General features: G+C 42.0%; 7 protein-coding genes across 8 annotated transcripts in view; 3 read left to right on the top strand and 4 right to left on the bottom strand.

Annotated features, from left to right (window-relative positions):
- LOC115668069 (F-box protein At3g07870-like) overlaps positions 1-342 on the top strand; it is an 893-nt gene extending 551 nt beyond the window's left edge. Inside the window, exon 1 of the mRNA XM_030589578.2 lies at positions 1-342. This exon is cut by the window's left edge and continues 551 nt beyond it. Coding sequence (XP_030445438.2) covers positions 1-342 — 342 coding nt within the window.
- A 28,504-nt stretch (positions 343-28,846) lies between these two features.
- LOC130135497 (reticulon-like protein B11) lies at positions 28,847-30,382 on the bottom strand. Its single transcript, XM_056304936.1, has 5 exons — positions 30,224-30,382; positions 29,856-30,036; positions 29,293-29,434; positions 29,128-29,195; positions 28,847-29,018 (listed from the first exon to the last, which is right to left on the bottom strand). The coding sequence occupies exons 1-5, from the start codon at positions 30,285-30,287 to the stop codon at positions 28,847-28,849; spliced, it is 627 nt and encodes a 208-aa protein (XP_056160911.1). The 5' UTR covers positions 30,288-30,382.
- Positions 30,383-32,207: 1,825 nt separating this feature from the next.
- Positions 32,208-34,063, bottom strand: LOC115692710 (uncharacterized). Its single transcript, XM_056304741.1, has 2 exons — positions 33,581-34,063; positions 32,208-33,475 (listed from the first exon to the last, which is right to left on the bottom strand). Exons 1-2 carry the CDS (start codon positions 33,770-33,772, stop codon positions 33,401-33,403), a joined length of 267 nt encoding a protein of 88 aa, XP_056160716.1. The 5' UTR covers positions 33,773-34,063; the 3' UTR covers positions 32,208-33,400.
- Positions 34,064-42,271: 8,208 nt separating this feature from the next.
- Positions 42,272-43,411, top strand: LOC115692745 (transcription factor MYB73-like). Its single transcript, XM_030619704.2, has one exon. It carries the CDS (start codon positions 42,308-42,310, stop codon positions 43,172-43,174), a length of 867 nt encoding a protein of 288 aa, XP_030475564.1. The 5' UTR covers positions 42,272-42,307; the 3' UTR covers positions 43,175-43,411.
- Positions 43,412-44,764: 1,353 nt separating this feature from the next.
- LOC115692751 (uncharacterized) lies at positions 44,765-49,474 on the top strand. Its single transcript, XM_030619711.2, has 10 exons — positions 44,765-45,029; positions 46,147-46,214; positions 46,437-46,462; positions 46,848-46,938; positions 47,237-47,332; positions 48,146-48,214; positions 48,501-48,559; positions 48,653-48,775; positions 48,875-48,946; positions 49,057-49,474. Exons 1-10 carry the CDS (start codon positions 44,940-44,942, stop codon positions 49,119-49,121), a joined length of 759 nt encoding a protein of 252 aa, XP_030475571.1. The 5' UTR covers positions 44,765-44,939; the 3' UTR covers positions 49,122-49,474.
- A 2,276-nt stretch (positions 49,475-51,750) lies between these two features.
- On the bottom strand, positions 51,751-54,186 carry LOC115692727 (probable cinnamyl alcohol dehydrogenase). The gene is made up of 5 exons (XM_030619682.2): positions 53,983-54,186; positions 53,758-53,871; positions 53,435-53,662; positions 52,411-52,850; positions 51,751-52,187 (listed from the first exon to the last, which is right to left on the bottom strand). The coding sequence occupies exons 1-5, from the start codon at positions 54,069-54,071 to the stop codon at positions 51,988-51,990; spliced, it is 1,071 nt and encodes a 356-aa protein (XP_030475542.1). The 5' UTR covers positions 54,072-54,186; the 3' UTR covers positions 51,751-51,987.
- Positions 54,187-61,323: 7,137 nt separating this feature from the next.
- On the bottom strand, positions 61,324-66,899 carry LOC115692726 (uncharacterized). Of its 2 annotated transcripts, none has more exons than XM_030619681.2 (15): positions 66,710-66,899; positions 66,009-66,162; positions 65,627-65,921; positions 65,414-65,506; positions 65,210-65,300; positions 64,473-64,539; positions 64,311-64,353; positions 63,891-64,062; positions 63,674-63,781; positions 63,020-63,088; positions 62,673-62,811; positions 62,253-62,451; positions 62,019-62,107; positions 61,860-61,899; positions 61,324-61,723 (listed from the first exon to the last, which is right to left on the bottom strand). In XM_030619681.2, exons 2-15 carry the CDS (start codon positions 66,141-66,143, stop codon positions 61,551-61,553), a joined length of 1,713 nt encoding a protein of 570 aa, XP_030475541.2. In that variant the 5' UTR covers positions 66,144-66,162; positions 66,710-66,899; the 3' UTR covers positions 61,324-61,550. The 2 variants fall into 2 exon arrangements, with proteins under 2 accessions (XP_030475541.2, XP_030475538.2); XM_030619678.2 differs by lacking the exon at positions 66,710-66,899 and adding an exon at positions 66,309-66,680.
- Between the last annotated feature and the right edge of the window lie 2,895 nt (positions 66,900-69,794).

The following is a 69,794-nucleotide window of genomic DNA, read 5'->3' as shown; positions in this document are numbered from 1 at the left end:
ATCGGTAAAGACCGCAAAATTTGCTCGATGAGGGCAGAGGTCCTCGATCAGGGCTCGAGGTCGTGGAGGGACATAGCGAGCGTCCCTCCCTGCCTCCTCCTCGGAAAACCGGTGTTCACGGCCGGATCGATCCACTTGATCGTCACCGGCGCCGGCGTCCGCGTTCCCAGGATCTTGTCATTCGACCTGGCAAAGGAGGAGTTTGCGCGGACTCCGAGCCCAGAGTTTTGCGAGGCCAGCCTCGTGGACCTCCGGGGAGTTCTGGGGCTCGTCGACAGCTCGCATGAGGAGAGCCACGATGTGTGGGTGATGGAGGAGAGTGGGGTGTGGGCGAAGAAGTAGTTGCCGTGGGGGGTGAATAGTCACCGGTTCGGTTTTTTTATGGGCTGTGGTGGCCGGAAGATGGTGCTCAAGTTCTTGAGGAGCGTCTTGAGCTACGATCCGGCGACTGACGAGCTGGAGTACGTGCAGAGAGGCGGCGCGTCGCTGGACAGACTTATAGGCAGCATCACCGTGAGTTTGCTTTCCCCGGCCAAATTGTGGAATGCGGACAAGGTGCTGCCTTTGGTGGGGTTGCGTGAATAAGCCCTTTTGGCACATCATGATTCGGAAAAGACATATCATCGAGGAGAGTGCGATTAATGGATTGGAGGTACTATGTGCACCGGAATGTCTCTAATACCTTTTAAAGTGATTTTCCGAAACGCAAGAAGCATTTGTGCTTTATAAAATCAACTTGGGCTAAAGGACTTTTGCTCTTTTTTTTTTTTAAACTCCAGGTGGAGCTACATCGCCAGCCATCGCCTCCGCCGGATCTGTCGCGCCAACCGCCGACGGCCAGATTGCAGTCGCCGGCGACCACCGCCGGGGTCGCGCGACCCCCCGACCGCCGCCTGGGGTCGCTGGACCTAGGGCGATCGCTCGGGTCGCGCGACCCAAGCGACCGCCCGAGGTCCGGCGACCCTGAGCGCGGTCGCCGGGTCGCGCGACCCCGTGCCGTGGTCGCGGAGTCCTGCTAGCCTCGGGCCAGGCGAACATGGCACGCCGGACGTCGGTTTGGGGAAGATGAACAAGAGTTGTCGATGAATAAAGTGCAAGTTGCATTCCGAAATGCAACTTCCCAAAGCACCTTCGAGGTGCATCAGCGGTCCCTTGGCCAAGATTCCAAATGCAATTGCATTTCCCCAAAGTGAGTAAAAAAAAATTGCCAAACGCCATTTGCATTTGGCCAAGGGACTTTAGAGGCCAAATGAGCATTGGAATGCTGAACCAAACGGGGCCTATGTGCACCAGAATGTCTCTAATCCCTTTTTTTTTTTTTGGTAACCCTGTCCTTTCTTTTTTTTTTTGGTAACCGTAGTGTCCGGTCACCATACTGCGCAACTCGACTATTCTTCAGTGGAGACTAGCACAAAGAACCCACCGCCATAGCCCCCACTTAAATCACAAGTGCTCAGCTGGAGAATCGAACCTGGGACCAGTGCGCCTAACCACACAATTCCAAGTACGCCCTAACCAACTGAGCTACCCAACTGAGCTACGCATGAGTGGGTAGAATGTCTCTAATCTTTTGTTTGGTCATAATTCGGAAAAGAAGATAGTTGATGATTCTGCTCATGAGATTGCATTTATTATCCGTTTTTCGAATCGAATTGGCATTGCCGGTTTTCTTTTTTCTTTTTGTGTGTGAAAAAGTACACTAATCAGTATAGATTAGATATAACAATCCACACATACATACATATATACATGTGATTTTAGGACAAAACACACAATCTCCACCAAATCTCGATGGTTCTTCCGACAAAATCGACATCAAATTTATTGTCACAGTATCGATGATTTTCTATAAGTAATTGATAATGCATGAAAGGGAGAGGGTTGTCGAAATTGAAAAACTTGGATTTGAACTTTCATCGGACTCCTCCGCACGTAAGGCTTCCGTACATAGATAGACACCACAGCTAGTTTTGGGGCTGAGTTTTGGGCACACAGAGGTGGCTTAGCTTTAGTCTATATTTTCTTGGAGTCTAAGATCTCCAAATGGGCCTAGACGCAAAAGCAATCGGCACCGTAATGAGTTTGCCGAAAAATTTATACAATGGCCATTATCGGTCGTAGAAGACTACTGGAAGAGTTTATCCGTGTGTATTACGTAGCCAAATCAGGACGCGATTGCGCAAGCAACCTCACCATCCATGAGAGTTATGATCCTACATTGGGTTCTGTTTACACCAAAATCGGCATGGATGTCACGTCGGTTTAATGTCAAAATCCGATGGACAATGGAGCTCAGTCGTAGTACGTTTGGATAAAATTCGGGAATGTAGTAAGCGTGAGTGGCACCATGTCCCGAACTCTATGACTGGAGAGAATCGGTAATTTTACCGAAACATGAAAAGTTTACATTTCGGGAAATGTTGAAGCTACCGAAAATCGACAAGATCACGACCCAGCCACGTGAATCGTGACAACAGGAAGTTATGAGCAAGAAGTGGAGATAGTAAACACGAGCAGATCGTGGGAGATCATTTATCCAAATTGGAAGTTATCCCAGCAGTTGAGATCAAGTTTTGGTGGACAATGAAATTGGAAAACGTGGGTAGATAAGGCGCTTATTGAAAGCGCCAAAATTCAAAGTTCGAAAACAAAGAAGTAACCGACAAGCAGTTACAGGGTAGGAGGAGGTATATGTACTCAGAGGAAAGAAGAAGAGGACACCCACACAAGAATGCAAAAACACTCAAGTTTATATGCACTTTAGTTTCATTTGCACTTTTACTTCCTGCGTTTACTGCCTTCCCGTAGCTTTAGTTAACCTTCAAGCCCTTTACCGCTTTCGTAGAGAATATTGTAACGTAGCTTGGAACTCGTTGATCCCGGATCCATTTTCAATCCACTCAATTTCTACCCGCTTCCACATAACCCAAAGACTATACTTTGTTTTTTCGCCACGATATTCCTAGAAATCAAGCCACAGAACCTACTTTAATAAAAATCGAAAATCATAGTTTCGGTGAAGGATATTCCTCGTCGCAAAACGAGCGAACATCTTTTGGCACGCCGGTGGGACTGCGTGGTAAGATTTGGAGAAATGGTGAGAACTAGGCAACTGAAAGAATACCGGTCGACAACATCAACAATCCAGATTGATGAAGCACGTTCGAACATTCCGCAAAGAAATCAAGTAGAGGAGAATGCCGACATTCCTCGACAATTAACCAAGAACAAGCCCGTGTGTTGGCACCAGATAACACCTTGGTAGCCACGATAAGAAGGATGTTTGAGGAGCAGCAGAACGATCTTACCAATCATATGGTGCGACATGTAACTGATGTGATAAAGCCCATGGTGATCAATGCTATAAATGAGGTAATATCGCGTCCCACTTCATCTTCTCAAATTCCACCCTTTTATGTAAATCCTCCGGGGACAACATCATTCCCACCAACATCGGGACCTCTTCATGTTGGATATAATGGTAGTGGGGGATCAAATTCTCAACCTCCTGTTAGAATTATACCAAGGCCAGAGAATCCTACCCCTATAAACCTTGTGAATGGTGTGAGTGCTTATAATTTCCCTCAAAATGCCTCAAATGAGGTTAATTTGATTAATCCTGTGACCACTAATGCACCATCAGGGACGAATGTACCTCTACCAGTGAATATGCCTAATATTGACCATATCAGACCACCTGCGCCTCAACCATATCCTCATGTGATAGAAAATCCTCTTTATAGACCACCACTGCCTGTTAATTTCAACGTAGAGCAGCAATGGGTGAATCGACCGCAACAGTTCGATCCTAGAGGTCAAGATCCTTGGGTAGGCCAAAGAAAATTTAAGGCCATGAATCCCGAGATAGAGTTGCAGAATTGGTAATGCAACAATTGGGAGCAAAAAGAGGAATGCCAAGGCCAGTGTATAGGAAACCACATCCCGATTGGGTTGACAATATACCATATCCGAGGGGTTTCAAGATGCCAGATTTTGCTGTATTTACAGGAGAAGAAGATCAGTCAACTGTGGAACATGTGGGTCGATTCTTAGCACAATATGGAGAAGCCGGAACTAATGAGTATTTAAGGTTAAGATTGTTCCCACTGTCTTTGTCGAAAACAGCGTTTACTTGGTATACGAATCTGCATGCGAATTCTATTCAGACATGGACGGAGATGGAAAGGCAGTTCCATTCTCAATTTTACCGAACAGTACCAGAAGTAACGGTAGCCGATTTGGCCAGGATGTATCAATATAGTACCGAAACGGTATATCAGTTTATTGCACGTTTCAAGAAATCCAGAAACCGATGTTTAACGTCACTTACCGAAAAGGAGTTCACGGATTTGGCTTTTAATGGCTTGAGGTTCAACCTTAAAGAAAGATTTGAAGGACAAGCATTTGATGATCTCTTTCAGTTGAACGCACGGGTTTCCAAGTACGAACACTTGTTGAAGGAGAAAGATAAGAAGCCGAACAAGGATAATCGGCATACAGTGGCATTTGCTGAAAATACCGAACAAGGTGATATAGCCGAAGAGGAGAATGAAATAGCCGTAGCAACTATGGTGCTTGAAAAACCGTATGTGTGCCCAGCACTAAAGCCAGCCAGGATGAGAGATGCATCCAAGTTCAAGGCTAAGGAGACAAATAACTATTCCTTCGACATCTACAAGTTGGATGAAATATTTGATCTGTTATTGAAGGATGGAGTGATCAAGTTATCTGAAGGGCAAATAATTCCGCCAAAGGAGGAAATGACAGATAAGAGGTATTGCAAGTGGCATCACTCTACAACCCATGATACGGTGAATTGCATTGTATTTAGGAAGACTATTCAAGAAGCAATTCGCCAAGGCAAAATTAAGTTTGTTGAAGACAAAGGCAAGGCCCCAATGGAAGTGGATACAGATCCTTTCCCGAACATGATTAGTATGGTTAACATACGAGATATGACAGGTGACAATAACAAGCAACTTTGCGCTCGTTGTCACCAAGAGTTAATTCACCAGGATCGGGAAATACCCAAGTTCCAATACATGAGAGGAACAAGGGGGAGATATCGATCGGAATCGTTTGTCCGCAGAACAAGTAGACCACAGGTAAAATCTGAGATTGTTGCTACCGAAAATTGTACGGTACAAGCTAAAGATCAGGAAGTTCAATCAAGACAAACAGCACATGTTCCCGAAAGAAAAGATGTTAGTCATAGATGTGAGAGGAAGGAATATCACTATGGTTCGTCACAATCAGCTTTCCCACTTCGGGAATCAACCACTCAGGTTCGTGAAGAAAAAGAAACATTACCCAAGCCCGCAAAGAAAAAGAATTTGTGGCAACGATATAAAGAAGGTGATCCTAAAGTCGGATTGCTTGGACAACCTAGTGGGAAGTTTGACTATGTGGTCTATTACGGAGATACGGATGATTATGCACCTTCGTCATTACCAATTGTGCCGACCAGGGGGGAGATGAGTTTGATGATCCACCACCGTCAAATTCCCAAGAGATCCACAAGCGAAAAACAGGTTAAAGTGCCACACAATCCTCCCGAAGGAAAATGGTCGACGCTTAAATCGCCAGGACAAGCATCTTACAGAACCATCAAGAGACGTTTTCAGCGGATGAAAAATAGGCAAAGGAATTTCCAAGATAGCCGAGTTAAAAGTATAGTAAAGCGGATTTACCTTTCACATCTCGTAGTAAGAAAGGTAATTGGGTCCGGAAGAGAAACCCCGATCAAAAGATCAAATTAAATCGAGCCGTGGGATTCGGAAATAGTTCTCAAGTTGAGATGAAAAAGAAGAAGTTTCACAAGCTCCTCGGACGAGTTAATTTTGGGCGGTTCACGTAGCTCTCAATCCAAGACATCAAGGAAAGGTGGGGCAAAAGGACTTGGGTCCTAAATGGTCACGAGGAAATGACAGGAGTTACCGAATTGGCTACCCCAAAATGTCAAAGAAATATGATCATCCATTACGGATAAATATGATCCATGCTAAACTTCCAGCGGAATATGGAACTGATTTAGTAGTGGAAGAAGATACCGAACACATTTCGGAAAAGGAAATAGCCATGGCAGAATTCCAGTTTCCCGACAAGGAAGCCATTAAGTTTGATAAGGTACCTTCTGAAAAAGCAAAGCATCTAAGATCCTTGGTTATTTCAGGAAAGGTCAATGGTAGGTCTGTCGGTAAAATTTTCGTAGATGCTGGAGCCACTTTGAACCTCGTATCTTACAAGTACTTCAAGAAATTAGGGAAGGATGATGATGACATTATCCCTTCCAATGTTCAGCTGGCAGATTTTCTTGGGGAAGTTACCAAAGTCAAGGGGGCAATAGTGCTGGATTTGATTATAGGGTCCAAGTCGTCCAAAACGACTTTCTTTGTGATAGAGTCTGATGGTTCATATAATCTGCTGCTCGGAAGAGATTGGATACACTCTAATCAGTGCGTACCTTCAACTTTGCATCAAGTCTTGGCATTTTGGAATGGCGAGAAAGTGGAGTATGTTGAGGCAGATTCGGGATATGTTTCAATCGGGTGGACTGATATTTGCCGAAAATATCGAGACTGCATATGAAGGTTATCTTTGTTGAAACACCGGGACAGATCCACGATCCTTTGCTTATTGCCGCTTGGGATGCGAAAGCCGAATGGATCCCTAAGTCAAGCTTGGCATTGGAAGAATTACATACTCTATATGGAAAGCGAGTCAGTATTGCAAGAAGTTTGTGAAAAGTATTTTGTATATTTGGCGGAAATGGCACATCAAAAGGTTGAAGCCTCAGATTGTATAGATGAATGGGAAGATCCACTGGCCAAAGAAGACAGGACAATGGAGGCTCAAGATCCATTGTTAGAAGTTGATATAGGGAGCCTGGTCGTTTCCGCCCGATATATGTGAGTGCTTTTTACAAGGGGCATGAAAGAAAAGTTGGTTAATCTAATCAAAGAATATAAGGATTGTTTTGCATGGGACTATAATGAAATGCCTGGTTTATCAAGAGACATTGTAGAACATCGTCTTCCAATCAAGAAAGGATTTCGTCCGCATAAGCAGCTAGCAAGAAGGTTTGCTCCAGATGTGGTGGATAAAGTCAAAGAGGAAATAGAAAGGCTACTGAAAGCAAGATTTATTGAAACAACCGGGTATGTAGAGTGGCTTTCAAATATTGTCCCCGTGAAAAGAAGAATGGGAAGTCGAGAGTTTGTATTGACTTTCGGGATCCGAATAATGCCACTCCAAAGGATGAATACCAAATGCCTATGGCAGATATGTTAGTAGACTCAGCATCGGGAAATGAGATGTTATCCCTGATGGATGGTCATTCGGGTTATAACCAAATATTTATAGCTAAGGAAGATGTCCCGAAGACAAAGCATTTAGATGTCCTGGTGCAATCGGGACTTTTCGGTGGGTGGTTATGCCTTTTGGACTAAAGAATGCGGGAGCTACGTATCGGCGGGCAATGAATTTGATTTTTCATGATATGATTGGTAAATTCTTAGAAGTTTATATTGATGACGTGGTGGTTAAATCAGCTCAAAAAGATCATCTGGATTATCTCGAGCAAGCGTTTATTAGGACAAGGAAATACAAATTGAAGATGAATCCAACCAAGTGTGCCTTTGGAATACAAGCAGGAAATTTCTTGGGATTTTTGGTCAATCAGAGGGGAATCGAAGTTGACAAGAACAAAACAAAGGCTATTATGGAGCTTTCTCACCCTACGTCAAAGAAACAACTACAGATGGTGATCGGGAAAATAAATTTTCTAAGAAGATTCATTGCCAATTTGTCTGATAAAATGGAGCCGATGACACAGCTTCTGCGTCTCAAAAAGCAGGATGAATTTATATGGGAAGAAAAACAACAGAAGGCATTTGATTCGATCAAAGCTTATCTAATGAATCCGCCTATATTAATGCCGCCAGAAGCAGGCAAACCACTGAAATTGTACTTATCAGCTACCGATATAACTATCGGGAGTATGTTGGCTCAAGAAAATGAGAATGGGAAAGAACAAGCGGTATATTATTTGAGCAGGGTGTTAACTGATGTTGAAAAAAGATATACCGCAATTGAAAAATTATGTCTATCTTTATACTTTGCTTGTATGAAGTTAAGGCATTATTTGCTGCCAACTACAGTACATGTGATCGGTAAAACTGATATAATAAAATATATGCTATCCCGACCTGTTATAAAAGGGCGTATAGCAAAGTGGGCCTTTATCCTGTCCGAGTTTGATTTGATATATGTGCCGATCAAAGCAGTAAAAGGCCAGGCCATTGTTGATTTTCTTACCGAATATCCATGTTTACAAATGGAAGAAAATGAACAAAGTCTCAGTCAGGTGCTACCATGGACTATGTATTTTGATGGATCGCGTGCTAAGAGCATGGCTGGAGCTGGATTGGTAATAATTTCTCCCGATGGGAAACTTACAAGGTGCGTCTGTAAGTTAAATTTTGAATGTTCAAATAATCAAGCCGAATATGAAGCATTGATTATCGGATTGGGAATACTGATTGAGTTGAAAGCACAGTTTATCAAAGTATTCGGTGATTCACAATTAGTGGTAAAGCAATTAAGGGGAGAATACCAGTGTCTGAATGAGAATTTGATTGGTTATTACTATCTAGCTAAAAAGCAATTAGAGCAGTTCAGGGGAGTACGACATAGCCCATGTTAAAAGAGATGCAAATTTTGAGGCTAACGAGTTGGCTCAAATAGCTTCTGGATACCGAATATCAAAAGAGCTAGCTGACATCACAACCACCATAATACTGTCGGTACCTAATATTGAACAAAGAAAGATACCGATAGCAGTTAGCGAGGTAGTCCAAAAAGAGGATTGGAAGCAAAGTATCATCGAGTATTTGAAGAATCCAAATTCAAGAGATCGAAAGCTGAGAAGACAAGCCCAGAAATATGTCGTATTAGGAGAAGAATTATACCGAAAATCCTCAGATGGATTGCTTTTGCGTTGTCTTGATGAAGATAATGCAAAATTGGTTATAAGCGAAACACATGAAGGCGTGTGTGGAGCTCATCAAGCGGGAATCAAGATGAGATGGCTGTTAAAAAGGTATGGATATTTTTGGCCAGCAATGATGCAGGATTGTATTAATTATGCCAAAGCATATCTTTCATGTCAAAAACATGGACCGTTGCAACATGTACCTGCTATGGAGCTCCATTCTATTATAAAGCCGTGGCCATTTAAAGGATGGGCAATGGATATAATTGGTAAGATCTACCCACCCTCTTCTCATAAGCACAGTTATATTTTGTTAGCCACAGATTATTTTACGAAGTGGGTGGAGGCCATTCCATACAAGAGTATAACACAAAAGACCGTGATCAAATTTATGGAAGAAAATATAATTCATCGATTCGGTTTGCCTGAATCAATTACTGCCGATCAAGGTACAGTGTTCACTGGAAGTGAGGTAAAGGAATTTGCACGGTCAAGAGGAATCAAAATGATTTATTCCACACCGTACTATCCTCAGGCAAATGGACAAGCTGAGGCTACTAACAAGGTTGTTATTGGTCTTATCAAGAAACATCTAGAAGAAAATCCAAAGGAATGGGATACTTTGTTGTCAAGAGTATTGTGGGCATACCGAACGTCACAAAGATCAAGTACAGGTATAAGCCCTTATATGCTTACATATGGACAAGAGGCAGTTTTACCAATGGAAATAACAGTGCAATCTTTAAGAGTCCAATTACAGAGTGAAATGCTGCCTGAAGATTATAAAGATTGGATGCATATAAATCTGGATGAACTAGATGAGGTTCGTGCGGCTTCTTTGGATCAATTGATCGCACAAAAGAGAAGAGTAGCTAGAGCTTTTAACAAAAGAGTTAAAGTTAAGCAGTTTGTAGTGGGGGATCTAGTATGGAAAGCGATACTGCCTTTTAATCTCCAAAATAGAGAATTCGGTAAATGGTCATCAAATTGGGAAGACCCTATTTAGTTACCGAAGTGCTGAGTGGGAATGCATACAAGTTGATGGATGTCAATGGAAAAGAACTATCACGTTCCATAAATGGGAAATTCCTAAAGAAATATCATCCATCAATCTGGGAAACATAAGGAAATTTATTCATCTACTAGAAGTCAAAATATATTCTGATCTTGGTTACAAAGATTTGCAGATCCTTAACAAGTTTGAGATTTTGGGTTACAAGATTAGAATGTAAGGCAAGATTCGGGTGAAGTTCAGAAAGTTGTTCTTCAAGATACTTCATGTGACGAGAATGGAAGCGGACAACTTCAAACTTTTCCCAAGCTTCTCGAAGCAACTGTCTGTACCTGTTTGAAGAAACTTCAACCATGGATCTAACTCGAAAGATTTCATCTCTGACCATTCTTTGTTCTACACAACGATGATTCAAAAAGAAAGTAAGGAGTCGACGTGCCATATCAACATCATCTTTGGCCTGAGTACAAGACTCCTGGGTTTGAGCATATTCAGCCTTAGAATCTTGCAATCGGGAGAACTCCTTTTCAATTTGAAGTTGAAGAGCATCAGCTTCCACAACAACAGGTTCCAAATTCCAAATCTCCCTCACATTATGTTTGAATGCATCAAAGTTATCAGGGAATAAAGAACATAGCTCCCAGACTAGATCCAGAAAGGTAGAATCTGCAGACAGAAATACTTTGGATCTGAAAAAGTCTGTCAGGTTGGTAACTTCTACCTTATGATTGTTGTTCAATAATAAAGCATGGTGTCCTTGGGACAGCAGTTCGTGTAGTCGTCTCCATAAGGATCGATCACCTATAGAGAACGAGGCAAGTTGTCACGTTAAAGGGAATGAAGAATGGTCGTCAAAGGTCAGGTAGAAAGTTTACCTTCATAAGTATTACGACTATTCCGTGATCGAGACCAAAGAAGCAATGCCGAGATGAAGAACCATGTGAAGACATCATGAACTGAATTGTGAGTTTGCAGAGAATCAGTGGCAAGCTTAAACGGTTATAAAGGGAGCAGATCGTGGAGGATGATGTGTCGAATTTTCTCGGAGAGACGGGATGGAGATGGAATTTGAATCATGTATGTGGATAAGCAGTTATTAAGTTGATAACCAATAAGTTCAGAGAGAATGAATGATAGGAAAGATAAGCATTTGATCTTTCAGTTACTCAAGTTACAGTGGAGCAGTTATCTTTGAGTTGATTCAGATATCCAAAAGAACCGGACGAGAGATAAAGAGTGATATTCGGATAGAACATTTGAGTTACCGATTGCTAAAATATACAAATACGGGAATTTGCTTTATCGGGATATCTTACATTTGAATATACATCGTCGAATTTATTTTATCGGGATATTCCACATTGGAATATACAAAGATCGGAATTTGCTCTGTCGGGGTATTTTACAATTAAGCAAATGCAAAGAAGACCAAGAATGGAATCCAAAGAAATGGTTTCAACATTTTATCTCCAATTAGCCAATAGGGTTTTGGCTTCAGTTACAAAGTCTCTTAATCTAAGTTCTAGCCCGTAGTTTTCATCCATAATCTCTGCCCTTTTCTTCTCATGAACCTTAACTAACCCAATAGTATTATCAAACTCTTTCTCCAATTCCCTACATTTCTGCATCTTGCGTCTAAGTGTGGGAGAAAAGTTTGAGACTGTGGATTTTTGGTCTATAATTTGAGCATCCACCATCCTCAGCTCTGCTTCAAGCTCTGCTTTTCTGGCCTCCAAGCTTTGAAGTTTGCTTGCTTCAACTTTAAAATGATTATAGAAGAGACGAGCATCTTCACGCTTGTTGGCTAATTCATCCTGGATTGCCAGTCCTCGGCTTTCTCCAAAGAGAAGATGGGGAAGATGATCAAGATTGACTCTGATTTTAGTCACAGTGTCTACAAAGTCAACAGCGAAGAGATCAATTTTGTCTTGGAAAGAATCCGACAAAATAAAGGATGGATGGCCAGAGCATATTTCCTGGAAAAGATTCCTCGCTTGGCGTTCTTTGTTAGAGTCAATGATCAACTTTCCATAACCAGGCTCTAATAGGTTTAAGAGCTGTTCCCATTTAGCTCTAGCCACTTCTCTAGGAACTTCGGCAAGCATTGACAAAGTTGAAGGCCCTGAGGAATCATCAGTCGTTGAAGAACTGGGATGGGTACCTGCCAATATTCTTTCCAACTCCTCCCGTTCTGCTAAAGAGAAAATTTCTATCTGAGCAGATGGGTTGGGCACAGCAGAGGATGTTGAAGGAGGTAAGCCAGTGATGATCTGAGAAGTTGGTGGCACTTGCACACTCAAAGGGTCCTGAGACGTCGTTTCTTCAGGCGTTGGAATTTCTTGAGGTGCGTAAACAGGTATGTCGAAGGCTGCAGACAATAACATATGTATATCGATAACCGAATAGAAATTTCGAGTCAAATACAGGGCAATAACATTTACCAGTAAAAGTTAGAGGAAGATTTTCTTCAGGTTCTATGACATTGGTAGGAATATCCTGCGTTGGTATACCTTCTTGGGGATTTGAAACAGGAGTTTGATCTTGAATCAACTCAGCAGTGACTTCTATCAAAGAAGCAGGAATTACTGGTGAAGGATTTGGGGCTGATATGATAAGAGCCTTGCTAGGAGAAGCAACACTGGATGGATTAGTCTTGGAGGTATCTGGATTAATCAAAAGATATACAGGTTAGTGCTAATATGCACATTGCTAGTCTCCATAAATAGAGCAAGAGAAGTACCTTTTGGTGGGCGCGGTTTCATCATAGCTCGAAGTGTGAGCTCTGAAGATTGATCATATGTTGGAGGATTTTCTGGAGATTCTGAGGAACGAATAGTTACTTTTCTAAAGCCGCGTTTTGCTGGTGCTTTCTTTGGGGCAATAGAGTCCGAAGCCTTTCTTTTCTTGTTCACTCATGAGAGTATGATATTAAATAGGAGGCTGAAATCAAGCAAAACATATATTGACAATGAAATTACCTTTGGAAGGTTCTATTGACTTGGTTGGAGACTTATTCACAGCCTCAATTGCTTTTGGTGCTATAGGAGGAACAGCATCTTTTATTTTTGAAAGAATCAGATCCAGAGGATCTGAAAACACAGTCTTTTGATAATCTTTCCACCAAATGTCAAAATCGGCTGAAGAATAATCGGAGTAGCCAGTGAATTCAATGACACGAGACAATCGGTAGATACTCCGTATCAACGTGGTCAGCTCATTAAAAGGTTGATCATCCTTCAGCTTGCAAGTTAATTTATCAAAAGAAGCAACAGAGAAAGTGTAAAGAGCGGGAACAGGAACTCCTTGAATTAACCCAAGTTGCCTGGCACAGTATTGGGGAGAATAGATTTCAAAGCCAGCAGCAAACCTGCCTTTTGTCGAAAATCTCACGGGGAGATCAACGAAAGTCAAGACAGTTGCCAAAAATCACTTTTGTTCTTCCGAAGCGGCGGAAGGTAAGATTTGAATTGAGGGGTAAAGAAAGGAGAGAAGGAATGTGAATTCTCCTCAGTGGAATAAAGTTGAGAAATAAAGTACCGAAAACAGGAGGATGGTGTTTTAGGAACAGAGACCAGTTTCCTGCTCAAAGTTTGGCAGATTAGTTGGTCAGGAATAGAAACCGAGAGAGGCTGGATAACTTGATCTTTGGAAAACCAAGTGGGGAAATAGAAGGTTGCCCATGCTTGAAGAAGCCAAAGGGGACCACCAAAAACGCCACTAACTTCATCTAAAGCAGTGGAAGAAGAGGCATGGGCTAAACCCCGATAGAGTAAGGCCAACAGTGTCTTGCCTAAAGAAAGCCGGGTCCCTGAAGCTAAAGCAGAAGCAACAGCAACAAAATCATTCGAGACCCTAACTATAGGGTGGCGGAAAAGGAATTTACAGAGCGATATAAAAGAAAAGCAAGTGTGCTCCTCATCGGTATCGCATTTTCCTTTTTAAAGTAGTTTTTCATGAATGTCCCGTGGGCCATTTCAGAATCAGATAATTTGCCGAGCGGCGAATGAGAGTCTAGAGACAGGGTAGATGGGTCTGTACCCAAAAGAGAAAGCCTAGTAAGGCAGTGTACATCAAGCAAAGTTACCGACATAGGAGAAAAAGGGAAAAAGAAGCAGTTGGTCGAAGATGACAAAAAACAGGACAACGCGCCAATCAATTCCCGATTCACATGGTAGTCGAAGCAACTAAGACGCAAAGCATCGTGGATGGAAAGGGTATTCCAAAGAGAACCCTTAGAAGGAAGAAGACGAAGGTACCATTGATAGAACTCAGAATCAAAATTAGAGAAAGCCCTAAGGCGAGAAGGACGAGAATACCACTGGTACGCCAAAATAGATGACTCATGGACGGGAAGTACCTCAATCTGCTGACGAGGGAAGCGGTTTGACAGGCATTGTGGAACGAAAAAGTGATTGTGAGCAGCAGGGCCAAGGATATAAGAATCTTCAAAATCATTCTGTACAGAGAACAGATGAGATCCTTCTTTGAAATTATCAGAATCCCGGAATAGATAATATCGGTCGAGGGCATATGATGCAGAAAAGGAGAAAGTTTGGTCCTTGGAAGCTTTGGAAGCCATGGATTTTAGTAGAGTGTCGGAAAAGATTGCAGAGATTCAAAAAGGTGAAGATGAAGAAGAACGAAAAAGGAACGATTTTTATAGAAAGTGTTTTGGAGACGAAAAGGTAGGGGCGCGAAGCAAGGTGATGAAGCGATGTCAAGAATAGGTACTATTTCTTTGATATTTAAAAGAATTAAAAGTTCTTTTAATTCTTTTACAAGGGGGCATTTGTTTACACCAAAATCGGCATGGATGTCACGTCGGTTTAATGTCAAAATCCGATGGACTCAGTCGTAGTACGTTTGGATAAAATTCGGGAATGTAGTAAGCGTGAGTGGCACCATGTCCCGAACTCGTGGATCGGAGAGAATCGGTAATTTTACCGAAACATGAAAAGTTTACATTTCGGGAAATGTTGAAGCTACCGAAAATCGGCAAGATCACGACCCAGCCACGTGAATCGTGACAACAGGAAGTTATGAGCAAGAAGTGGAGATAGTAAACACGAGCAGATCGTGGGAGATCATTTATCCAAATTGGAAGTTATCCCAGCAGTTAAGATCAAGTTTTGGTGGACAATGAAATTGGAAAACGTGGGTAGATAAGGCAGTTATTGAAAGCGCCAAAATTCAAAGTTCGAAAACAAAGAAGTAACCGACAAGCAGTTACAGGGTAGGAGGAGGTATATGTACTCAGAGGAAAGAAGAAGATGACACCCACACAAAAATGCAAAAACACTCAAGTTTATATGCACTTTAGTTTCATTTGCACTTTTACTTCCTGCGTTTACAGCTTCCTGTAGCTTTAGTTAACCTTCAAGCCCTTTACCGCTTTCGTAGGAGTATTGTAACGTAGCTTGGAACTCTGTTGATCCCAGATCCATTTTCAATCCACTCAATTTCTACCCGCTTCCACATAACCCAGCACTATACTCTGTTTTTTCGCCACGATATTCCTAGAAATCAAGCCACAGAACCTACTTTAATAAAAACCGAAAATCATAGTTTCGGTGAAGGATATTCCTCGTCGCAAAACGAGCGAACAGGTACATATAGCTTAATACATCTTGCTGAAAGGGTAAAGTTGGGACGCGTCACTGCGGCACCTTTTCATATAATAAAGACTGAATTGAATGATTTCAAAAACAAGTTAAGATCAGCTTTTTTAAGGAAAAGAACGGAGCAAACCTTCTGCCGATGTTTGCCCCTTTCCCCGCACTTGCAGCCGCCGCAGGGAGTGCAACAAAAAAGTCGGCAAAAGATTGCACCGGGTAGAACTTGTTACGATAGCATGAAAAGCAGACTATGCAAGTCAAAACATATAAATGGTCAAAAGAAGGATATAGATGCAAGTGAGGCTCCTCCTATCAGTTCGTTTACTGTTGAAAGCGGGAGAGGGGGTTTCTGCATTTTGTCATATTCTTAGCCCTGAAAATATAATTTTGATAAAGTAAGAAGAAGAAGACAACATTACATGATATACAGAAGACATGCAAGAGGATGATCTGGCTGATAAAAAAAAAAGCATCGATCCATCCACAAAATAAGGAAACAAACAAAGACAAATACCAAGCTTCTTCTACGGCTCTCTGGATCGCATCCTCCCAATTAATCTACCAGAAGCCGAGTGTTCTTCGGGAATTCGCACGGCAATGATAGTTCCAATTCCTAGCCGGCGCTTGACATTAGGATCTGCCATCAAGAGCAGCTGTCAGGAGATTTATGCAAGAAAACCCCATAATGAGAAGATAAAACCAGGGACAAAGGACCTCAGTCACTTGCCTATATGTCGAGCACAGTCTCCGGGTGTATCTGCACGAGGCACCTAGACATTATTCGAGACAAGATTCAGCAGACTTCTTCACGATCTTGGCACTGTTATATAGAAGTTACTGTGCTACAGATATAAACTCCAACGATCACAAGGGCGATCCTTTGGCTTCCATAGAATCCACCACCAATTTCAGCCTACGGAGACGTTCAGAACCCATGTGTCCTTTCGAAACCTCCAGCATAACTAAGTCTACGTAGAGTACACAATTTTTTTTATAAAGTTGCTTACTTACCTACCCAGTGTAACTACGTCTACGTACATTCAGAACCCATGGGTGTCCTTTCTCTGCGATGCGAATGGTTGAATTTTGAGCGTGTGGAGGGAGCGACTCGATTCCCGCTATAAATTAACAAAGGAATATCAATATCATTTTCCCCGTATATACTCTTTTTCATTTGAGGGTTTGGAACCGTCATTAAGAACGATTTAACAACTGTTCCCGATGAATTCCAAACGCCGACATTAATTCTTTTCTGACCAGCCGAAGACTCCGAGGGGATAATGTTCATTGTTCATACTCTGGTGGCTCCAGAGGCGAGGACAGGCGAGGCTCGATCCCTCACCAAAGGCCGCAAGGGCGAGCTCGCCTAGGCTGCCTGCCGGGGTGGCAAGGGTTGAGCCTTGCCTGCCATAAGCTCGATCCGGGGAGATCGTGCCTCGTCCATGGTGAGGCTCAACCGTCCCCAGATTAGGCAAGGGCGAGCCTCGCCTCTCGCCTCTGGCCGATCGCCGAGGTCTGGGGACAAGCTGGAGGAAGAAGGAAGGGAAGTTAAAAAAAAAGAAAGAGAAAGAAAAGAAAAATAGGAAAAGTTCGAAAAATATTATTAAAAATTATCCACGTCAGCGCCTGCCGGACAAAGTTAGTTGAATGGACTGAAATTGGCATAAATACAAAAGATTTAGGACTCGATTGGCAAAGAAAAAAGGATTTGAGACTGAATTGGTACAATTGCAATAGATTTATGACTTTTTTTTTTGTAATTTTCCCGTTAAATATAACATGAATAATTAATACTTCTACAAGGTCTTTTCGATGGCAAGAAAATCTTTTTAAATGAGTAAATCTCGATCTCATGAAAATTATTTTTGTTACCACGTATTAGTTTTTTCTCAGTAGTTTCTATCTCTTTATGTCAATTTGCCCGATCGATTCAATATCATGAAGCTCGCACAAGCCAGGGGAAAAAAGAAAAAAAGAAGAAGAAAGAGATAGAAGAGCCATTGTAGTCTACACATCGATTCTCTTAGAATCTCGAAGAAGATGAGGAACATCACAGTATCTTCTCGGAGCGTATGTCTTGGAAAGTTTCAAGTAAAGTAAGGTGATTTCTTTTGGCCGACAAAGTACCAGCAATGTTGTGCATACACATGGATTTACAAGATTGATCGACCGATCGAGAAAGTTGAAATGAGCGTGTTGTATGACAAAAGGGTCCGTTGTCTTTCGATTTGAAACTAGTTCTGTGAGCCAAATTTTGCATCTCTAGCTTTACCAACGGAGGATTTACTATGTAGAGCAAGTTTTTGCAGTGTGATACAGGATATACCCCGTATAATTAATAGTTTGTCAGTTTCCTATCTGTTCAAACTTTTTATAAACCATTTATTTGGATATTTCATTGATTTCGGTAGGCTGAAAAAAGATTTAAACATTAGCTTTGGGCTCTAAAATCTGTCAATCAAATTTTCACTACCGAAATAAATCATATTACATCAAACAAAACGAAAATCTAATCAGACACTCGAAGAATTAGTCTCTGCTGAGAAGTCTCCGTTGGAGCCACCTCAAAGCCTTGAACAACATATGAACTGTTCGCCCCTGGCTGAGCGACTGTCACTGGGTAATCGCCATGAAAGAGCGAAGCCTCGAAGGCACCTTCCGGACCAGTCATGCCCGACAATATCTGCCCCTGCCCCCGCCCCCGCCCCATTCCTTCAACAGCTTGTCAACCACTTCGCCGGTTGCCAAGTTGCAGAAGTTATTGTCCGTCAGACACATCCGGCAACACCCCTGTGGCTTCCATGCTGTCCACCGGTGGTCCCTTTGGACCAGCCATTGCTCCCGTCTAGAGCTCCCCCGGCCGGTCGCCGTTCGTCGTCGAGGAAGTCCCCGAACCAGGTACGACCTTTTATGTGCTCTGTTTTTCCCTGCCTCTCGGGAACCAAAGACGCCGGATTTGTCTGGTGATCTTCAGGTCCTTTCAATGGAAGTTTATAGTCGTTTGATACTCTCCACCTGAACATCGTATGTTGAAAAAGGTCATGAGCCTTGTCAAAAATCGAATCCGTAGCTCCATTTCCTAGTTACCTACCGCCTGCTTGACCAAATGTCTGAACCAGACTGTTGAAGCTTTAGAGTGTCGAATCTGGTCGTGTAATTTTTTGGCGTTTCTGTGCAAAATGAGATGAACTCGTGTACAGATAGGGTTTTTTTAGAGCTTTACACATCACGTTTAAGCCAAAAATCGCTTTGAATCTCGGTCTAAAATCCATATTCGACTCCGCCTACCACCTGTTCGACAAAATGTCGAACTGAAACTCCGAGTCTGTTTTTGCAAAACCGACACCCTAAAGCTCTGTTATATGCTTGATTGGTTCTAATGTAGTTACTGACTTCAAAATTTCTTTGTTTTTCATGTGATTTTGGGGCATATTAATGTTGTCCGAGTCGGCCGTGTGTCCCTCGCTGGAGACATTTCCGACGCCAATGAAGCGCACCGTTTGGCTCGCCTCAGTCTGGCCATTCCTCCTCATTCGTGTGTGCTTATGCTGGTTTGTGTAGCTTGGTTTTGCTTGGGGTTTTTGGGGCGTGTGTTTGGTTCACCGGTTCTCCGGCGCGCCCTGGTTTGGCCTGGCAAAGCCCCGGCACGCCCAGGCGCTCCGCCAAGCACTGGCCCGGCCAAGCCCGGCATGGTGCTTTGGCCAGTTCCCGGCGAGTGCCTTAGTCCTCGGCGCAGGTGTCCCGGTAGGGGGGAAGGAAAAGGAATAAAAGATTAAAGAGAAAAAGAAATAGGAAAAAAGAGAGAATAAAAATGAAATAGAAAAAGTAAAAACAAAAATAAAAAGAAAGAAAAATAAAAAATATTCAAATGGGGTCCCGGGCGGGTCAGAGCGCCGGTTCGGCTAGCGGGGTCGGATCGCGTCAGGAGACTCGGTGCGGAATTCTTATTTTATAAAAATAATAAAAATTTAAAAAGTATTAAAAATATATATAAATATTAAAAAAGAAAAATTCCAAAAACATCCGAAAATGTTTAAAAATCCAAAAAATATTAAAAAGTCTGAAAAATATTAAAAACATTAAAAAAAAAGTAAAAAATTAATTAAAGAATTAAAAAATAAAAAAATTCAGAAAAATTTAAAAAATTTCAGAAAATTTAGGAAAGGTTTAGAAATTAGTTTTTGAGTTAATTTCATTAGATCTTAGCGTTAATTTCATTCTAGACTTAGTTAAAAACTTGTAAAATTGAGAAAATCTTTAAAAATTTCCCAAAAATTTGGATAAGCCTTTAGTGCTTTATTTTAGGGCTTTTGACTGCCTTTTCTTTTTTAGAGACAATGCTAGGTCGCTGGTTGTTTATTTTCATGCCGATTATTTGGTTGCGCACCCTTAATACATTGGTTGTTATTTCTCATTTTTAGCATGGTTATGGTTAGGATGAGCTTTAGGCTTCTCGATAGGCTGTCATGTTGCGTTAGTTAGCGAGCGATCAAATTTAGGTACCGAAAGGGTACTAGTTAGATGACTAGTGTAATCAAATCCCCAATCCTTAGAATATCTGGTTGCGTACGTATCGAGACGATACTCCCGCGTCTCGATGAGGGTGTCTAGCCAACCCTTGATTATGGCTAGTGACGACTCTAATTGAATGCATAATTTAGATAATTCTCGTCGCATGAGGTATAAGGCTTTGGAGCACCTCGGTCCTTGTATTAATGAACTATTTGATTTGTCTTTTAAACGAATCAATCAATGCTCATATTCATTGACAAATACCTGTGGCGTCGGCATGATTCTTGCGAATGGAATGTCTAATGCTAAAGGCCCAGTTGGTGATGCTGACGTCATTCCCACTGCTGCACTCGGTGCTAACGAGGGTGATGCAGTGAAGTCCTATATTTCGTCAACCGCGAACCCGACAGCCACCATTGATTTCCGCGGTACCCAGATTGGGATCAAGCCAGCTCCGGTAGTGGCCTCACCCTTGGGTAGTGGCCCGAACGGGCTAAACCCGGAAGTCCTGAAACCAGACTCGATTGCCCCGGGGTGAGCATTTTGGCAGCTTGGACCGATGCAGTCGGTCCGACTGGGCTGGCCTCAGATAAGAGGAGGACCGAGTTTAACATCCTGTCACCTTCGATGGCTTGGCCCCACGTGAGTGGAGCCGCTAAGTTGCTCAAGTCGGAGCACCCAGATTGGATCCCTGCTGTGAACCTACCAGCAATGATGACCGCGGCCAGTCCAGTCCTGCGAGCACAGGAGCTGCACGAGAAGCTCATAACATTCAGCACTTGGAACCAACCCCTTTTCCTTCATCTGGCTCATGTACTCCCATGCACCGTCTGCCTTTCCAGTCCTGCGGAGGCCAGCAATAAGGGTATTGTAATGTTTCTGCTAACCTCTCTCCTTTGGCATACATCACTGGAAAAACTTGAGAGCGTCCGAAAGCTTCTCGCTCATTAGATAACTCTGTAACATGAGAAAGTCATCTTAGACACCCGGTTGAATGCCATTTCTCGTCATCAACTCATCTACTTCTCTAGCCAGTTCAGGTCTCTTGGCATGCCCAGCTCCATCGATGAAGTTCTGCTTGGTTCACAGCGAGACAGCTGCATTTCCAGGAATCGGTTTTATGGATTTTCCACGGGAAAAAAGCAGCATATTTGTTATGAATATATTACATGAGAGCAATCTCGTTATTCCGATTGATTGTGGAATTTTTATATTTCTGTATGAATTAGACATGAGCATATTTATAGGCTTTATAGGATCGCTATATACGGTAACATAATATTACAATAGAAATTACAGTCAATCACAAAAACGAGATTACGACCGGAGCGATACTCAGAATCACTTAATGTATTCCTAACAAGATTACTGCCCTGAACAATGCCCTACCCACAAAACTACACCGTTTTGTATTTTTCATGTTTTTTCATGGAAAAAAAGCAGCAGATTATTTTCGGGCCTTTCTTCTAATTTTCCGACGTGACACCACAAGATTACGCCGTTTTGTGTTCAACTATTGCAAAAGCATTTGAAAAACCACGTAGAATTAACAATTGGATAAAAAAAAAACGAAAAAAGCTAGGCTTACCATGGACACAGAGAACAAGCAGGTTTAGATTTGGAAAAACGTTTTATCCTTCAGGCAAAAAGAAAAATTAATTTTACCTGAGCTCTTGTTGTGCGTCCTAGTGAGACGAATTGGTCCCACCATGTCTATTTCGCATCTCTCATCAATTTCTTTTTTTTTTTCTCAGGTCTTATTTGTTTTCGTCATAAATCCTGTGTACCATGTAGACCTGTTAAACAGGTGGGTCGGATCGGGTTTGGGTCGGGTCATGAATGGTCCGACCCAAATTGACCCATTAACCCATTTATTCGTAGTGTAAATATCCCGACACATACCCAACCCATACCCGACCCGACCCATATTGTTAAAACACTTTTATATTTAACCTAATCTAGGAATACTTGTTTCTTATGATTTTTTTTTTAAATTATACTGCTAAAACATTTTATGTAATACAAAGCTAGTGAAAAAAATTTTTAATTTTTTTTAAAATTGAGGTTCTATTTGTTTTGTGAAAAATGCGACATTTCTAGAAAATATTTTCCATAAAGTCATTATCTAAGAAAATAAAAAAATTTCTGACGTTTGACTGAAACCTGAAAATAAACTAAAAAATATTTTTCGATATTTGGTATATAAAATCTGATTTGATTTTACTTTGTGCATTCATTTTAATAATATTAATATTTTTTTATTTTTTAAATCGAATTTTTAATTATTATTTTTTCTTTTTTTCTTTTTCCTTTATTTTTGGCCGATCGCCGGCCGCCGTGACCGGCGACCGACCACAGGCGAGGACGAGCTCGCCGGAGGCCGACGAAGCTCGTTCTCGCCGATCTGGCGAGGCTCCAGCTCGCCCGATTCCGGCGAGCCGAGCCTTGCTAGCCTCGAGCGAGGCTCCACCTCGCCAGATCCGGCGAGCTCGAGCTCGCCCAAGGCCGGCGAGCTCGAGTCTCACCAGATCGGCGAGGCTTCAGCCTCGCCGAGATCGGGCGAGCCTCGAGGTCGCCGGAATCGGGCGAGCTCGAGCTTCGCCGGCCTCCGGCGAGGTCGTCCCGCCCCGGTGGCCGGTCGCCGTGGCCGACCACCGGCCGAAATAAAAAAAAAAAGAAGAGAAAAGAAAAAATAAAAAATAAAAGAAAAAGAGAAAAAATAAAAATAATTAAATTTCGATTTTTTTTAAACATCTTTATAAAGAGGGAGAGAGTGTGTGGATGGATCTAGTGGGTGGGTTGGACATGGGTTCTAAACTCAACCCATTTGGACCTATTTATCTTTAAACTTTAAAATTTAAAATCCATTTAAGATTGACTTTTTAAAATTAAAGTGACCCATATATGACCCATTTAGTTTTAAATGGGTCATATATGGGTTTAAGACCCATTTTGATACCTCTAGTACCATGTCTTGTATATAATTCATTAATGCTCCTGTTCCTCTACATTTTCAAAAAACACCATCACGTTATATTTCTTATAAATATAATTTCATGATTCTTTCTTAATTTCTTTCTAATTGTAGTTATTTTGATATATTACAGAATAAATAAAGAGCCAGTTGATTCTAGTTTGTTGGATACATGTGTCACGGCCCGAAGAATTGGATCGTTCCTGAGGTTTTCTGGACGATGGACCGTGACCGACCCTTGGACGAGAAGGCGGGCCCCGAGTGTTCTAGTATTAGGGTTTTCTTGATGTCTTATAGAATACTCCTGGGGGCGGGCGATACGGTAATTGTACCCTTCCGTAATAAATGCGGTAGGTGGGGTAGTTGGGGGAGTACGATCTCGACCGTTGAGATCGGGGAGAGATCTACGGATACAGTCAGCCCGATACTTGTATATAATGAGATCTCCTCCCCTCATTTTATCATCTCTCATTTCAAGAAGCAATACAAAATTCAGAACTTCTCTCTCTAAAGCTTCTCTCTCTAAAGTTCTTGCGAGTGTGAGTGTGGAAAGGCTTACTTGGGGAGAAATTCCTAAGGCCGCACGAGTGTAGGAACGCTAGATCGATCGACCCATGACACATGCCACTTTTTTACGATACAAGTTGCCTTTAATGTTCCACCCAAAAAAAGGAAGTTGCCTTTAATGTTCCACCCAAAAAAAGGAAGTTGCCTTTAATGGTTCTATTTATCATCAAACACCATAAAACTAACTTTGTCAACTAGTTCTCTGCATAAACATATATCACAAAAAGACTTTCTTTTCTTAAACATATATAGTGAAGGGTCGAACCTTTCCCAAAAATTGAGTGGGGCTCCGCTACGGAAGAGATGCGTCATAGTCATCAATCGATTGATAATTTCCTTGGACATACCTAGGCTGAGATATCGGCGAGCTAAATACAGGCCAATGTCTTTTGGAACACAAGAACAAAAAAAGAAAATCAATTCAAGTTATCATCGAAGAAAAAAAATGAGATGAGCGAGTGAAATCCTACCCGAATGGCCAGCCTCAATAACTGACTTGACGATAGGTTCAATTTCAATTTCTGTTGGGCTCTCTGGTGAGTGATGTGCCAGGTACCAAATAAGCTCCTTTTGCCTAGGAGCATTAAGAGTATTAAGAGCAATCTTGACGGTATTAATATCTCACTCTTCAACAAGGGTAATTTGTTTAATAATGTCTCTACGATCCTTATTCTTCCTCCCTCGACAGCAAGGGGAAGGGCCTCAAGGAAGATGGAATCTTCGTCAGGCATGCGACTGACCAGAATCTCGACCAATTCATCTTGGGCAGCTTCGATCGCAAGCTGGAGCACATTTAAGCATCGACCGTTCATGGTCACAATAGTCGCCCTTATTAAATTACCGTCTCGATTGACTAATGTCTCCATGGCATTCAGATCACCATTCCATATGGCATCAAATAAAGGCGAATACATTGGAGGCAAATTCATTGTCCCTCTTTCTTGGTCATCCGTAGCCATTGCACCTGCTCAAAGTTTCAATGAGACGCGGATGCAAAAGAAGGGCGGTCCTTTACCCAACTAAATGATGTTCATGCATGAGTGCATAATCAAGGGAAAGTAAACAACCGCAACCAATACCGTTGCGGAAACAAGAGATCGAACAGTAAAATAATTCGATCGTGTGACCTCGCGAAATAACCTTTCAATTTCACAAAGCAATTGTACAAAATCTTACCGCAAGATTTTCACGGCTTCAAACAATTAATTCTCTCAGATGAAATCCCGAAGACGAGCTCCAATTGGATGAAGGACCAGACGCACATCAACAACTGCACTTGAAGACTCCACTCTCTGAATCTATAATTATATCAACGTAGACAATTTCTTTTGCCGACCTCAAACAGGAAAGTGAATTCCGTGTATTTTCAGACAGTCTTATACCCAATATTGGACTTTCCATTGTTGACAGATTCTAAAAAAACCGGATAAACAAATTCAACACCACTTAAGCAATTCAGAAGAAATAAATATCTTCCAAGAATCTACATGATAACGCTTTCTCCTCGTGTTGTTTGTGCATGTCTGCAGTGTATCCTGGGGGCTAATGTGAAGAATATTGCTCCTCAACGAAATGCACTCTAGATGGCAATGCATCTTTACTATAAAAAAAAAATAGCAATAGTTTTGAAACAAGCAAGCACGACCGTGTTTTAAACATTTTTTACAATTGCAGTCGCGCATGAAAATATTCATCAATTCACAAACTGAATATAATTGTCAAAATAAAGAGTCGAATGCCTAATTTTACGCAACTTAAAGCATCAATAAATTATGCTCGAGCCATGGCGATCCAAGTTAACTCTGAAAATTGAAATTATGATCATCTGGTGACTAAGTAAAAATGAATTTTATTTTAAAATTTAAGTATGTTGGGTTTTTTACGACAGTGCTTTTTTTCTTTTTGTACAACCCCACTTTTTCAGCGTGCTAGCCAACTTTCAAAATTTTCACTTACTCGGTAATTCTTTGAAATCTCATTAAATTAGGTTAAAATACATGTGTGGGTTGCTAATTTGACTTTTATTGTATCTAGAGTTGGTGAAAATATTTTCGCGAGTACACTGCAATAGAATTGAGTTTTGATATTTAAGTAATTATTCAAAGTATTAAAAAAGTTCACAAGCATCAAATACATTTTCTTCTTGTTGGTATATCTATCTATCTAGTTTTTATAATTATTTTCTTTTCTTTTCTGCATAAAATTTATATATATATATCTCTTTATTATTTTTTTCGTATTAAATAAAATAGCGATACAAAAAAGAATTATTGGGATAGGTATTATATAAATTAAATGGGTCAAGTAGGAATTTTCATTATCTTTATGGAAAAAATAATTATTGTCCAATATTTGAGAATTTTCTATGAAGATTTACTTTCCGAATTTGTCCGTCGGTTGCCCATTCCCATTGAATGGCAATTTGTGATCCGCAAGGCACGTTATTCCGTTCCCTTAGCCAGACCAAGCATATATTGTGTTTCAGCGTTCTTCTTCTTCTTCTTCTTTTATTGTCCTTTTTTATTAAATTAAAATTGTGTCGGGATATAGTGGTCTCATGGAAACTCTAACGTAACTAATATTTGCACAGTTAGGTGCAATTGTGATGCCACGTCACTATTGCAAAAGTCCATCATTCACGCCTGCAACGACGCCCTTCTCTCTCTCCCCACTCTCCACTCACGACCAAGCTATGCTCTCTCGTCCGACTTACCACGCCTCCGCCTCCACCTCCACCCCGCTTCGTCCATCGCCTCCGCCGTCGCCTCCATTCAATTATCATTCGATTATCATCAAACCAACATCGGAGAAAATAACACAACCATTAACAACCGAGCTCGTAAAACAAGATGATTGAGGGATTCCCCTTGACCGAGCTCATGATTTGATTCCCCATTTGCTAGTGCGCATTGCTCGAAACGTCAAGCTCTCAAGCTACTCCCTATTTCCTCTCGCCCTTTCCTCTCATGAGCTTCTCTTCCCGAACCATCATCGCCCGATGCCCCCATATCTCCAAGTTCCCGTCGATCCGCCGGGCCACTCCCAATCTCTCCTCCTACGCAACACCTGCGAAAGCCAGACCGTCCAACCTCGAGATCGTCGTGTCCAGAGTCCGCGTCGGAAGCAGCGAGCACGAAGTCCTCCGTTCCCTCGAGCACGACCCCTCCTGCTCCTCCATCGAGGTCTCCAACCACGCATCAGTTTGCACGAAGTAAATGCTTCAAGAGTTTCCTCTGGCACAGTGATCTTGTGCCTCCAACCACACAACAGTTTTTCGAAGGTTTAAAAACCTAAGGGCAACGATAATCTACTACCTACCTAGTGTTGTTAAAACTTCAGTCAAACAATTTCAAGAATATAAAAATTGAAGCAGCCTCGCTGGGAAAATATTGAGAAACTTGTATCTCTATCCGAGCGATAAACTATGACAAATGAGGGGACTAAAAGTACTCGAGATGTCTTCCCAAAATTATTTTTACGAGACGAAAGAGGCAGAGTATCAACCTAAGCAAATTTGCAGAGAATTCTGGACAGGTGAACGGGCACAAGTGATCATCAGGGAACTAACAAGGCATTCATGCAAAACCGAAATACCAGGGTGATGGTGGTATAACAGAAATGCGATAACCATACCGTTGAGACAGTTATTCTCCCTAGTGACAGCTGGAATGGTGACCTGGTCAGTACACGGATAGCTTCCACTGCTGCAGTATATTATTCAAAGGTTCTCCCATTCCCTGCCCACCAAAATCAACAGAAGATTATGATAGCCAACACCAGTACCAATGCAAGATTTCTCTAGCACGAGAGAAAGTACTGACCAATTACCAATTTCATAGTTTGTCGCTCGGATAGAGATAAGAGTTTCTCTATATTTTCCCTGCAGTGCTACTTCAATTTTTTATATTCTTCAAATTGTTTGACTGAAGTTTTCCAACACTAGGTAGGCAGTAGATTATTGTTGCCCGTGGATTTCTAAACCTTCGAAAAACTGTTGTGTGGTTGGAGGCACAACACGGCCGCTCTTAAAGCATTTACCGTACTCACCACTGATCGATAGAGAGTAGCGAGAACAAGAAAGATGGTGTTGGTGTTGGCATTGGGGGATCTGCACATACCGCACAAGGCGCCTGATCTGCCCGCCAAGTTCAAGTCCATGCTCGTCCCTGGCAAGATCCAGCACATCATCTGCACCGGCAATTTATGCATCAAAGTGGGTCCCTTTATCCTTCTCTTGTTGTTGTTGTTGATTGAATTCCCCGACCCATTTGCGATCGTGATCTTATTTGGATTTCTTTTAGCAATTTCGCGTTGCTCGGTAGATGTTGTCTTTGTTTTCTTTTTCGTTTTTGGCTGCAGCTCCCATGAGGTGATGTAGCGATGGCATTTTTTGATTCATTGTTGTTTTCTTTTGATGTCATTTTAGTCTATGCCCTTTAACATATTGTGGGGATTTTTTGTTTTGGTAGGGGGGTTGGGGGTTACAAGCATTGTTCTGTTGGTGATTTTTCCTTTCCTTATTTTTGGCCTCACTTATGGGGCGTTACCTTGCGGCTAATGGATGCAGTTGAAAGTTTTGTTTGAAACACTAGATTGGTGTATTATTGGCACTCCGCAGTTCAGCCTTTTTTCTGAGAGAGGAGGCTTTTAGATCGCTAACCTTAAGTGCCTCATTGTGCAATTACCGGTTGTCTCGCAAATTTCTTTGATTTGTGGAAATTGACAATGTTCTTCGTCACTTTTGCTGTGCAGTTGCTGTGTCAAGGTTTCTTGCTTGTGTTGCAAATGGCAGTTCACTTACATGCGAGTTGCAAGTAAAGCTCTGTTGGGCATGCTATATGATAGGAATGTGTCTTATCTGTCATATCCTCCATTGTTTCCACTGAATTCTAATAAAATAACACTTTGGAAAGAACGGTCTTAGGTGCTGCCTGTAGTATAAAAGATTCTTGCGTTTATTTTCGTTTTGTTTAATTCAAAACGAAATTAAAAAAAGAACCCGTTGGAACCTGGAACCGACCCTGGAACCTATGACAGGGTAGGTTCCAGGTTCCACGTTCCGACGGGTAGGTTCCAGGTTCCAGGTGGAACCTACCGAAACCTGGAACCGCTCACCCCTAATTGGTGTAGAACAGGCTCTCAGACAGAGGAAACAGAGGAGATATTGTACTTGCCTATTCAATCTTCTTTTCTTTGTTAGGAGGCACTGGAATCTTCTTCAAGACGCGTTCATCAAATCTTTTATATTGCTTTTGTAGAATGCTGTGTGTTATGCACAGTTTATCATTGATGTGGTCCTGATACTTGTCGTACACGAAAGGAACAGATAAGGCAAGAACGACCCCTGCAGGTAGCATAAAACGAAAACCAAAATAACAAATCATCTCGCAATTATGAAGCAATAACAAGGATGAGGCGATAGGAAACAAAAGCACTGGGTGTGCAGCTCTCAACAATATAAACTAGGGTAAGAAAGTTGAAGAGACTGCCGATGTATGAAATTACCCCCAAGCCACAGGTAACCTGATTAGCCATGTAACGGGAAACTAATATGCCCTTTCCAAAAAGTTGAAGGAGTACAGGAAACTTGGGAGAGTAAATGAATTAAACTTTCCCAAACCTGAAAGGAGAGCTTCAAGTTTCGATTGACCGTTATCTCACGTTCAAAGGATAAAGCATGGTTGATCCATTCTACCAAAATGTCAGCAGCTTTGGCTACAGAATCCTCAGAAACCTCTAGGTCAAGGAGAGGAGGCAATGGTCTGGACATTTGCACACAATCAAATAAAAATTAAGATAACCAGTAGATTTCACGGGGCTGTAATGTGCAACTCTTGAACGAAGAAAATGAATTTTCCCAATCACATCCTGGATTTCCATGATAATCAATCCTCGGCGCTCCAAGTTCGATATATTGTTCCCAAGTTAGAGCTTAAAATGCATCTACAGAAAACCTAACATCTTTTCTCCTCCTCTCAAAAACAATGGCAGTCCAGTTTTCTACATTGATCCTCCAAAAGTTGCCATTTCAGAATAAATGGATTCTCATTTCTCTAACACCTACGCCTCTATCCCCCTTTGTAACACAGCCAGCCCCTACGACATCTCTATGGGAACAAGCATAACCAGAACTCAAAGAGATATCAAACGAGACGTGAGAGAATGGAAACGCGAGGTACCGACCGATTGAGGAGGGCAGCAGATTTAGCCCAGAGGAAGAGTATTAGGACGAGAAGGAACAGAGTATTCGCGGCGAAGGACAACAGATTGTAACCGGCTCTCTCGAACAGGAACCACATCGCCGTCGAAGAGAGCAGGAGCGCGACCCCGGCCAGCCATCTTCTCCACAGAAGCAAATCAGCAACTAGCACAGGACACGAAATCAGTGAATCGATCGAACAGTCTCGCAGATCAACGATCACGTCAAACGATGGCGGAACAAGTAATAGACTAGTCCTACTGCTAGATGAACCGATGAGACGCGATCGACGTCCACCTGCAGCGGAATGTACGAAACGAACGACGTTGTTGAAAAGACGAGGAAGCGTTACCGGAGCCACCGCCGAGAGCTCGACGGACGTCGACGCAATGAGGCGGAGGAGTCGAAGCTCCCATGGCGTGTCCGCGTCACGATCTCCTTCGCCGATCAGACGCGACGGGACGCGAACGGCAAAGAGGTGATCGGGGAAGATGAAGGGACGGATAGAGAATACGAAAAGGCGGTCAGTCGAGGAAAAGGTAGCTTTTACTTTCTGAAAGTTAAATGGGGCTTGCCGAATTTCCACAATTGGCGCCAGCTGGTTTTTCTCTTTTTTCAATTTTGTCCCTGGAAGCAGGACTCGTGAAAGTAGAAGTTCAGGACAGGAGCAGCATTGAGCTTTGGTTCATGCCTGCCTTCCCCTCCATTTCCATCTACATGTACTAGTACTAAGTCGGCATATAAATGTACGAGGCGAACTATAGACGGCCATATGGTTCTACAGGTTCAAATCGTTTTGATATTAAGTTTTGCATGCGCGCATGTACCATTCAAGCACATTAAGGGTGCGCATGAATACCATTATGTGCCTGGAAACTATTTCTAAATAGAAATGATTTTTTTTTATTCTGTGCCCGGAAATAATTTCTGAGTATTTGAAGGCGTTTGATAAACTGTCCAAAATTTCTATTCCTAGAGTAGAAAAGAACATAAATGCGTTTGGTAACTACACAAAATTTCTGTTCTCAAATAATATTTTAATAATATTTTGAATTGTTAAATTTTTTTTTCTTTCTACCATTTTCTTCTTTGGCCATGGCCGGTCGCCGGCGACCGGCCATACATGCCCGTGGCAGCGAGGCGTCACAACCCTCGCCGGCCGCCGCGGAGGCGAGGGCGTCACGACCCTTGCCGGCCGCCGGGCGGAGGCGAGGCGAGGGCGAGGTTGGACCCTCGCCGCTCGGGCGAGGCGGCCTCGCCGTCGCAACCCGTGGCGAGGTCGACCTCGCCGTGGGTCGCGATGGCGAGGCTCGGCCTCGCCCGATCCGGGCGAGGCCGAGCCTCGCCGTCTCCGGGCGAGGCACCTCGCCCTCGCCTCCGCCGGCGGCCGGCAAGGGCCGTGACGCCCTCGCCGGCCCTGGGCTGTGGCCGGTCGCCGACGGCCGGCCCAGCCCAGGGAAGAACAACATAAAAATAAGAAAAGAAAAAAAATTGATTCTCAAAATTGTGCCGAGAAATAAGAAGCAACTTTTTTTTACTTCTTGTCTCTCTTCCAAAACTGTTTCTCGGCACAAATTTTTGCAAAAATGTGCCCGGGAACAAAAAGTTTACCAAACGCATTTCTATTCCCAAACTATTTCTGGGAACAAAAGAACAGAAATTTTCACTATTTGGCACGTTGCCAAACGGGCCCTAAGAAGCCGAAAATGGAATAGAAGAGAATTTATTGTTGAAGGTCCGTCCATCAAGAAAATTGAAGGGGGGCTATGCGGTTGTAAAGTTCAATCACATCTGCCACGAATGGCTCAACCACCGCTACTAGTAACTAGCACAAGCCCTGACCATGAACACCAGTGAAAGCAACCTCTGCACTACTAAAGTTTGCCCGACCACATGTGGTAAGATGGAAACTACGCATCTCTTTCTTGTCACTGAATCAACACCATAAAACCTTAACAATTTTGGGAAATTCTCGGCAAGCGTAGGTGGGGACGACAAGCTGTGCGAAGGAAAATAAATTTCCTAAAACAAAGCAACCTTAACGTTACAAAAATTAAGAACGGGATTGATCAGCTTGCTGCTTCCTCGACATTGTCCGAATCGCCTTCGTTGTCATCAGAGGACTCCTCTTCGGATGCTCTCCTCCGCCCAAGCTGGGTTTCATCTTCTTCTCCTTCTTCCTTTGCTTCTTCTTTTGGCGCTTCAAACACTTCTTTGCTGTATGTTCCTCTGCTGCTTTCAATCTCTCTTCCCTTCTCATCATATATTCGGCCATTTCTTTCCTTCTCTGGTAATCAGTGTCCATACTCGCCAGCCGGTCTTGCTCCTTCCTATTGCAAGCATAATTTGCAAATAATAAGTAACAAATCAGAGAGTGTACCAAGTAACAGAATACCAATGAAATAAAGAAACCATCCATTCCTATAAAATGAAATGAAAGAAAAAACCTTTCAATTGAATCGCCATATCCCAACCAATAAGACGAGTTTATCTAAACAGAACATGGCAGATCAGCTAACAATATCCAACAAAGAAGTGCACCTCATAAATAGTGTCAGTGTCAGTAATGAACACCGTAGACATCTCATTGCAGTAAAAGTTCGGAATACTAAATGCAATAAAAGAAAATATCTATCCATATAATGTTCTCGATTCACTGGCCAAAAGGGACAGCTCTTCTGCTAATGTGATAACCAATCAACTTCTGTACTTCTAACTTGACTAAGTATCACGTTTCCCTTTCAAGTCACTTTCGGTAGTATTCCTACGACTTCAGTAAAAACTTATACCATAAACTTTGTCTACTTGACCACATAGATATGCCATAAATAATAAAGATGAGCTCCTCCCTCTCGGCATAGTTAAAACCACATCCGGCACACATCCCCAAAAATGGTAATAATGGGGAGGTTAGATCACTGGACGTGTACATCACACAAATTTATTAAGTTAGGCAAGCTAGTGCTAATTATACTAATGGGAATTGAACATCTAGATGCAGAATGAAACAAAATAATGAAACAGAAGTATATACATCACAATTAAAAAAGGGAAGGATTGAAGCTCCAAGACAGCAGTAGAAACAGCTTTAGGATTGCAAGTAAAGCCTACAACAGCAATGCACCACTGCAAACAGTTTCCAAGAGGCCAAATCAATGTCTCTCTTTTTGCTCTGATCAGAATTAAGATATCTAAAGAAAGGTAATTGGCAAATCATGGCCATGACGTCGAATCTACATCCACCACTGCAATCTTACTTCTGAAAAGTTCCGGCTAAGATCAAGAAGCGCCCCACATTCTGGACACAACCACTACATCAAGTGTCCACTACCAATCTGAATCTCAGATTACCTCAACACCACAGATTATTCAACAACGTTCACCCCTTTTTTGCTCCAAGTGACCAGCAGATTTCACCAAACCACTGTATTCATGACAAAATCACCCCTTCTTAAGGGGTGATAAAGAAGCAATCTGTCAACCTGAATCTAAGATTAACTCAACGCCAAAGAGTATCCAAGCATTGTATTCATGACAAACTCATCCCTTCTCTAAGCTGTGATACCGAAGCATCCGCGCACAAGGTCTCTCTTGCACGGAGAACCTAAATGAAAAAAAAATCCAAAATTTAGAACTTGGGAAAACTGAACTGATGAAAATCGCCGGACCCTGAACCAGCAGAACTCCCAGAGGTGTTGCTAACACGGACCGGAACATTCTCTATGATCCGCCTTAGCTTAACCTCCAAGTCCTCCTCTTCCTCCTGGAGCAGCGGCGCGGTGTACTCCACGATCGCGTTGGAGTCGCCGCCAGCCGGGGGCCTCGGCGGGAGCCCCGACATCGGCTTCTCCGCCGCCGCCGCCAGCTGCAGGTCTCCGTCCCTGGGTTTGCCCGTCGACATGCGTTGCAATCAGGAAAAGCCCTAATCGCCGAGGGTCAAATTTTAGGGTTTTCCCCCAAAATTTTCCGGCCGGGAGTAAGAAATCCAGCTACAGAAGTCCGGATGGTTTGATCGGAAGGTCGATGAAGAACGAAAATGCGATTCGATCAGACGACTGAACTGGGATTGAAGCCGGAGATAAGTCGGTGGCGAGCGACGATGGATTCGGATTCAGTGACACTATCTTCTTTTTCCCTCCGTTTTGGTCCCTTCGTGCATGGATGCGTTTCCTCGAGTGGAAAGAGTGATTGGGCCTTGTTTGTGTCTCGTGCCGTGCCTGTTAGGGATGCAATTGCAAAATTAAGTTGATGATGATCAAAATTTTTGGTACATGCTTACTAGCACGTTTATTTAACTAAGTCTCTGTTTATTTAACAGAAAAAGATAACATTTCTAGAATATATTTTTCAGAAATTTTTTTAGATGTTTAGCTGATACGTGCAAAATAATTGGAAAATATTCTCCGTCGTTTGGAAAAGAAAATCTGATTTGATTTTCTTAAATACACATACACTATTTGTGTGTTGATACTTGAGCAGCCGGGAAACCAAGGATAGGATTCGGGATCTCAAGTCCAATCTCAATGGACCCTAACACGTGACCCTGACCCCAAGCACGGGCACTTGGGTCCTGAGCAAGAGCATAGGCATCAATCCCAAGTCCATAGAGGTCGAGCCCAAAGCTTCAATACTCGTGCCCGGATCCCTGGCATTCAGGCCTTGGTCAACAAAAGTTGAGTGCAGGACCTCAGTGCCTAGGCCTAGGCTCGTGTCCATAGAGGTTGGGCTCATGATCTTGCACTCGAGCTCGAGTCCCCAACAGTCAAGCCCTGGTCTATTGAGGCTAGGCCCGGGACGCTAATGCTCATGCCCGGTCCTCAAAGACCAGGCTCGGGTCCTTAGTGCCCAAGCCCGAATCCACAAAGGCTAGGGCAGGGTCAAGCCATGCCCATGCTCTAGTCCCTAGTACTCGGGCTCGAGACCCCAATGCCCATGCCCAAATCCCCAACGCCCAGGCCCATACCTCAGTGGACTCGGGCATAGGCACTAGGGTCATGCGAGTCACGGCCTTAACGGACAAGGCATCTATGCACAGGCATTAGGGTATCGGGCTCGGCTTTGATGGACCAAGGCCTGACCTCGGTGGATCTAGGCCCAAGCATCGGGGCCTGGGCATGGCACCGGAGTCCCGAGCCTTGGCCTTGATGTGCCTGGGCTCGATCGCGAGAGATTCAGGCATGAGTATCGGGGTCCCAAGCTCGGCCTCGATGGATCCAGACTCAGGTGTTGGGCACCAGAATTCCCAATCCCGACCTTAATGGACCTAGGCACAAGCGCCAAAGTTTGGGCATTAGCCTTGATGGGCTTGGGCTCGGGCTTGAGCGCGGGAGATCCAAGCACGGGCATCAAGGACCCAAGCCAAAGCGTCAGAGATCCGAGCGCAACCTGTGTAGACTCAAGCTAAGGTGCGGGAACCCAGGCATGGGTAACACTTAGCAAGGTCCCGCGCTCAACCTTTATGGACGCGTGTGTGGGTACCGGGGCATTAAGGATGGGAACCGAAGCCTTGGGCCTAACCTCGATAGATCCAGGCATTGGCGCTAGGGATCCGGGCATTAACACCGGGGTTTTACAAATTGTTTGGGATTTTTTTAGAGGGAGCCATTTTTTGGGGTACCCTTCTTTTTAGCGGACGATGATTTTCTATGGAATCTCAAATATTTTTTCATTAGTCATAAATATCACAACTAGCTTTATTCACATTCATTCTTTTTGTTTTAGTGGTCGGCCGGTGTCGGGCCAAATATTCACGCACCTTGATCTAGTTCACTTCTCCGGATGATCTTAATGGCACATAGTATTTTACTCTTGAAGTGACTTGAGATGTAGACACCGCAGGAGATGGAGAACCTCTATCATATTTTTCATCCTAAGCCAGGGCGAGCTTTCCCCGATAATCTGGGACATATTTCAACCTTTACACACTGTATTCTTTTTTCGTTGGATCGGTCAACCTCTAATGCTCTACTTTTTAAAATCCCAAAATTTTCAACGTTTCTCAATTAGCTCTCGAGGAAAATCTCTTAAAAGAACGGCATCTCACGCTTGATCTCGATGAAAGTCAAGTAGCCCTTTTTTACTTTTAGCCGGTTCATTCATCACCTACGCACGGTTTTATGTACATATTTAACTCGCGCGTGCAGTATGACATCACGACAGCCAATCACGAGACAAACGAGACAAACGAACGCTATCTACCTCCTGCCTAGCCATAGCCATGGGTTCAACATGGCCGTTTCCAAAGCAATGGCTCCTACACTAAAAGAAAACCAAGTTCATCCCAGGGTCAACGCGAATCCACAAGCGGTGGTCAAAGAATCGAGATGGGATACGCGATGAAAATCGAGGCATACAATATAAAAGCATTCCCTTCCCTTCTGATGATACGTCGCGAAGCACGTGCGAGATTCGCCAGGCACGTGCATCGTTTCCCGATGTAGATTTTGGTATTGCGGCGAATTAGTCCACGACGCATCGAGCTGCGTTCATCGGAGAACTGGCTTTTCGCCAATTTCATCAACTGTTGTAGCCGCCCGAAAAGAGGAAGGAAGAGCAAAATCCGAACGGCCGATGAGATCACGGATTCGAAGATTTCTAGCGATCAAGGCAAATGTGACGAAAGGTGCGCATGTGCCTTGGAACCCCAAAGCCAGTGAGAATTTTAGTTTGCGAGAATCGCACCGCATATTAAATCGAAGGAATTGTATTCTCTCTTATCGAAGAAAATCTCTCCACAGCTTGAAAGGCGAGCGACCCGAGATTGACGAGCTCGCCGCCACAACCATCGCTCGCAAGTCCGAAACCGAGACTTCTCTCCACACCATATCACAAACGGAAAATTATCGTATCGGGCGATGGCAGTGCTGGCAATGGCTGGTGGAGGGAAATAAGAAAAAAAAAAGGAAAAAGCAAGGAAGGAAAATAGAAATGAAAAAAAAAATGGGAAATTGAAAAATATTATTATAAATTGTTCGCGTCAATGATTGACGTGCTACGTAGGACGGCCAGTATCCACGTCAGCAATTTTTTGTCAAAATTAGCCAGATGGACTTGATAGGCCAAACTTGAAGAGGTTTAAGACTCGATTGGTACAATTAAAATGTTTAGTACTGAATTGGCAAAAGTTCAATAGGTTTACAACTTTTTGGACAATTTTCCCTATAACAAATGCTGGAGGTATAATCGTTAGCCAAAGTTTCGCTGGCGAGTTGGACTCCTCGTGACCTCATCGAAGAAGAGAAGATCATCATCGCTCGGCGATGGAGTTGTAGGGGGGTCGCTTCGAGGGAGCGCAAACACATTCTACATAAAATCCGATATCGTTTTGGAATCCCAAGAAGCTATGTGGTGGTGGATACGTATTGTCTAATTTGATCTGAAGATTCTGACATGTTGAACGATCTGTGAAGAAGCCAAGCACATGTGCACTGCCGAGAAAAGGGAAAGAGATGCGCATCATTAACCACACTTGGTGGGCTCCTATTATATTTAGTCAATTAGATCCCACATCGCTTCTTTCTTATCCCCTCATCTTGATCAAAATCTATGTGTAGATACAGATGTATAAATATATACATTTCGTGGTGCTACCAACACCGTGTTCGTTTTCAAAGCTTTGGCTGGTGTGTTTCCCCATCCTCCAGCTTCGGATAGTTGAAGCATAGTGTTTGAATGTCGACATTGCGGAACAATTACCAAAGAAAAAGTGATAAATTGATTGCACGAATATCAATTCGATCCGAAACTTTTTAATTGGGTCAATTTAGTTACAAATTTTTTTAACAATTTGCCAATGTAGTCTTTCTAACTAATTTTGATTGTTAATCATTGACGTGAATGCCACCCATCCTACATAGCATAGCTTGGCGTTGATGTAAACGATTTTTCTGATTTTTGAACATTTTATGAATATTTTTCTTTTTTTTCCTTTCCCTTTTCTTTTTTCTATTTTCCTCCGCCGGTCGCCAGGGCCTCGACAATGGCCCATGGAGGTCACCGGCCATAAGGTCGTAGATTTGGCAAGGCCGACACTCGCTTGTGCCCAGCGACCTTTGCTGGCCATTGCTGAGGTCTTGGCAACTAGCGAAAGGAAACAGGGAAAAAGAATCGGAAAATTTTTAAAAAATTGCAAAACCTGTCCATGTCTCTATCGAACCACGTACAATGATCGATGTTGACTGGACCGCCACGTCATCAAATTGTCAAAAGTTTTAAAACTAACTTGGCCAAATTAAAAAGTTTACAACCGAATTGGCATCTGTATAATATGTTTAAACTTTTTTTTGTAATCATATTGCCATCAAGACAAGGATAAGTTCAAGCGCGCACCCAAATTATGCTCGTGCTTTAGAACGTTTTTAACCAATTTACTTGCGGATAAGTCGAATGCTGCATAAGGCTTGACTACTCAACATTAGCAAAACAAGGACTCAAACCATTTCATTGCCTAATAACATCACTCTCAAAGAGCTTTAGCTGCGATTTCATCAAAAGGGTCGTATAGCATCGGTAAAATTCAGAGGATTGATCTACTACGTGCCTCCGTAGAAGTATCAATCCTGAAATTGTACCAAAAAGAAGAGTCAAATACATAGAATTTCTGACGGCAATGTTCCCGTGCGAAAAAAAATAAGAAACGTCAGAAAAAAGCACCATGCGTGAACCGTTGAGCTTTTCTTTACATAATTCGATAAGTTCAAGTCAAAAGTATCCCGGATGACGTGTTAAAGCTGTCCGAACGAAGTGCAAACGGTCGGGTTTCGTGTTCCGGTATTTGGCCCAACGACCCGAACCCGAAGCGACGGAGGGAGCTTTCGGCTTACGGGGGGGCCCATCCGGTTCCAGGTTGACCGGGGTGGGGCCCACAGACAGAGAGAAGCCGAACAACGAACACGCGACCGGTCAAATTTAAGCGGCACACGTTTTGATCGTGGTGCCGTGCCGTTTGACCCCGAGGGTTGCCGTGTGAACGCAGGAGACCCTAACGATCGCCGCCGTTTTGCGGTGGTTGGTACTGCGGAAACCCATCAACCTCCTTTTTTTTTTTTTTTTTTCCTTTTTAGTTGTTATAATTAATATCACTAAAAATCCAAAACCTATATAATTATGAAAATTTACCTTAAATTAATTTTTTGATCACAAAAAATTCTAAACCGGTACACCCGTGATAAATTTATCCTCCATTATTTTACATAAAATTTTATCATCAAATTGCTGAGTCGGATGGCACGTGACAATTTATTGGTGTACTAAGTTGGGGTTTTACCCACCGTTTGTCACTGGAGTATCGATTTTTTATTTTTCGTGGTATTAATCAAATTCAATGGAAACGGAAGGTAAATTTGTTATGCGTATACCGGTTTGGAGTTTTCGGTTGTCAAAAAATTAGTTTTTGGTAAATTTGTTACAGCTATACCAGTTTTGAATTTTTCGTGATTAAAATATTAATTTTAGGTAAAATTGTCGCAAGTGTACTAATTTGAGATTTTTTGTGGTATTAATCCTAGTTCTTATTAAGTTCATCCTCACCTTCACGTGAATCTGATCCTATTGGGGTTTCCGATTTTGTAAAAATTAACCGACTCCGCGTTTCATAATTGCGTTTCGGGATTTACTTTCCATAGTTAGCTTTGATGTCGATCTTGTGGGTGCCTTTTTATAAACAAGGAAATAAATCTTATACGGATGGCAATACGAGGTATTTAGATGTTCATCTCGCGTTAATTTGTTACGGAACAGGCGCGTCTTATTCATCTCGTCTCATGAATAGACTCATCTCATACGAGTTGTGTTATAGATGGAAGGTAATCCTCGTCTTATGGTAAAATATTAAATAGCCACAACGGTAAGGTAATCCGCGTCTTATGGTAAATATTAAATAGCTACACATACTGAATTTGAATTTGAATTCAAGGTTCTAATAACATCGTCTGAGATGGCAACACAATCTTGCAAGTCGTTTTCTCTAAAATTTGAATTCAAGGTTCTAATGACCTATCCAGTCACGTGTTTTAAGGCTACCCAAGTTCCATTTGTAGTCTTAATTAAACGATTGCAGTGAAGTATCATTTCTAATGATCACGATTTGCTGTTACAGTCCACTGACCTCTACCAATAATTAGACATACGAATAATACGAAACATTAACCAAAGTAAAAGTCTTGGTCGTGGATATCGTCAGAAATAGAAGTTCAAACTAGTATTTTCATATTATATACTAACCATCGAATGCCATGGAATACTGCTAAAATATAAAACAAGAAAAACACTAAGACTTGTTTCAGTGGAACTTGAAATCTACTCGTCAGAACCGGTTCTTCAATTCTTGAAACCCAGAATTTACCCTGCATTCTCGATTTTACCATTAAATTATGCTCACCCTCCTAAGCGGTCATACTTTAATAATTTGTAATTTTTTTAGTAGACCCCCGTCAAACACGCGAAAAAAGATCGCCGACCTTAAGGTGGTATGTAATGCAAAGAGTTTGGCCTCAAAACCAAAAACGCCTTTCTGTTGCATCGCAAACTGTTCATCATATTCCCAAACGTTAAAGCGAAAGGGCCAAAATATTAAAATCGACCCTCCTTTCGAATTTTTTCCGTTTCGCAGTTTTGAAAAGTCTCTTTAAGGTCGCACGAATTTCGCGCAGCGTAATTCAAAAGTTGCGCGATTTGAGAAGGAACGAAGGAAATATAAAAAGAAAAAAGGGAAAAGGGAAAATAAGTTAATCGAAAAGTGGGTTTGATTAAAATTTTAGGCCGTGCCGTTGGGGATGGGAGCGGTCGCGTGTGGGGTCGGGTCGCCAGCCTGGACCTTGACAGCTCCTCCGCAATCATGCTTTCTCCAATTCCCGCGACCGCTTTTGTCGTTTTCCCCTAACTCCAACCCTTGTCCTTTTCTCCACCTCATTCCCTTCCGTGCGCACCTTTCACAAAAGCCAATAAATTTTTATTTATTAAAATTAATTTCTTAGCTCGTGCTTATTTATTTGAATAGCCGTTTAAAAAATATATATAATTTTTAATATATAAAATAAAGTGTCTCATGGATGTCTTAAATATCGAAATTTGAAACTATTCTCAGAAAACATGTTTAGCGACACTCGAGGTCGTTAACAAGATCCTCTGTTGAAAGCTTTCGAAAGCTCGTGTTAAGCAATTAAAAATCACGTTAATGAGCGTATTCGAAATAATGTTAAGCACGATCAATATGTAATAATTCCGATTTTGAAGTGTCAATTACATTAAAAAACAAGAAAAATTAACTCGCGTTCACATTATATATAAGGCACTCATCACCAAAATCCAAATATTAATTATGAACATAGAGTATGATTTTCTTGTCAATGAATACCAGTGATTTCGTGTAAAAGTAAAAACTTTACGGTGGTTACGCCTCGGATTCACTCAATAGGTATCCCAAAGACAACGCATAAGCACCTTAATGAAATAATATGTTATATTTTCAAGCACTTCTCACCTAATTAAATCCATTAAATGGGTGGGTCTAGTCAAGTTTAGGTTTGTTTGAAAATGGTCGTATAAATATGATGATCCATATCAAATCCCGATCCATATTGTTAAAACGCTTTCATATTTAATCAAATCCAGAAGCACTTATATAAAAAACTAAAGCGAGAGCATGGAGTCAGCGATCGCATCGAGTAAGAGCAAGAGATAGTAGATTATGGACCCATTTAATACCCATATTATTTTGAGTTTTATCATTATAAATACATAAAAATGACCTATTTAACTAACCTATAATATAACCCAGCCTTTCACATACGAGTTTAAGATAGGTATTATATGATCTATTTTGACAGGTCTATGCGCATTGAATAATCATTGTTTTGAAAATTAAGTTTTCCAAATTGAGGATAGAAATACTAAGTAAGTATTCTGGAGACACCTATTAACAGGATACTTACCAGAAATTTAAAAAACAAGAGAGAGAAGAGGTTAATAACTTATTATTATAATAAGCTTTCCACGTAGGTTCGGTCAAACTTATCCTAGTCCCCTTACTGTCAACACCACCATCCCCTCCCCTCCTCAGTATCTCTCGCGGTACGCTTTCGCCACCTGAGCTCTTTTCACCTACTCCACCCCCCTCCCCTTCCAACTTCCATAACTGTCGTGACCCCCTTAGATAATTCGGGAAACCGCCTCGATATCTTTCCGTTCCCGCGAGATTTTAGTCCCCGTTCTTTTCGTTTCGTTATTCTCGCGTCCACGTGGCGGCCCTCCGTGGTTATCCAGCTGGCGTGTCGACTCACCGGCTACCGGGTAGCGCCGGTTCACACCATCGCTCGTTGGACGGCCCTCTTGACGCGACCGGCTCTACCGGTTGCCCCAAGCGCCCCCTCCCTTTATAAACCCACGCTTCTCCTTCTCTGTTCAGTCCTGAGTCTGAGTCGAGTCGAGTCGCGTTCGCATGACGACGACGACGGCGCTTCCGGGATTCGAAAGATCGATGGAGTCGGACGGCGCGGTGGAGGCGTCGCAAAGAGATGCCGCCGATCGGGTCAAGGGCCCGTGGAGCCCCGACGAGGACGATCTGCTGCGGAAGCTGGTGGGGCGCCACGGCGCCCGGAACTGGTCCCTGATAAGTCGGTCGATCCCTGGGAGATCCGGCAAGTCGTGCCGCCTCCGGTGGTGCAACCAGCTCTCCCCGGTGGTGGAGCACCGCCCCTTCACGGCGGAGGAGGACGATCTCATCCTCAGGGCGCACGCCAAGTACGGCAACCGCTGGGCCACCATCGCCAGGCTCCTCAGCGGCCGCACGGACAACGCGATCAAGAACCACTGGAACTCCACGCTCAAGCGCAAGTACGCCGCGGCGATCCCCGACGGGGATTCCGCGGGGGCGCGGCAGCCGGAGGAGAAGAAGCCTCGCAGCGGGAGCTCGGGGACCCCGTCGAGCTCGGAGCTGAGCGATCCGGTCGCGCCGTCCGGATCCGATTCTCAGCTGCAGCCCGTGGCGGCGATGACCGTCGCCGACTTGGCGGCGCCGGTACGCGCTCGCAGCGAGTCGCGGACCGTGGACGATCGGGAAGACGACGGCCCTTCGACCGAGCTGACGCTGTCGCTTCCCGGGAGCGAGCCGAGCGAGCCGGAGGCGAGGAGGGACGACCCGAGCCAGGACAGGGGGACGACGGCGTGGTTCGGGCCCGAGTTCACGACGGCGATGCGGTCGATCATCAGGACGGAGGTGAGGAACTACATGACGGAGCTGGAACGAGGCGCCCCCTTGCGCTGGGGCAACGAGGGCTCCCGAAACGACGCCGCGCGGCTAGTCTGAGTCATCGGAGACGGAATAAACAGAAAAAATTTTGGGTGCGAATTAAATTTTAAATAGACGGATTTATTTTTGAGGCTGTACATGAAATATACAAAGCGGAGTGTTGCGATCGGGAGATAATATGATGGTGGGTTCTAGACTTTTATTTTGTAATAATTTTTTTAATTTTATTTTATTCCGTTAGACAATATATTTCATCGTAAATCTTTTCAAATATATGTATGTATTATTTCAAAATTTGGAATTTCTATTTCCTTAAAAGCGTTTTTGACTGTTAGATATGGTAAGGCTTGCCTAAGTCGGAACAAATAAGGAATCTCTACGAGGAAAAGTTAGGGACGGTTAGCGCCTTGTGCGTAGCGTGAGCCGAGCGGCCAACGGAAAGGAAGGCGACTCGAATTTGGGAAAAAAATCTGGGTTGCCAGTTTCGGGATGCATTTAATGTCGGATTTGGTTTTTGTCTTTTTGCTCTTTTTTTTCATTAAAAGAGCACGTGATATTCTATTCTATTTTTTTAATTTTGCCTGTAGAAGATTTGGATATGGACTGGGTGTCAGTTCCACGTATACCTAGGATAGGATTGGCATCGAGCGATTAGCATGCGAGTTGTCGTCCCCCTTTGTCCAACGTGAGATTTGGATATGGTCATGGTAGGATGACTCTGACCAAAAAAAAAAATGGTAGGATGACGAGTTTTACCTTGGGGGGACTTGTTGAGGTGGTTCGATGTTTAGATCTTAGTGCGACCGTGCAATGAGACGTGAGATACAAATCACTTCGGATTGATAAGATTTTAGTTATTTCTCATTTCTCGTTTAGAACTTGACATGTCAGAGTATGCGTGCCCCTGAATGTCACTCCAAATAAGCCCGAGATTGAGCTTTGGAATTACGGTTTGCAAGTGGACTTTAGTTATAATTACGTTCGTGCCATATTGCTTTATATTTGTTCTACTAGTCTAAACGGATTAGAAGTTCATGTTTAAAGCATTGTGGAATGGTTCTTTCCCAAGCACGACATGACTGAATCCCAATGCATCATCGACCGTTTTAAAGGAAAATCGAAAGTATCAAGATATAGCACAATTTTTTTTACAACATCAAGGAAAAGTCTCGATTCCGTTATAAGTTTCGAGATAAATCTAACGAGAAACTATAATGGGTCGTTGTCATATGTCCAATAATATTACAAAGTAGGCAATGACCGGAATTATATTGGTACGGAATACTTGGAGTCGTATAAGCTCGCTTATTAACGAACCTTTTACAAGGGCAACATCCTGCTTAACACAGCACGCAGTCAAAAGTGATTTTTCGAATATTGCAGATGTTTGCCGTGATTTTCATACCAGTCTTACCAAAGGGTGGCAACCATAAACGACTCGTTGCGCGAAATTACGATGATGACCTTGACCACCAGACCACCCGAAAGATGTAAAAAAGCTCCCGACTCAAGCCCAAGAACACAGGCCTGGTTTCATCAGGTTCAGCTAAGCTGGGCTTAGGCCCAATCAAAGCTAGTCGGGTTTTGCCCATCGACCGGATCCGACCCGGGGCGGTTGCTCCACCCCCATCCAATTCCGAGGTTCTTCGACTTTGCATTTGGCAAGATCGCAGAGAGAGCTGACATCGAGCGATCGATCGATCAGAGGTAGTTGACAGACCGTGCCGGAGAGAGCGAGAGAGCTGCTTCGATTCTGCAATTGTTCCGATCAGGGAGCTTCTGCGAAGCGAATAGAGAGAGAGGAGAGAGGATTTCGGAAGAGATGTTGCCGACGGCATCCAGGGGGCGGTCGTCGTCCTCCGCCTCTCGATCGAACAACGTTTTCGCTCCGTACCTCCGCAGAATTGTCAAGGTCCCCTAATTTCCCTCCCTCTCTCTCCCGTTTTCTGGATGTGAATTTTTTCGGCTAGTAGCTCAGTATGTCTGATCTCCTTACGGTCGCATCTTCCCGCATTCTTCGCTGGCGATAGGATGCTAGTCAATTGGCCATGTGATGTAGGAGTTCGATCCTGAATGTATGTGAACGACTCATTAGTTTTTGATTCGTGTATGTCTCGGAAAATTTCCACCCTCTAGCTAACTTTGCGCTTGCATTAACTCGCTTCTGCTGGGTCTTGGGGGACGGAGAAAGTGATGGTGTTGAGCTGTTTTGGGGACTCTCTGTAGATATTTTTTTCTCTGTGATTAGTCTGGATATAATCTGAGCGTGGCTTGATCCGTGCGTGAGAAGTTTGAGTTGGAGATTTGTTGCGCTGCTCAATGTTCGGTGTTGCCAGCCGAGGTTCCGTGGGGGGACATTGTCCTTGTTAGCCATCAAGGCCTGGCGATTGAACGTCGCATGGCAATTTCTTCTCCTATTGAGAACTCAAAATGCTCTGCTCCGGTGCAGCGTACAGAGCTTTATAGCTGTTACAATTGTCGCGCGATCACTTTCGAGCCGTTTTGACAAGAGAAGTTTGGAATATAGCTTATGTTCTGCATCTTCGCAAATTACATTCGAGGTTGCTTGTTAGGTCCATTGTGGTATTTGTAATTAAGAGAGGGACCCAACAACATAGCTTGTCAAGAATGTCGTGTGTGTGTCGTATATTTGCAAGCGACGGTCTAATGTGCAGTCTCGTTGTGGTATGATACACTGCTGTCGGTTTTGCTTCCGAAATTTCTGGGATGTACATTTCATTGATCTGGATCCCAAATGATCCACAACTGGTACTGTCGGGTGTGTTCCCAATTGCAAGTTCCTCTGTCGAAGCCTGTTTTCATGTTATGGGCCCTACTACGTATACTATCTATATTATTCATTATGGTTCTTTTCTTGCTGGTTCATAAATTTGTTCATGTTTTACAATTGGAAATATGGTAGCAATAGCATTGATCAATGATTTATTGGAGATCAATTTTTTTGTCGGAATGTTCTTACCTGCTGCTGTTGCTTCTTTTTCGTTCTCCCGCTTCTCTGGTTAATGCAGTGGCAACAAATGGACATCGAATATACATTCTGGCAAATGCTTCATCTGTGTACATCACCAAAAGTTGTGTAAGAATTCGAATCTTGATCACCGTTCTAGTCATTCTTTAATATCTGTCATCATACTTTTCATTGAGCTTTGTTTTTTTTTTCTTCTGTGAGTATTTCTCATGGTTGTATTATACATTACTGATCTTCTTGTTAGTCTAGGGTTTTTGGAGTTGGATTGTACCAAATTAACTGACTGGATTAGTTTTATGTCTGGCATGTGCGATGGGGCAATGAATGCAGATATCAGCACACAAAGTATCACAAGCGTAAGTCCTCACATTTGCAAGTTTCCATCCACTTGGTTTACAGTAATATCAGTTTCATGTAGTTAATTCAGGCTGTGTGCTCCTTGAATGTATATGCTCTAAATTTTGTGCTTTGTTTGTCACCCTTACCTCCTCACATTATGTCTAGTCTAACATAAATTCCTAATTTAGAATCTAGAATTGCTGAGTGTCGTGGGCGGAATTTTGTGTTGTAAATGAGATGATTTTCTGATTGTTGTATCTTCCCCTTGTTTCTCCCCTCTTGTTTTGGCTTTTTGTCCTAGGCATCTGTGGATTGACTTTATTGTAAGATATACTATGAAAGTTGCTGCCAAATGTTTGAAGTGGTCAAGAGGTCACTTTGTCCTTCCTTTCCTTGTCTCAGAAACTAAGAACCAGTGGGCACGTGATGATCCGGCATTTGTGGTGATCAGCAGTCTTCTTTTGGTAGTCGCAGTATCAGCTTATTGTGCTGCGTAAGTTGCATATCTGTTTTCGTTAGCTTCTTTTTGTAAATTGGGAAGAACCGATCTACTTGGCTTATGATACACATAACTTATGGTGTATCACGAAAGAATGGGAAGACCAAAAGTAAAAACTTTGAAAAATATTTGGTTCCTAGTCAATTGCATATAGATAGTTTTACATGAGATGCTTTCTTCCATGATTAGCTGCATGCCTTTGGGTTATTACATATGCACATGTCATTTGCAAGTCTTTTCTAGACAGTTCTTTGCTCATCATTTTTTCTTTTGCATCTGTTCTTTACTTCAGGTATGACCACAGCGTTGCACATGCCGTTTTTGTAATTATTTCAGTGTTACTTTTCCATTTTTTGGTGACTGGAGCTATCTTGTCTACTTTTTGTTGGTAAGAGCCTCTTGCCTATGGTAACTTAGCTGCAAATTTTAATCCTTAAATTTCTTTGGGCTTTTCATTGACACAGTTCAGGTCAATCAAGCTAATTACTGACTTCCTGTTTGCCACCCTGAAGGAGAGTTAAATAGTCTTTACAGAGTTCGCCAAGAGAAAGGCAAACTGCAATTGCATCGGTGCAATAAAAGTGCATTTGATTTTCCTTCTTGCGAGTTTTGTGAAATGTGCTTGAGTATTTGTTTAGTAGGCTTTAATCATTACCATACGAATTTTACGGAGTCATCTTTGGTAATGGTAGCCAGAGGCATATCTATTGACCATGATATTAGTTGCTTATGTATATATTTTCTTAGTTGTTCATATTATCAGCATGTGCATTCGATGTTCTTCCTGAATTTGGTCCTTTGGGTCCAGTATTGATGATTAGCACTAATAGCCTATCATGATGACGCAATGGAATGTTTGTTAATCCGATGCCCAGCGATCAGTTTTTTTCTTTGGCATTGGATTGGATGAAAAAAAATCTGGTGCTGTCTCTATCTTATCTAGAATAACTACGTTTATCCTCTAACTACAAGCTGAACAAAGGAAATTTTGCTTCTCACTGGAAGGACCTGGGACAGATTTTCTGTTGGTGGAGGTTGATCCCCAATCACTTCTGGTTATCATCTCTGTGCAAGTTAAATAAAGAAACAATGGAAGCCATTTTGCAAAATAAACAAAATACATCTACCAATAATTTGTATGAGTTAATATTTAGTGCTGTATTAGTGTAATATCCATTTTCATTCTTTGATTTTCTTGCAGGTTCTTGACAAACAGCTATCTTCGGGAGGAGGCTCCAAATAGTCATGTGGTTGAACAACGCGTCGAATGGCAAGTCTTGAAATTCATCTTCCCTCGTGTTTAGTTGTTCAGCGTCAATTTCTTCAGTAAAGCTCAAATAATCGGTCCTTGAAATTTTCAACTTTGGCCCTTATGTTGATCATGTGGAGATTTGATTTCTATAATTCTGCACTCTGTTAAGATGACAATCTCGCTAGCATTGTGGCAGATACTTTCATTTCCTAACTTACTAGCTTGAATCTAGATTAATTTGATGCGCATCAGAGCTCAGATGGTTTTTGTACTAATAGATGTTAATGTTTTCTCATTCTTGAAGGCTCTATGCATTCGATGTACACTGCAACTCCTTCTTCCCTATGTTTGTTTTACTATATGGTATACCCTAAATCCATACACGTTCTCACAATCTTTAAATATCAGTATTTTGGTGTCGTTCATCAACAACTGATGCTGTGTATGATGTGGCAGTGATACACTATTTCTTATCTCCTCTCCTGGTAGCTCATGGCTTTATTCCTGTATTGCTGTCAAATCTGCTTTTCATGGTGGCAGCTTGTTACTACCATTATCTAAACTTCTTAGGTTATGATGGTAATCTCTCTCTCTCTCTCTCTCTGTCGCTCTCTCACTAAAAGCAGTGCGCTGATTGCTTACCAGAGTCCTTTAGTGATAAACTCTCTTTCACTGCAGTGCTGCCCTTTTTGGAGAGGACCACTTTCTTCCTATACCCAATTGGTGCTGTCATCGTCCTTTGTCCTATTTGTAAGTTGTGGATATGATTCCTGTTTGCAAGTTGTTATTCACGACTTCTGATTCAAGCATATTTATCATTTATTTGCCTCTTAGAATACTTTCTTTTATCTGCTTTGCAGTTATGTTGAGCGGGTTTAATCCGTCCAGATATTTCATGAACATGTATTTTAGTCAGGGACTATAAAATGTTCATGGCTAGCACATCAGATGGTCAGTATTTTGGTCGCGCAGGTAGTTCAACAGCTTCAAGGGGTACCTATCCATTGTAGTTTTGGTTCATATAAAGGATGCAGGACTGCAATGCCAAACAAGCCACTGTAGTTTTTTTTTTTTCTCTTTTGAGGCTTCTTTTCTTCGAAATTCCCTTGTCCGTCCATGCACGCCTGCCTAATTTACTCGGCCATAATCTTACATCCCGTCCATGTTTCGGGATTTTAATTTTTGTAACGGACTCTTGGTTATTACATGTTAGTAGGAGTTGCACAGAGAAACTTGCAGCGATGAAAGAAAGGCTTTCTTTGCATTTGCCCCCATGAATATTCTGAAGCGCTTGCATTTCATTTGCTTTCAATCGTTTCGATGGCAAGCACTCCCCGCGGCATGCATCAGCAGCTGGGCCTTCCGAGCAGGAATCAGCAACACACGTCAAGGCCGAGATGCGATACATGGCAATTTCTTTGGCGAAAAATTGGCAATTTCACTTGCGTGTTTCTGAGTAGGAATCAGTAAAAAAATTAATCAGGTCGAGGGGCGAGAACGAGAAGAGAAACAGGGCAAGTTCACTTGCGTACGATAATCCCCTAAGAACGCAATGATTAATCCCATGCGGATGGGGGTGCGACGTCTGTCGTTACATGAAGTGGCACGCTTATCTTAAAAGATGGTGCCTTAGCAAGATCCATTTGGCGTTTTCGGAGGTCGCTTTCACTTGGGTGTGACCTTCATTTCGCAATCGCCGTGTTTCATCAACTCTTAACTTCTTCATTGATGTCATGTGCACGCAGGAGTTGACATCATCAGACCCCGAAAATAAACATGGAACTGCCCCCAACTTTTTCTTTCCTCTTCCTTCCAATCAGGAGGAGAGCAAGAAAGTCTTGGGGGCGTGCCCCATCAAAGTGGCGGGTTTTGGTGGTGGAGGACCGATGATGATGATGTTCGAGAGGGCAGAGGAGCTGGTGAGGGTGCCCAGCGGGTGGGACCCGGACATTAGCAAAAGCCGTGGGGTGTAGTCATTTCATACGTCCTATCCTTTGCTTGAGGTCTCAATCTCACGGGGGCAAAATATCGAGAGGAAATCTTCCATGGCAAAATACTGGGGATTGACCGGGACAATGTTTGCGATTGTTTCTAGTACCAACAGAAAGATCGAGATGAACGCTCGCCATTATTTGCATCTCTCCGAGTACCCACGATGTTTCCTCGATCGAACACTAGCTCGGCGTCTTCATAAATCCCGTGTTTTCCAAAACATCTTCAGCTTTGTTTAATTAAAGCCGCGAAACTTTCACGCGCGGACCGAGCGATGCTAGCCTCGGATCCGATGGTTACCCACGCGAGGCTTGTATAATTGACGGCTCAGATCAATCCGTCGGTCGACATTTTCGACTCTATTTTTTAATCTCCACTCTCTGCCCTTTTCTATCTTATTTTGCGCTCATTCCTTGAGAGCAGCAATTTGCATCTATGGCTAGTTCGACAGTAGTTTTCAGGAAAAAAAAAAAAACTCGACTCTAAGGCTTTGTTCGTTTTGCGGAAAATGTAATGTTTCTGGAAAATGCTTTTCGGAAAGTCATTTTCCAGAAAAAATGATACGATTTTCCGTTGTTCGGCTGAAATTTGAAAAAGACTCGGAAAATATTTTCCACCGTTTCATATGGAAAATCTTTTCCTCCGTACACTACTTTTAATAATATTTTTTTCTTTTTAAATCGATTTTTAAATATTTTTAATTAACTTTTTTCTTTTCTTTCTCTTTTTTATCTTCTTCTCCGGCTGGTCGCCAGCCACGGCGAAGGCCGGCGACCGGCCACAGGTGAGCTCAAGCCACGCCAGAGGGCGGCAAGGCTCGAGTTCGCCAGATCCCTCGGGCAACGCTTGAGGAGAAGAAGATAAAAAAGAGAAAGAAAAGAGAAAAAAAAGAAAAAGAAAAAGAGATAATTAAAAAAATAAAAATAATTATAATTATAATGAATGATGAAAGAAGGAGGGAGGAAAATGTTTTCCATTTTTCTCACTTTTAAAGTTGTTTTGTTCATTGAGGGAAAATATTTTCCATGGCTAATTTATTTTCTGTGAAACGAACGCCGGAAAACCCGAAAAATATTTTCCTGAAAGTTATTTTTCGTGTTTGTTTCACGAAAAATGAGTGATTTGAAAAATATTTTCGAAAAAATGAATGCTCATATCATTTAGAAAAATTAATTAACGGAAAAATATTCAAATCAATAACAATTTATACCCAATTATTTTCAAAGGCGATGAAAAAAATTTCCACTCATTTAATTTTCTAAATAATATAAGAGATTATTTTTTAAAATTATTTATTTTTCGCGAAATGAAGGCACCTAATCACGCCGCCAACTGTCAGCCAAAGGGGCAAAGAGCCCCGGGAATAACACACTCGGGATAAAAACTCCATATGAAAGCGATAGTGACCTTTGCCAATTTATGAAAAGCTTAATTGTGAAATGCATTGCGTCAACTTTTATCTTATCTGCCAAGATAGGTGTTGGGTCACTGTCAAAAAGAGAACCCTCACCCACCTCTCTTTGAAAACACAGATCAACCCAATTCAATTCAACACGCTTCCAGAATCCAAATAGTCAAAATTCGTAATGAAACTCCCCATAACCTTCATTAGAATACTCAAGAAGTCAGGTCCATGGTTCGTTACAAAGACAGAAGAAAACAATATCATCAGGGTAGCAAACAACGACAAGAGGGTGTAAAAGGAGGCTTAAATTGAAAGACGAGCACATCGAGTTCGCCTTTAATATCGCAGAAGGAAAAGAAAAAGAGAGAGAAAGATGAGGGGCTCAAAGTCCGTATCAGTCGAGCTTACTTCCCGCGACGTCCACGACGAACCTATACCTGACATCATTCTTCTCGAGCCTCTCCATGGCCGTGTTGATGTAGTCCATCTTGACCACTTCGATCTGGGAAGTCAGTTCCTTGTCTTTGCAGAGTTCGAGCATCTCCTCCGTTTCCTTCATGCTCCCTATAAAACTCCCCGTGATTGACTTCCTCCCTGCATGTTTATAACCGCACAAATGAGGTGACGTGCAATTTCTTGAAAGACCGTCAATCCAAGAGAAGATTTTGCGTTTGTTCGCAAAATGCCAGCAACAAACATCAGACTGTGATCACAATTGGAGTAAAATATGACGAGACTTCACAACGGATTTTCATTGATGCACAGACTAATCCATTCAAAAACTGTGGTCGAGAGAAAGAGAGGGCAGAGAATTTACCAAGCATAACCATGGGAGTGACAAATTGAAGAGGAGCGTTGATGACACCGGTCAAGATCAGCTTCCCATCGAGCTTCAACAAGGCCAGGTAAGGCTCGAGAGGGTGAACCACAGGGATAGTGTCAAAAATGTAGTCGAGCGAATCGGAGGCCTCTTTCATTCCATTTTCATCGGAGCTCACTAGGTAAGCATCGGCACCCAGGTGCTCCAGTGCCTCCTTTTTCTTCTTATCAGAAGAGCTTATCACAGTCACATGGTGTCCCATGGCCTTGGCTATCTTCACCCCCATGTGGCCAACCCCTCCAAGCCCCAATATCCCTCCTCTCAGGCCACTTTGCTTGAGCCCAAAGTGCACCAGAGGGCTGTACACGGTCACACCAGCGCACATCAGCGGCGCGGCCTGCTCCGATTCTAACCCATCTGGGATTTTCACCACAAACCTGAAGGGCAAAGGACCCAATCGGACCAGTCAAATCTTCCATCAATTTCACTTTGTATGGGTTCACATGCAATGCTGCAGAAGTTGGCTTAGGCTGGTCATGTGTCTTTCCAACGATCATTCCACTAAACTAATTCCCAGGACCTTCCAAGTTTTCCAACTAGGTTAGTAAATTGACATACACCATCAAATCGAGCCATGAGCCATGCCATTCGAAGCACATGAGTGCTGAAATTGACAAGGCCAGACATGTTTTTTCTGATTTATCGTTCATCAAGTCGAATGTGATTTCGTGGGGCATAAACATTGACCCTAGACAAATTAACTGCAATGAAAAGAATCAACAATGGAAGGGCTAAAACGGAGCACGCCCACTTTTCGATCAGCTTTAGGAAGATGGGGGGCATGGTGCCCTCACATTATTTCACCATTGGATTTCATCCTGGACGTTTTCTATATTTTGCTTTTCAATTCAATGGGAAAAATCTGCGGAGGCAAGGTGTCCTCGAGGGATCATTAACTCTCCTCCACTGAGTAGGCTATTTCAGCACAGAACACGAGAGTAATGATAACGTAAGTGCTCACCTCTGGTCAACCACCATCTCACCAGCAAAACCACCTTGAGTGGGCTTGCCGTCGGTGTAAACGTCATTGTAATTCCAAATCTTCTTGTTGCAGTATTGCTCCAGGTCTGATTTGCAAGGGCCACAGTCTCTGCAGCACCAAACCACTATTCCGGTTCCTACTCGGTCACCAACTCTGTACTTGGTCACATCTGATCCCACCTCCAGAACCTCACCCACCACTTCATGCCTGAAAAACATCCGCAAAAGAGGGGAAAGATAAATTAAGAAAATGAACAAACAGAGACAAGGAAACATCAGTCATGAATGCCAGAAAAGACCTACCCCGGAACCATGGGGTAGTGGGACATGCCGAGATCATTCTTGATCTGGTGAATGTCACTGTGGCAAATTCCACAGCACAACACCTTAATGTAAAGATCTTCTGGGCCTGTGTTCCTGATTAAAAAAGCAAAAACAAAAATATAAGAACGACATCACAAACCCAACGAAACTTGATGCTCAACTATCTTTATTTAATCCTGGAAAAAGGCAAGTTCTTGAATCAACCTGAGGCTGTAAGTGTAAGGAGAGAGAACGCCAGACGGGTCTCTTGCAGCCCAACCTGTGGTGGTCCTCTCCTTTTGAAGGCCGCCCATTTCGCTCAAAGATTCAAGCTTCTCAAGGTGGATGCTTGGAGAGAGTTTTGACGGAGGCGTTGAGTTGCTGTGCACTGTAGCGTGAAGTTGCAGGACAGGAATCAAAGATTCACGAATGGTGTGATATATATGGGACAAAGTAAGATGGCTTTGGCCAAAAGTGACACCTCAGCAAGCAATCCTCTAACTGGGGCGCGGCGCGGTAGGTGAAGTGGGGGTGGGTTAAGTATCATGACTTGTATGCAAGCCATTCGCAGTTTCTGCACTCATGTCCAAAGAAACTGAAAAAGAAAACAAAGGAGGAGATAACCAGAGTTACTTGCATGAGATGCCGGCATGACAAGAAAGCGTTATCCATCCGAAACAGTCCGTCCTAAATCACGATCCCGATAATTGACTCGGCAACAACATTTGCTAAAACAAAAATGCCAGGTGGTCCCATCCTCCTCCGCACCAGCCTAATCTGAATTTGTCGAATTAGTTCGACAATACATTGGGAAAGAGACTCTACCTCTTCTCCTCTTCCATGGACTTGAGATCTCTCCTCCCCACCTCATAACGACACAAACAGTATTTGGACTTTGGATCAATATATAATGTGATCTTTGAACTTTTAATTTGTTCAATGTAGTCCCTGAAGTATATGAAAATATTTAATGTAATCCATGAACAATATGAAAATGTTCAATGTAATCCTTCCAGTATGTACCAAAAGTTCAGGAACTACATTATATATTGAGCCGAATTTCAGGACTATTTATGTCATTTTCCCCTTTCAAATATTTGATTTTGGATTGATAAGAATGTGGCCAATCACACGAGAATTTCCTAAAAGTCCCATATGGTTGTCCATGTATATAATTCTCCAATTGGTGCCAAATTGCCCGCCTAGTCATGTACTTTCCAGTGGGGCATGAGAGAACATGACTTGGAAGGCACGTGCCCCAACGTGGTAGGTGAAATAGGACTCGAATATGAATAATCATCGTCAAAGGAAGCACGGGAAAATCGATGTACGAATATAATTCATCTTTAACGGAGTCATGCCGATGATTGGTCAACTTTCACGGTCAGATATGAACTAGGTGAAGGACAAGTCTCTCCTGATCTGCCCAATTTTTTTTATCAAGTGAAATTCTCGATCAGATAAGAGCTGCATTCAATTATGGGCCGTAAGCTTGGAGTCTCGAAGGCCCAAATATGATTGTGGGCTTCTTTCTGCTGTTAAAGGCTAGAAGCCCAAGAAGAAAAAGGGCCCTTTTTTCCTTGGGCCAGGGCCTTGCAGATCACAACTCATGTCATATCAATATTGACGGGAAAATTATCTAAAAAATCATAAATCTATTTTACTTTTGCCAATTTAGTCCTATAACCTTTTAATTTTGCCAATTGAGTTATAAACCTTTTCACTTCTTGCCAATTAAGTCCATCTAACTAATTTTGATCTGTAAAATCGCTGACGTGGACACCGGCCGATTTATGTGGCACAGACATGGACAATTTTTTAAATATTTTTCAATTTTTCTTTTCTTTTTTATTCTTTTTCCTTTTTCCCTTTTTCTTTTTTTTTCCTCCCCTTCTTTCTCCTCCAAGTGATCGCCGGGCGTTGGCAATCAGCGAGCCTCGCCCCTGCCAGCCATTGGCGAGGCCGACCTCGCCCTCCAGATCTAGTGAAGTCGACCTCGCCCTCTCTAATGGCTAGCGGGAGTGAGGTTCGCCCAAGGTCGGTGAGGTCAACCTCGTCAGCCCTCCCCTCTAGCCGGCGGCGATCAGCTGGGGAGGAAGAAGGGGAGGGAAAAAAAGAAAATGCATAGAAAAGAAAAATCAAAAATCAAAAAATAAAAAAAAATATTAAAAATTATCCATGTCAGTGCATTATAGGCTGGCTAGTGTCCACATTAACACTTTCCTTGCCAAACTTGGCTGTATGGACTGAATTGACAAGAAGTCAAATTGTTTAGGACTTAATTGGTAAAATTAAAAGGTTTAGGATTGAATTGGCAAAGATGCAATATGTTTAAGACTTTTTGAACAATTTTCCCTAATATCGACTACAATTATATATAATAGAAATTATGTCTAGAGCCCTTTTGAGGGAGATATCAGCAATACTCCACTAATTCAAGCCCAATAAAGAAATCGGTCTGAAAATCTCTCATATATTTATGAAGGGAATGGAATTTCATTGATCCAAAGTATTGTCACATGCTATAGCATGTGTGAAATATAGAAACATAAGGAAAATGTGTTGGATACACATGATTGCATGTACTGTTACTATTACCAAAATGCATTTCAAATCATATAGAGGTTTGATGATATGATAAAAATGCACATCATAGAACATTTTCGAAGTATTTATTGTCGTTATGTATTTAACGTCAGTTCAGTGAACTGTCATAAGTTTCGGTGTCAAATGACTAGGAACGTGTGAGCCAAGTAATACACAAAGCGATTGGATACGAGGATGAGATTAGCTAAGAATCACCACGAACAAACCGAGACAAGTGAATTAATCATGCTAGTGCCCCACGCCTGGGCTAGGGCCCGATGATTTAGTCCACCCGATGAATTGGGCCAGCTTCCTGTACTTGTGCCCGGGACCGCTCGGGCTTGGCCCTGAGTTCTTGATCATGATCTTGAGATGCAAACCGTTCAACGAGCCAGGCAAGTTGGGGGTGATGCTCCTGAGTGATCTAGCTTCAGTCTTGAACGCAGCACAAGTCATCAGGAGAAGAAGAAGCAGAAGCAGAAGAGCTGAAGTGAGAGAGACTCTTGGTCTTGCCATCTCATAAAAGGGAGAAATGCCACTGAGTATGTGAACTGTGGTGCGGGACTCGTGAGGGTTTCTACGAAAGATGGCTGGGTGTGTTTTGGTGGTCAAGTGGTGTGCCAAGCTAATGAGTCTCCTTGTGCCTTTAAATAGCAGGATTCCGGGTCTGCTCAGCTGGAGTTAAAGTCCCTAGGTCAAGAATTGACACTGGGGGATACTTCCAAGTTCCAAGTATCTTTTCTCTAAATTCTAAGTGATTGTTGTTTGTACTGGCTCATTACTGTTAAGAGACTGATTGTCTCTATTTCTATAGTAAATGGACCCCCCATGACAGTTTAAGGGAAGAATAAGGGATCTTTTGCCTTGATACGTTACGTCTAGTCTAGCTCTGGTCTAGCTTCCGTGAGACATTTGCTATTAATCATAGGTATTAACGTATATTTGGCCTAAGTTAATATTTGGGATAAGTATACTGAAAGTCCTAAAACTTGTCACAAAAGTATAATCGAGTCTTAAAGTTTTCAAAAAAGTGCAATCGATTCCTACTACTTTCAAGAAGTGCAATTAGCGGGAGGACTTGATTGGACCAATTCGATAAGTTTTAGGACTCATCCTTAAATCTATTGCACTTGTGCTAATTTTTTTTGGTCGAATACTTGTGCCAATTCCGTTATTAACTTTTTAATATTTTGCCAATTGAATCAATCCGAGCGATTTTAGCTGAAAATTGCTGACGTGGATGCCGGCCGGTTTACGTGGCACTACCGACATCCATGTTAGCGATTTTCGGTTAAAATTGGTCAGATAGACTCAATTGGCAAAACGTGAAAATGGTAATGACTCAATTGACACAATTGATAGGTTTATGACTAAATTGGCACAAGTGCAATAGATTTATTACTTTTTTGGGTAATTTCTTCTAAAATTTCGTGTTACCCAACTTTGTTATTATTCATAGATTGTTTTAAGCAGGATGCTTGTAACACGAGAAAATATTGCATATCACAGTTGTGCCATGTCAATCATGCACAAGTCCACTCACCGTGCGACACGTGTTGCTCGCGGGTAACACAGAGATCTAGATTTGCTTTTCCATAAAGTCGGAATCTTGTCCAGGGCTCTCTTCTAAACCAAACAAATTAAAGGGGTCCATAGAATCTGGTTTTTATTCTCATTGGACGTTTTCTTAGCTTAACTAAGATTTAGCCCCACTTTCAATCTCCGATCTCATTATGGCTCCAAGTTGGACAGAGTAATCAAACCCACAAGGGTACTGTAGCCTTGAAATGCTTCGAGGCGACTTTGTATTTGTAATCGTCATTAAGGAATAGGACGTGATTAACGTTGTACTGATCTCGTAGCTGCTCTAGACCCTATCACGCATCTACCCTAAAAACGAAAGACAGACTTGAGTTTTGGCATTTCGTGGCTACAAAGGAGAGGGAATTGTGCCACGCTTAATGCCCTAGGGATGCTCAAGCTCTCTCTCCTTTCCAGTCTTGCTTTGACCTTGGACGGAAAAAAATTCAAGGGCTCGACCCACAATGCTCTTATATTCCATATTATGAACCCCCCGATGCGTGACATTTGCTTCAAGTTCACGTCAAGCAATCGCAATTTATGCAGTTTCAACTGCGCAAGTTTGGCCACGAATGATCGGGAAAACTATCAGCCTTACACCATAAGAAATCACGAGTCCATCAACAGGACCGAAAGTATTTTAAGTTGCTGGTGCATACGCTCGAATCCACGATGAACAGAGCAATCCTGGAGGTCCATGTACATGGCCAGAAAACTAGAAAGTCCATATTTTCAGCTGGCATCATATGCAGTGGCGACGGGCCACCCATACCCACCTGTCTCCGTCTCGATCTGCATGACTTTTCTCAGGAGTTAGGAGAGAGGCTAGGATCAGGCGGCGGAAGAGGCGATTTGAGGTCAAGGGTGGGGTCTAATTGCTTTACGCAATCTAAAAGGGTCGGCTAAATCTGATCTAAAGGAAAAGAACTCCGCAGTTTGGAACATTTCACTTTCAGACATGGAATGTTGCGCATGTACCATATCTAACCCTATTTCGCAATGATTCGACTCCCACTGAGGAAGTTTTCTCATTCTACAGGGATTAGGAGAATGTAAAACAGACTTTGACATCAATCATTCGAAACTTTGATAGGAACGAATGAGTTTGCGTAACGCTACATTTTCTTTGGGACGACGCTATTTACGTACTCATTTTGATTAAAGATCAACAATTTTCTCTAGACAAAGTGATAATGCGACGGAGAATAAGTTAATATCTTGTTGGGAGTAATGGTGTCATTTATGTTGTGAAACTAATGAGAGAGACGGTGGAAATAAATAACGTTAGTATTCTTGTTCAACATAGTAAAAAGAAGAAGCAATAACTTGAAGAGAGAGGAAGAGTGGTATTCCGATAAGATTACTAAAAATGGAGTATTTTAACTAAAGTGGAGGTGAAAATAAAAGATGTTTGGAAAAAGTGAATCATAACATCGTTGATATCGTGAAAATCGGTTCATGATACCGCGTGATTATGATTTGTGATCCCGATTTGAGTAGTCTCTATCAAGAAGTGCCCTTTCGATAATTAAAAAGTTCCAACGAATTGGAAACCATGAAAGTCTCCCGTTTGTGCTGGAATATCGGGATCAAGAATTTAGGTTGCACGTTCACCGACTCACAAAGATCGAACCATTGGTATGATGCCACGTGGAAATCTCAGTTGACTTGAGTTTGTTTACTTAAAATGGAAAACCCTAGTTGAGCTTGTGCATGCATGCCACGCCTCTCAAATTTCATTTAAGGTTGTCCCAATCTTTCAAGCCATCCCATTGAATGTTGATTCCCACCCGATTTAGATCTTGTCAATGTGATGGGGACGGCTCAAACTGTAGAAGTAGATTAGCCCTATTCTGTCTCGGTTCAAATATGACTGTAACGAGTCCGACGACATCCCTTTCAGATTTCATTATGTAAACTCAACCATACGAGTAAATCTTACTCTCTTGCTGAATAAACTAAGTTACGAGGTCGAAACATCTTGAAGGGTGGTCCGGAGTCTGTTTGCACTAATTAATTTCGCGAAGATCGGATAAGTATTATGCGCTTCCTTGTTCCCTTCCTATATGTGGGCACTATCAGCTCCAATTTTTCTGGAGTAATTTCAGTTTTACGGGGAACCGGCCATATGATAGGAACCCTGCCTTGCACATATAGCTAATTCATGTGGCGGCACCTCGGCCAATTCAAACCCCCACATGCCTTTTGAACATTTGACAATCTCCACTTTAAAAGTCAAGCAATGGGAAACCAACGCCTGAAACTCGAAACACCCACGAACAAATCTTGCTTCTTGCACAGAGCACGCAAAAGCTTGTGCACAATCAATCTAACATGGCGAGACAAGCAAAGTCTGTCAACCTCCTTTTCCTTTTCCTTCTACTTCTGCTGGTTTTCTTGTTTATGTCCATGACTTCGATGGCGGAGGGTCGGCCGTTGGAGGCTTCGAGCTTGGATGGGAATGTTGTCGGAAGGGTTGAGCTTATTCCCAAGGGGTTCTCTCCAGGGGAAGCGAAGAACTCGGGGCCAAAACCCGGTGGTAGGGGGCGTAGTTTTAAACAGCTTGGAATTCTCCGAGGGATCAAGAACTCCGGCCCGAGCCCTGGCGAGGGACACGGATATGTTAATGGCAGGAATCAGTGAGTTCATCCATGTCCCACTCTTTGGAAAGGACGAAGAATTAGTTCCTAGGTTATCATGCTTCTGTAAAAACAACATGGAAGTTCTCATTGGGGGAAGAACGCTGAGCATTTCTGCTCATATTCAACTGTTTCTCTCTTCCTCTTTTTGTTGGGCTATGTAAACTTGGTAGTTGTCGAAGCTTGACTGAAGATGTCATTTATCTATTTCATTCTGCTCTCTCATTTTTCATGTACACACCTACGATGATGATTCACAGTTCGACATCAATGACAGAAACCAGCCATCACCGCGCTTATGAGGAGATTCAGGCGTCTTTCTATCCTTTTCCTCATTTATATACTTTCCAATTTTGGTAGCTATTATCCAAACGAAAGTCTGATGCAACCCTGCATTACAGATGGGTGTTTTGCATATCCCTCAATTAAATTATGCTTAGAATTTACGTATCTGTGATTACCATTTTTTCAACCTTTTCAAAGGAGTGATTATTTATTTTGATACGGGGGCCAATAGGTTGTATTATGCTTTCATTGCATAGATTCCGTACCTTCCAACTGAAACATATCCCTTGGTCGATAACTAGACGAATTTTCGAAGAAAACAGGACACATGACCATTAGCATTTGCCTCGGAGACCCGGGCTTGGCCTCCCCGAGCCATGTCAGCATTCGCCAAAACCTGGCCCAGTTGTCGGTCTTATCGCCATCTTTATACTCAATTTCAGTACTCAAATGGTTCATCCGTAAAGAAATCCAATGGAAAAGAAAGGCAATAACTTTTCATTACATGACCACAAAAATGTGACTAAAATCACATGTACAAGACGTTTTTGGTAACCTCACTCATTTACGTTACACGGCCAGCTTCCTAGTGATGATAGCTGCTAAATGGTCAATAAATTATGATCACAGTAACATAAGAACATGGTTGGGAAAAGAAGAAGTACTATACGGATTAAACTCTACATAAAAAATTTGTAGACCTTAATCTTCATCTTCATAATCATCGGAGTAATTCTCCTCACTTTCTTGCTCATATATCTGAAACTCTCCATCGCTCCCATCGGCATTTTGCGCATCAAAACCATGCTCCGTGGATGGAAAACTGCCAAAGAGCTCCTGCAAGTACGTTCTAGAGATGTTTTCCATAGGTGCATCTGCCAATATATAGGAAATTGACTATTTACTGGTCTATATTAGCAAACATTCACTGAAACTCGTGTCTGAATAAAAAGAGCAGCTTTCGAACTTTCATGAATAATGGATTTGGATTTGAATATAAACCAAGGATACAAGGAAATGACTGTAGAGATATGTCACCCTCCTCAGCCACCTAGAAACAGGGAAGCACAACTTCAATCGGTAAGGAATCGAACAACATGTAAGAGAGACTGAAAGGGCCGTTTAATTTGCAAAAAAAGAAAGCTGAACAAGTATGAAAGAATCACTAACGGCATATGCATCAACTTCCTCTTCTCCAGCATCATCAATCTCTTCTTCCTCTTCATCATTATCAGTATCTAATATTGGATTTTCTTCACCTGAAGATTACCATCCGTCATTCCAAGTAACAACTTAAACAAGAATTTCATCGCTCTTCTACGAGCTCCACAAAAATAACCTTGCGGTGGGGAAAGGCAACATAAAAAATAAATAAATATATTAGGATGGAAAATTGATAGTGACCTTTGTCTTGTTGGTCTTTCTTTTTATCCATCTTCACGGTGTTGTCAAGAAACCGCATCTTTTTGGACTTCTCAAAGCGTTCTGAAGCTAGTTTCGAAAAACTCTCTGCACCGGGTTTTGGGTACACAGACAAGACTCTCATCATAATACGTTGTCTCAAGCTATCAAGTACAGGTTCCGAGAACCACCCTGTTTTAAACTGCAAAGGACAACAATGGAATTTGCCTAAAAAATAATCCAACAAAGACAGAACTGGTTTGTTTAGATATTACAACCATGTCTTAGGGTTGAGTAAATAGAATTGTGGGCAAAGCATAAAGAAGGATTAGGGAGATGCCAGACAGGGAAGGTGAGAGAAGGGGTCAAGGCAAGATGATCAGCCAGTTCACATCTATCCAGAATAACTAAAGATAAGCTTACCGTGCAAGTACTCTTCCCTGGGGAATTCCTTATCTCTTGTTGAATGTATTCATCAACAAGTTCACACAGTTGCAACGATACATGGTTCTTGCGAGGGAAAACACGAAAAGCGCATATATCCTCCCACCTAGGCTCCAACCTATAGACAAAAGAAGGGAGAGAAAGATATCATTAATAGTTAGAAGTCGGTTCAACAAAAAAATGCGGAGAGCATGTGAAACAGGTTAGTATCCTATAAAACAACACTTTCTAGTTTCTACCAAGGCAGTTCAACATTACTGCTGCAGAGTTGATAACGGTAATAAAATTTGCTAGAATGACCAAAAGGGGCTGTAAAAAGAACTTACTCATCATTTGCTGTTAAATCATAATTACTTTGCAATGGTTGTGGCACTCGAAAACCGATTCCTTGATATCTGTTTTGTCGGCATTAACAGATTAATGCATAAGAAAATAATAACATGATAACTTATAATATCTAAATAGGGGTTTTGTCATGGCAACGGCAACAAAATATACTGAGAGATATCGAACTAGAATTACACAACACGACTAGTTCGGAATTGACACGAATTGAGATGACTTCACCCTTCTGACAAAAGTACTTCTAAACATGTTTAAACATTTTGGCGATGGCACAAATGACCGACAAGAATATGATGATGCGAAACGAATTGTCACCCCTACTTCCAATCCCTATCGCAACTTGTACATAGAATATGTACTATCCAAAGAAACAATAAGTCTCACCCTCTCTCCCCCCGGCTCCTTGTGTTTCAATCACTAGAAGCATAGGAACAGAAAACAGACTAAACATATCGATCCATGTTTATCTTTTGACTGACCTATTTCACCCTAAATTCCTCGTCGGTTTCGCCTTGCATAGACATCTCCAGAACATAGTGGAAGAACAATGTGAATAGAGAACGATCGCAACAAAAGAAGAACAATGTGAATAGAAAAGGATCACAACAAAAGATTTGTTTTAATAGAAACCTCACATGCGAGAATCAGGATCTTCACGAGGATCATATCCTTTCCTTATCCAGAACTTCAGAAATGGCCCATTATTGAAATAGTATGCCACATTTGTGAGAAGGCTGCAAGATCTGACATATTAAAGGAAATTATTCGACATTTATCTGACAGAAGAATAATTAAGATCATCACGTACTAAAATTTGAAGACACTTCCCGAAATAAGAAGAATGCTGACTACCTTTTGAGCAAAAGAACTCCAAAGTTCAAACCTCTACCTAGCAATCTGTCATAAAGAGAATTCTTGGACCATACGGGCCGCTCCTCGAACAATTTAGACACAGCCAATTGACTCTCCCACTCATCTGATCCTTGTATTAGTCGCTCCTCCCAATCTATTATCTTTGGGATCTGTATGGATGATTAAGTGAAACAGATATAGAACAAAAATAAATCTGCTTGTTGCCGTATGAATATGTGAATTACACTAAAAATGGTGTACAAAATGAGTATCCTGAGTAATTCAGCATACTGAGATGGGCGGGTCATGTTCAAGATTCATTAAAGAATATGAGATTGCCACATCACTCGGTATGCTAAGTTTGGAAACCATCTTAGTATACCCATCAACCACCAACATTCAACTAAGAAATTAGGATATCTTTGATCTTGAAATCAAGTGCCAGACTGTTCTCCACAAAAACCTGCAAAAGAAGGAATGCACCCTCCTTAAATTTGTTGTACAGATATGATTCTTTTACTTTACTGTTCCAAAATCAATCTTTTCAGATGGTATTAGTGAAAATAGGCCTGCAAAGTAAACCTCAACATGCTCAGCGGCTGTATCCTGTTTCCTTTTTAAATTTGAAGTGGTTGGGGGACGACTTAACCTGAAAAAAGTGACAAGAACAGAACACATGTTTGAAAAGGAGGATGGCTCTTGATGTTTTTCTACTTATCCATAGAACTTAACGAATCATTCTCAAAAGCCAAATTGTCTCTGTAAGAATTTATAGTTCCTCCTTTTTGTTATTATTCATCACTTCTTATCGCCATTTGGTATTACCCATCCTTCATAGTACAAACTCATGCTCCCAGGTGTCCTTATTCCCCTCTTGCCTCTTATTTCTTCCATTACCACAAAATATTAATCACTCAGGGGCAATGACAATCATAATGCCTACACTGGATGGGATTCAAATTATACCCAATTGGTTTTGAATGTCAAACGGTTAGTGGTTTTTCCAAATACACTTATGATCAGATTTAGGCATCAATTACACCCAGTATACAACTTCATCAAGCAACTCAATTTTTCAGTGTCTCTCTTCTGCTATTTATTTGATTATGTATACTTTGCTATGAAATTTCCAGTTGAATCAATAGAAAGTACCACTATCAATCACTCAAAGACATGTGATTCAAAGAGCCAAAAGGATAGACAAAAAAAAAAAAAAGAGCCAAAAGAATAGGGTTAAATTGAGAGCCAATTCCATATATAGAATCATAAAGAAGTAGGTCAATCATTAGAAAGGACACAAAAGGAGCAAAGAATCATACGCTAAAGTTGTCGGGACATCCTTGGATGAGAAGAGTGGGGGTACTATCATCATTACATCCTCACTTTCAATACTTGTAAGACCATCCTTTGCTATATAGACCATTGTGGAAAGGAAAATGAGAAATTACGAATAGTAATATTGAAGGACAAAAGTTAACCTATTGACACGATAGGTGATATTAAAAATGTGAGAAAGCTTTTACCAAAGGGAGGCTCCTCAACTTCTCCTGATTTTTTCTTCTTCCTCCGAGCAATATCAGCATGAACAGCAACAACATGCTGATAGTCAGCCATCCCTTTTCGAAATTTATTGGCAACCGTTAGTAATAAAATCATCCATCAAGTAGCCTAGCCTATATGATAGTTTGTAAAGAATGAAACAAAGAGATGCAAATGAATTTCGCTTAACTTCTAACCTTGAAAAACGTATGCCTCAGAGACACGAGCAGCAATATCAGCACACAGCTGCGTTTGATCCTCTTCTTTATTGGCACCAGAAGAACTAGCGCATTGATCTCCTTGCGGACTCATTCCAGTTTCGCTGACAGCACCGTGATCTTGGGTAATTGAAGGATTAGTACATATCTGGCCCCTCTTTGATATTCTCAACAGGAGATTATTGCATCGACGAAGCTCCCCAAAAGTAGGATGGCAAAATGGGTCTTCAGGCCGGAAACGAAGTTCCATTTGGTTTGAATCGGAGCTGCGAGCCTGCAAAGTTGATGCTTCCAGTTGATATGTATGGCCCCATAAACCTTAAAACGACACTGCTAAGAATGCAAGAGATCGAGGCCACACCTTCAAAATCCCTTCACTTCCACCAAGAGTTTCGATAGCCCGCGAGGCAGAGGACGGATAGCCCGGATAGTGGACCACAAATGTCTTAGCGCTTGGCAAACATCCAGAAATAGCTCCATCCTTTATTTCTCCCATTGTTTGTTGTGTACGGTAACTAGGAAAATAGAACGTAATAAGAGAGCAAATCAGTAAGAACAAGAAAGAACTCTATCCAAACTCCAACTAACTTAAAAGATCAATCTCTATTTTCAGGGACTAGAGTAGAGGTTTCAGCTGAAGTATACAACTGCACAGACTTACACATAGGAATTAATTATCTAAAGCGAATCACCACCTCGTCGAGGAATTTCACCGAACAGGTGACGAGCAATAAGGGAAGACTGACAGTGCAGGGAAAAACAGGTATTAAGCACGGAGGAATCATAGGCAACTGATCTTTCTCAGTTTTCTTATGCGCGCTGCATGTTAAATCGAACTTTATTCTGTACATCTGAACATCCATTCATGCCAAACTACGACGAAAACAAAAAAGAACAAAACCCAATGCCAAGCCGACCGAAACCAATCTCAAAGGCGCGAGCTTTAACACTGACGATCAAGCGAAATCACCGATGCGACGACCCAAGAAGCAACAGAAGCAAGGGATGTATAGGCATTATCAAGAACGCCCTCAAACATAAGAACTAGAGAGCATCGTGCACCTTTTACACGCGTGAAGAAAGGAAAGGGACGCGCGTGCGCAGTTGGCTTCAGGTCCGAGGAGGCGAGTACGACGTTAGAGTTAGTAGTCTCCTCTGTGGGCTTGAGATACGAGAAGAAGCATCTTCTTTGATGCCACCATTCCAAACAACCCCGGAGAAAAGGCGTGAATGAGATTTCGAGAGCCGGCGTTAAAATACATTGTCAATTTTGCTTTAAACCATTTGAACAACAAAAGAAAACTATTTTTTTGGGTTAATAGCACGAAAAATTCCAAACTGATACATTTATGATAAACTTATCAAAACTAATTTTTTGACCACAAAAAATCCTAAACTAGTATAGATACACCTGTGACAATTTTACATTCAGTTAGTTTCCGTTAAATTTTACCAGTCAAATTTCTGAGTTGAATGACATGTGACAGTTAATGGTGTACCAGTTTGGGGTTATAGGTGTACCAATTTGTGATTTTTCGCGGTATTCATCTATTTTAATTAAGGGTAAATTTGTCACAAATGTACCAGTCTGGGGTTTTTGATGGTCAAAAAATTAGATTGTGGTAAATTTATTACAGGTGTACCAGTTTGGGGGTTTTCGTGATATTAATCCTATTTTTTTGTTTTAAACCTCGAAATAAACTGAATGAAGCTCAAAACCAACCAACGAGGCCCTAATCCCTTCAAAACTTAATTAAACCCAAGCCCGGCTAAGCTTAGTCAAATGATGGCAAAATTACCAAAACATTTTTAAATCTATTGCAATCGTACTAATTCAATCCTAAAACTTTTTGTATTTGTGCTAATTCAGTCCATCCGGCCAATTTTGGCCAGCCGGTGCTGACGTGGACACTGGCCGGCGTTAGACATCTGACCAACATTGACGTGGACGCAAGGCTTGACCTCGCGAGTTGCCGACGAGTTTGAACCTCACCATCTCACCGAGCAGTTTAGACAAGTTTTCCGGTCATGCAACATGGCGCAAGATTTAAATTTGCCCTCTTTAAATTCCTCATGAGCTAATTGAAAATTTAACGGGGAATGATATGTTGTAACTGTTATGTGTTAATTGCTCAATATTAGTGCACGTGTAACTGTTATGTGTTAACGGCTCAATATTAATGCAAGTGTAACCATTTTTTTCCCTCGTCTATAAATAGACGTGTCTTCTTAGTTCAAACGAGATATAGAGAAAGAAATCATTGAAGTACTCCAAGAGCATCTCTTGAGTTTTCTCTTTAACAATATTTCCCCAAGTGTGTCGATTTTGAGAAGTGTTCGACAGAGTCCTATTCGTATAGTGCTGATACAAACAGGTTCGAGATGTTGTATCTTGGAAGGCATAGTTCGTAAAACTGTTTAGCACCGTTGGCAGGAACTAATCGCCTTAAGGAGATTCAGTTATCCGTACCTCACCTCTTGTTTTACTTTTATTATCACTTTCTCGAATTTATTCTTGTTACAACAAACAGTGTTATGTATCTTCCTCCAATACATAATTTCTTCTTCTATTTTTTCCAACATGATAATCTAATTTAAAAGGGGTAATTCCACACTTCAATCATCAAAAATCATTCACCAAGTATCATTTGTGAAAGAAAAGTACCAGATGAATAAATTGCTAATCTAACGTGACTTAAGACAGTAGGATGATTATCATACATGCAGAAATATCTACTGAAGTATATTACTTTAACCGTATAAATTGCATAAATAACATAATAAATTTTGTTCGAAACATATTCTCCCAGCTATGAATGATGCACCTTGGCTTGATCAATCACACCCAAACACACAATATAACTCGTAGAGCTAAAATCTGAAGATGAATATTTTCCTACAAGATGTATAATTTGCACGCTTTATTCAAAACCACACGAAATATAGCGCTATTACTTGTTAAAGAACAAGAGACTGTCGAGAATTTGGAAGGAAGAAAAAATGAAGTATATCACAATGAAATCCTGTTAGCACTTGGCATTATCACCTCCAAAGTTGCGAAAACAACAATAGATTTTTCAACTGACAACAGTGTGGTAACCCAGCGGGGACAAATCGATCTCGTCGTTGCAGATAGAGGAATCGCTGTCAAACTAATTCCCTTCAAAAATAACAAAACTCTCACTTAAAGAAGTTAGATGATAAGGATGCATGTTGTGTTGGCCGTGATAAACAACTCCTAAGATCTCCATAACTAGAACCTAGAACACATATAATCGAGTAAAAGAAATTTGCGCACCTGATTTGGAATCCATCATTTTTTATGCGGAATAGCGACGATCCTCAAAGCAAGTTTTCTCCTCTATCATCTGTATCACTGGCTCAATGAGACTACCTCTCACAATTAGCGTTACCTCATTATGTGAGATAATTTTGTGAATTAGGGTTAGAGGAGGGACTTGAGCACTATTTATAGAATTTTAAACCAGGTCCTCTCATCATAGGCCGGGCCTTACTCGGCCCACACTAGCCAGTTCCATATTAGATTATTTAAAAAACTTTATATTTGACCTTATTAGATCAATCCCGTAAAATGGTAAATTACAATATCAATTAATGTAGCCCACGTCAGAAAAACTCTTACATCTTGTAGGTGTTTTTTCTGCACCAAGCAATCTCAAAGGCAAACAATGAACTGTATATGTACTCCTGCAGGGATATCTTCGAGTTTCAATCCCTCAACAAAGAATAATTTCCTGCAGCATTAGCGCAGTGTCAGTTTCCTGAGCCTAGAGCAAAGTTAGCAACGCTGGTTTAGGTCTGAGACAGCAATTCAGGGATTAAACATGGTCATTCTTCACTTTTATCGGAAAATTTCACATCAAATCAAATATTTTTACCCGGCTTTGGTGGAAGACAAGATGGGATGGAATCGTCATCATATGCAACAACAGACAGGTAATTGGTTTCAGTGTCGGGTCGCATGGACTGCGTCATGGAAGAGCGCATCTCAATCTGACATGTAATAATGTACAAGAACAAGTAGATGATCAAGTTGCACTACTCTTAAGAGGTAGGTTCAGAGAAAAATGAATCTGTGTAGTGCTTAAAATCCTGATGGCAACATATGCTTGAGCATTTTCTTACA

This window comes from Syzygium oleosum, unplaced genomic scaffold, assembly GCF_021117445.2.
Source record: "Syzygium oleosum isolate NSW1041296 unplaced genomic scaffold, Sole_v2.1 Sole_v2.33, whole genome shotgun sequence".
NCBI lineage: Eukaryota > Viridiplantae > Streptophyta > Magnoliopsida > Myrtales > Myrtaceae > Syzygium > Syzygium oleosum.
Note: the sequence above shows the minus strand (reverse complement) of the source record. Positions and strands in the feature narration are given on the sequence as shown.

Bases quoted from the DNA above. Each gene is read 5' to 3' on its own strand.
- LOC115692710 (XM_056304741.1), bottom strand. From the start codon at position 33,772: ATGTCGACGGGCAAACCCAGGGACGGAGACCTGCAGCTGGCGGCGGCG. The intron at 33,476-33,580 runs GTCCGTGTTAGC...TTTTTCATTTAG, and splicing joins GGATCATAGAGAATGTTCCG to GTTCTCCGTGCAAGAGAGAC.
- LOC115692727 (XM_030619682.2), bottom strand. From the start codon at position 54,071: ATGGGCGGCCTTCAAAAGGAGAGGACCACCACAGGTTGGGCTGCAAGA. The intron at 53,663-53,757 runs GTAGGTCTTTTC...GATGTTTTTCAG, and splicing joins CACTACCCCATGGTTCCGGG to GCATGAAGTGGTGGGTGAGG. The intron at 52,851-53,434 runs GTGAGCACTTAC...TTTGCCCTTCAG, and splicing joins GAGATGGTGGTTGACCAGAG to GTTTGTGGTGAAAATCCCAG.
- LOC115692745 (XM_030619704.2), top strand. From the start codon at position 42,308: ATGACGACGACGACGGCGCTTCCGGGATTCGAAAGATCGATGGAGTCG.
- LOC130135497 (XM_056304936.1), bottom strand. From the start codon at position 30,287: ATGGGAGCTTCGACTCCTCCGCCTCATTGCGTCGACGTCCGTCGAGCT. The intron at 30,037-30,223 runs GTAACGCTTCCT...GTCCTGTGCTAG, and splicing joins AGCTCTCGGCGGTGGCTCCG to TTGCTGATTTGCTTCTGTGG. The intron at 29,435-29,855 runs GTCGGTACCTCG...GCAAATGTCCAG, and splicing joins TCTGCTGCCCTCCTCAATCG to ACCATTGCCTCCTCTCCTTG.
- LOC115692726 (XM_030619681.2), bottom strand. From the start codon at position 66,143: ATGGGAGAAATAAAGGATGGAGCTATTTCTGGATGTTTGCCAAGCGCT. The intron at 65,922-66,008 runs GTGTGGCCTCGA...TCAACTTTGCAG, and splicing joins GAAGTGAAGGGATTTTGAAG to GCTCGCAGCTCCGATTCAAA. The intron at 64,540-65,209 runs GTATGATTCTTT...CACTTTTTTCAG, and splicing joins GATGTCCCGACAACTTTAGC to GTTAAGTCGTCCCCCAACCA.
- LOC115692751 (XM_030619711.2), top strand. From the start codon at position 44,940: ATGTTGCCGACGGCATCCAGGGGGCGGTCGTCGTCCTCCGCCTCTCGA. The intron at 47,333-48,145 runs GTAAGAGCCTCT...ATTTTCTTGCAG, and splicing joins ATCTTGTCTACTTTTTGTTG to GTTCTTGACAAACAGCTATC. The intron at 48,560-48,652 runs GTATACCCTAAA...ATGATGTGGCAG, and splicing joins TATGTTTGTTTTACTATATG to TGATACACTATTTCTTATCT.